This window comes from Antennarius striatus, chromosome 11 (assembly GCF_040054535.1).
Source record: "Antennarius striatus isolate MH-2024 chromosome 11, ASM4005453v1, whole genome shotgun sequence".
NCBI classification, from domain to species: domain Eukaryota; kingdom Metazoa; phylum Chordata; class Actinopteri; order Lophiiformes; family Antennariidae; genus Antennarius; species Antennarius striatus.
Window position 1 is genome coordinate 785,339 of NC_090786.1, and position 60,948 is coordinate 846,286.

Genomic DNA, 60,948 nt, shown 5'->3' on the forward strand with positions numbered 1-60,948 from the left:
TCATTTATGTCTATGTTGCAAATCGTCCCATATTTGTAAGGCTATGCTTGATAATTTGTGTGTGTGTGCGTGTGTGTGTGTGTGTGTGTGTGTAGCTAAACTGAAAGGTCCTGTACCTGAGGAGGATGAGGAGGAAACAAACCCTCAGGACAACTGATGCAGGAGGGAAACCCCAACGATTGACCGTTAACAAGCTGGACAGACCAGGAGGTCGATGTCCATCAGAGGAGCCCCCACCAGGAGGACAGCGGTGACCTCCGGGGAGTTTAATCCGAAGAGCCACATATTCCATCCACAGCCCTTTAACCTTATCTGACATCAAACTACCCTACAGCCTTAATTTAGATATCTGGGATTTTTAACAACCAATCACATCATCCAGTCAGGCAAATGAAAGAATCTAATGTTAAACTGTATAAAACGATCCTTCCCTCTCATGTAACACCTACCAGCGTCTATTGACGCCTACCACCAACACCACCAACACACACGGGTGAAAGCAAGAGAAATTTGTACTGATTGCGTTTGTAATCAGTAGCTAGAGTGTGCGTTCTTAATTTCCCTTCGGGGATCAAACCAGTATATAAAATAAAAAAAAACCAAAAAACAAAAACATGGCCGACTTTGGATGATCACACATTTAGCCAGACAAGTCTTTGTGCATTCCTGTATCTCCAAAGGGCTTGTCATGACAGAAGGTTTCAGCTGCAGCTCCAGCACTCAGGGTCAATAGTTCAAGTTTGGAGGCATCAAATCACAAATTGCCCTTAGTTTCTTCCACTCAGTAAGAGCACGGTTTAGTGTCATTGGATTGTTTTTGTGATCTACTTCATCTGGACGTCCTGGAATGACCCTCAGTCACTATTTTAACTTCCTTATTCAAACGGTGGGTAGGGGTAGAAAACGAGCAGCTGTATTTTGTTGTTCCATCATTTAAGAATCATGTTCATATTTTTCATGTTCCACCTGCAGGTTGTTCCATTTGACTGCCACCTGGTGGTCAATGACGTTCTTACATCTTTAATAAAAATGGACACTGTACCTTTTGTATGTGCACAGTGGAAAAAATGTATTACTCACACAAAGAAATAAAAAATGAGCTAGGATAATTTGTTTCTGCTGTAGATAATTTGGAGTTTGTGGTAGATTTTTTTCTTAACTGGTCACGTTTAGGGTTACGGTTAGGGTGTCAGATCACCTTTAAATTAATGCACATACTGTACTCTAGGAATTCAAGGTTTCTGTTCATTCTCCAAGACAAAATCAGCCTCCTGAAAAGAGAAAATATGTCTGCTGCAGTAACAGCGTTTAGTACTAAAAATGACTAAATTAGTATTCTTTAGTGTTTTTGAAGATCAAAGCTGCACTCTAACATTTAGGAAAGAGTATGTTGGAAAAGATGGCTGTCCTACAAGAAAGCAAACAAAGGCCAACTCATCATATTGTATCATGCATTTTTTATTTAAAAGAAATAGTTTTAAACCTGTTGTTCACACACATTGATCCACACAGTACAGAAACAAATCAGGGATTAAAAGTCTTTCCAAGCGCAAAAGATGGAGATCAAAGTTCCAGCTGTTTACTGGTCTGCCGGTCTGCAGACTTCTGACACCTCACTCTGACACTTGTTTCTGTTTATTTCCTCATTCTCATTCTCTTCCTCTATGGCGCCACCTACTGGTGACAGTGGTACTGGTGAGTGCTGGGCTTTCACTTTGAACACATCCCACTTCTCAGGTAGAACACCTTTGTTGAAGAGGACAGAAGCCAGGTAGGAGAACAACAAGATGGCAGCAATGGTGGACAGCATGGAGATGGTCTTGACTGGAGCGCACTGGACATAAACACCATCCTCCAGAGTGCATCCTGGGAAATGTAGGACTGGTTCTAATCCCAATGCTAGGTCTCCACCGAGCAGCCTTAATACCAGTCCCACCAGTAAGCCCATTATAGCTCCATAACCATTGGAGATGTTGACGAACAGGGAACAGAAGAGTTCAGGGAAGATTACAACATAGGCCACTTCAGTAGCGAGGAGCCAGAACAGTAGTACACTGTTGTTCAGACTGGTGACTGACGTACTAATCAGGCCCACTGCCACGACAGAAAGACGGATCACCCACTGGATCTCTCTGTCTGATGCCTGAAAGAGGCAAAGAGGTTGGAGACAAGGTAAAAATCAGGAGCCTGTCCAGTTTAGCCAGGTCTTTCTCCGTTGTGAAAGACTTTCTTTTACAAGAGTGAAATAGTGCTCTTCTTACCTGAGGCCTAAGGATGTTCTTGTAAATGTTGACAGTGAAGATGGAAGCTGTAGAAAGCAAAGAGGAGTCAGCTGATGACATCACAGCAGCAGCCACACATCCAGATCCAACAATGGAGATGAAGGTGGGGGTGAGGTGCTGCAGGACGATGGGGAGAACCATAGCAGCTTCTCCACGTTCATATGGAGATGGAGAACCATAGGTGGTCTGGTTCCAGTCTGAGGAAAGGATACAAAAGGAGTGACAACACTCAGAACTTACTCTTATGTATTAAAATAAACTGACTCTAGAAAGCTTTTCTGATAGGTTCACTTTAATCTTTTTTTTCTATGAAACCGATGTGCTGTTACCTTTATGTCGTTATTTCCTGCTCCATGAGATATACATTTGTGTTGTGATCTGACGCTATACAAATAAAACAAAATTGATAGTGGTAGCAGAAACTGTTCAGTTCAACTCCTGACAAATTTACTTAATTTTCAACATCAACTAGAATTCACTCTGCATCCTGAAAGTGTAATGTTCTCATTGGAAATTTAGGTTCCATGGGCTGTTGGTATGTTGGTGGAGATCAAAGATGATCTCCATTTGAACTGGTACAAAAACCCACTGGACTCATATGGACAGGGTGATAATAGGGAATTTCTGTTTTTCTACAGGGAACAAATGCATGGAATCATTTTTTGTTATCTTTTTGACTTCTAAAACATTATGCAAAATAAAGAAGTTAACTATATTAGGTCTGTTGTCTACGTGTCGTGGTGAAGAAGGAGCCGAGTTTAAATACAAGCTTCTTGATTTACCGGTCAATCTACATTCCTACTCTCAGCTGTGATCATGAGTGTTTGGTCATGACTGACAGAACAAATTATGGGTACAACCGCTGAAATGAGTTTTCTTTGTAGACTGGCTGGGCTCACCCTTAGAGAGAGGGTGAGGAGCTCAGTCACCAGGGAGGAGCTCGGAGTAGAGCCGCTGCTTCTTCATATCGAGTGGGGCCAGCTGAGGTGGCTCGGGCATCCGTTTTAGATGCTTTCCGTAGGAAGTGTTCCAGGGATGTCCCACCAGGAGGAGGCCTCAGGGAAGACCTAGGACATGCTGGAGAGACTATGTCTCTTGGCTGGCTTGGAAATGCCCAAGAATCCCCCTAAAAGAACTATTGGAGGTATCTGGGGAAAGGGAAGCTTGGTCATCGGTGCTGAGGCTGTTGCCTCTGTGACCCAGGTCCGGGTAAGCAGTTGAAGATGGATGGATATATCAGGCTAAACATAACTTCCAGATTCCTCGCTGTGGAACTGGAGCTCACATTAATGTAATCTATAGTGGTGATATATTATCAGTGTGTTTCTCAGATGTTTAAGTTGCTTCATTGATATAATGGTGCAGCATCTGCACAACAGTAGAAATATAGGGAATGTTTGATGATAGTTCTCGGGGGAATGTATGGTGTGAATAATAATGATCTTAGCACAGAACCCTGAGGAACTGTGATAAACCTGGATGATTTACATGTAGGATACTGTATTTGTCTTTTTCACCTCTAGTTCTGACACATCCTAATTACCTGTGGATGCAGCAGCTGCTCCAAGCAGTACCAGAGGTATCCCAAATAGAAGGATGGAAAAACCAGCAGCAATGGATGACATCTTGGCTGTTGCTGTAGAAGAAGCTGACAAAATCCTCTGGTGGAAGCACTGAAATGCCAGCAGCCCCAGTGCCTTAAAATAAAGTAGTATGTTAATTTAGCAAGGTGGTACCGGGTTCGAGTCCCGCTCTATGTGAAGTTCGCATGTTGTCCCCGTGTCTGCGTGAGTTCTTTTCGGGTTTGCATGCCCTCAGTCAGCTGGGGTAGGCTCCAGCTCCCCGTGACCCGCCACAGTGGATGAAGCGGATTGAAAATGAATGAATTTATAGACACTGTGTTACAATCCTTAGATTGTGGTGGAAAAAGGAAAAGAGACATGAAAATCTAATTTAGGAAACAGGGCCAATGGGTTCAGCCTAGGCTAAACCTAACCTAATGCTAAACCTAAAGTCTGTTAGTATTATCAGTATTTGAAACTGTATCCCTGGCCTAGTCTCTAAACTCAAAAGTGCCTCAGTTAATACAGAACAACTTACTATAACTTACTATATATTAACACATTCTGAGTTGCTTTTTCCTTACAAAGAAGAAGAACTCATCAATCATTATCCAAATGTTTTTCAGCTTCAGTTGTCCAATCCAGGGAGCATGGAGGGAATTGTTCATCAGCGTCTGACTGATGTCCAAGGTGGAAGGATTCATCAGAACAAAGGGAACACACACCCACTGCAGACACAAGTAAAGATGTAAATCATAAACAGAGAGTTAAAAACATTGTTTGGTTGATGCTTTGCTTAAATGATCAGCCTTTCTAGCAAACTAAAAGTACACCAAACTGACCAAGCCAATAAATATGAGGACCAGTTGTATAACATCTGTGTAGGCCACAGAGTAGAGACCTCCCATCAGGGTGTAGATAATGATGACAGCAGCAGAGATCCAGACACAAAGAGAGAACGGCAAATCCAAAACCACACTCATGGTTCCACCTGTTAAATACAATGAGTGAGATTTTATAACCAGCACTTGTATAGATATTATAAGTTCATATAGATTATTGTACCTAAACCAGTGAGTATTGATGGCACCAAGATCATGTCACAGAAAAGCGAAACCAGGCTCAGTCCAGCTGCTACAACTTTTCCGTACTTGATGTTGAAAGGGTCCAGCATCGTCACATAGTTTCTGTCTCTCATTGGTTTGGCAAAAAACAGGCCTCCTTATTCAAAAATCAGACAAATAGAAAAGATATTCAGAACAAATGTGTAATAACAGTGAGGAAATTCTAAAGTAAAAGACAGTGAAAGGGAGTTTTCCTGTGATTGTCATGTGCACCTGAATCTTTTATAGTACACCTCTGACAAACAGAATCCTACCAGCCTAGTCAGCCAGGGGATGGTGTTCCATCTTCAATGAGCCGAAACAACCAATGATCCAGAAAACATGATACATGACAGTATTTTAGTGTATTCTAGAGCTAAAATGTCAGTAGCAAGGTCAAACTGGTGGAACATAACATTATGTTAGTCTAATGGGGACTAATGAACACAAAGACATGGATTTCTGCCTGGAGGGATAACATTAAGGTTGAGACCTTAAAGAGCATGTTGATATCTTTTGACAATGTAATAGCATGTATAACTGTTCAAGTTTCTGTAACCAAAGGGTTAATTCTTGGGTAAACACTGTCTGCTGAAAGAGATGAATATGATTATATTATTATTTTATAATAGGTCAACTTCCTGTTCTGACTATCTATAATGTTAACAAACCTTGTGTTCCTAGGAGGAATGTAAACATGGTTATGCTCTCGGCTAAAAGGCTAATATCTGGAAGTGGATAAGGGTATGAACATCTTGTCAAAATTCAATGTATGAACTGGTTGAAAACATTTAACGTCTGAGTTTGTTGACAACATACAGTAATGAGAGATGTTTGTTCATTCTGGGGGATGGGAATTTCACAAACCTAACGTCTTCTACCCGTCAGCCCTTTGTTTTCTAATGTTGTTGTTGATGTTGTAAATGTGATGAAGGTGTGAAGTCTGTTATATTAACATGTCCGAAAAAACCCCCCTAAAAAACCCCCCATGCAACAGTGTTGTTTTGTTCTTGAGTTTTTCATTATTTCCAGGCTATATTTGGATTTTTCCGAGCTCCGACAAGCAGTTCAGATGTAACGTAAAGCTCTTACCTATAAGAAAAGACCAGGTGTTTCCAGTGAACATCAACACAACCCAGCTCAGTCCCAATGAGGGCGTGTACACCATCTCAACTGTGCCAACAATGATGACTCCACCGACCCAGGTCGCTAAAAGATGAATCACAATCAATCAAGTCATTCAACTTGACAATGTATTTTTAGCTGCCTGTAGTCAGGTGAATCAGAAGAATAAACAGCAGTGGAACAAGCACATAGTCTTGGGGAACCCGTCTTTGGCGTGGTGTTGGACATGTGTCTCATGTTTTGGAACAAAGTTCTGTTCTCTGTGGTCCAGTGAAGACTCAGAAACATCATCAGGCTCCCTTTCATTCATTTAAACACAGAATCCACACTATTTATGGATCGTTTTAAGCCAGTCACACTGAATTATTTGCTCAAGCTTTTAAACTTGAGCCACTGGTACTAAATTGAATTTAGTGGAGCGAACACTGCTCAACCATAGTTGAACAAAAACATATCACTTAAATAGATGAAGCCAAGGATGACGAGGATCGGCGTTCATGTCGGCAAACACATGACCAAAATGGATCCTCAGTGTTTTAAGGTCTATCCGTCCACTTAAAATGTAGTGTATATTTGTAGTAATCGTTCTAGTTAGAGCATCAACATTCATCATTTTAATCTCAGTCATTCAGAAGTTCTGCTGTGGTTGCTCTGAGGTAGCTGTGCTATGTTTTCCCCCTAACACTAGAGCTCAGAGGAAGTTATCTTCAAATATAATGTATATTCAGAGAAATGTCGATGTATTTTGAAATGTACTTTGTTGTCATGGGTTTTTGCAAGAGGTTCCCTCCTCACCTGTCATGGTGAAGACCCCCACCACCCAGTTGATGCTCCGGTTTCCCAGCAGGACCATCTCCATTCCAGGGGCTCCACTTCTCTTCTGTTTCCTTTTGGACTTGAAAGAAGCCCAGATTCCAGTCCCAAGAACCAGCAGGTAGAAAACCACCATCACTATCACTCCTGGGATGTTAACAGCCATGATGGACTGGTTGACTGTCGCTATGTCTTGATGTTGGAAAGACTGTCTGGCTCAAAAGAACGACGGTTGGAGAATATCACAGGATCAGCTTAAGAATAGGTAAGACATGAACTGACACGACCTGTTCATGATTCTGTAATGTATTAACGGCCATCCAATTTGAATTTCCCCAATCATTCCAGGCAAAAATTCCAGTAGTTTAACCCTTTCTGGCAAATTGTTTTACAGTATGAATTTGAATCTGTCTTGGTTTTTGTAAATGTGTGTGTGTGGGTGTGATGAAAACCAGCTGTTCCAGTTATCCAGTTATGCAACTCCTTTCCAAGATATTTATCTAGTTCCTAACACTGCTGCTTTGCTGTTTGGTGATTTTAGAGTTGTCTCTTTTGAGGAACGCCGGTCTACATTATCCAAGATCCAAGTCAAAGATGATATTCTCCCTGTGGATCTGACCCATCCTAAGGTGTCTGTATATCCTTGTGTGGCAAGGCGAGAAGTATGAAGCCGTTGCCGACAACGCCACCTGGGGGCTTTCACCCCAGGTTATGAACAAGATTTACTGATACACAAGCTTCAAATCGATCCAAGGCACACAGTTCGAGAACATTCCACAGGACAAGACAAATATAACCCACCAAACTGATCAATAATAACTCAACGGAAGAAATAACAAATGAATAAACTGAAGAGATGGGGAGAGTCTGCCCCTCCAATTAAAACCACCCTCCAGGGGTAGTGGCTCAGCGTCGATGAGAGGGTCGGGACGCCCTCTCTTGGCTCACGTTGAGGACTTGAGGACGCCGTATTATACGGCCTTGACCACCGATAATGGGGTCTGGCTTGATATGGGCCGAATCAGCGCCGGATTGTGGTGGTGGAGGCCTCCAGATGAGCCAAACCCCGGAGCACACACACAGATGCAGGAAGAAAAAGTACGACGAACAGAGAACGAGGAACCAAGAACCAAAACAGCAGTGAAGCTCTCAGCGGCAACGACGGCCGCACACTGCAAAATAAACAAATTAACCTAATTAAAATATGAATATAGGACATTACAAAATAACAAAAGTTACAGATAAACATCCTACCGGAGGGCAGGATTGAGGTGTCGCACGCGGCAGGAAGAGGAAGCCCGCAGCCCAGACCAGGAGAGGTGGTTCTGGGAGAGAACCATAACCCATAACGCAAACAGACCTTCAGCAGCTTGATATAAAAAGGCAGACAACTAAGAGTCTTACCCTCAGGAAGCCCACCGCACGCACACCGGCCCAAGGGAGACAGCCCAGGTCCCAGTAACACCACACTGCCGGACGGGGCAAAAACCGGAGTAAACACGGGGCCCATACATTGAGCAAATCGAGGAGAGAGAGCAGGCCTACCTTATGTAGTATTGAATTAGTGGTCGTTAAGACTATAAATACTAAATTCAATCTACCCACTAAAAACACAGGTCAGTGTCCAGAACAAACGGGACAAGAGGCTGGTAATTAAACAAGAATTTACAATTTATTAAAACAGGTTACTGGGTTAAAACCTTATTTAAAACAATTAAAAATCCGACACCTAAAATTACAGGGCAGGCCAATGAGACAAGCCTAGCGCCACACAGTATAAAAACACCTGACAGGTAAGCAGTGGTAGTTATGCACAAGTACCCAAAGGCTTCACCTTCTAGAGCCCAAAACACACACTAAAATACTGGGAGTCACTGCGGACACAGCACACACGTTATGATGCAAATATACAGGCAAGGCACTCCAAACAATAAAATATAGGATAAATAAAGCAATGACTCAAAACAATTAAAAGGAGGGTCACTAGAGGAATGGAGCCATGCGTCTCCCCCCGACCCTACCACTGTTAAATAATTGTACCTGTCGGTGTAGGTGACGCTCCTGCCCTTGTAATGTGTCAGTTAAAATAGAAATAAAATAATACAAAGGGAAATAAAACACAGGCCAGTAACTCTAAAAGACTAGGGAAAGAACAGTGACAGTCATCGCACTTGTGGACAATTCTATAAAATGAACAGGAAATTAAAATACATTAATTCATACATTTTCTAAAAACCATAAGCATTCATAAAACAGTCCAACAAATGAGCGTTACCTGGCTCATCCAGGGACTTAGTCACACTAAGGTGTGGCTCAGGTGTGTGTCTGCCACCGCGCAAACCAATACTAAAAAGAACAGCATTTATTAGAATAAAAACAGGTGGCTGGAAGCATGGTGAACAATCCTTAAAAACCCCAGTTCTCGGCTGTCCAATAATCAGTGCATTTATGTCAGATTGTGTTATGAGCGGTCATCATATTAAAAGCTAAGACTACTCTTTAAAACACTACAATCACACATATCGCTCAGCCATATTTGACGTGACTTCCTGCACCGCGGCCGCACTTACGCATGTGAGGTCTGATGCTGATAGAGAGAGAGAGCATTGCTACCAGCTGCTTGAACAGCTTCCGCCCTGGGTCTTAAAGGTATCCCTGTTACACTTATTTTGCAACTTAAACTGCTGACCGCAAGACGCTGCCACGCCCAGCTGTCGGCTGCGTAAATGAGGAAGAGGAAGCGGAAAAGGGACGGAGAAGGGTCCGACCAGGTCTACTTTATGGAACCACTCGCTAATTGTCTGCCACACTACCCCCTCACGGTGGGGAGTGTAGCACTATCCTGCCACACTTGTTTTGTGAAGAATTTTGCAGGTTCGCCGGAGGTAGGTACATAGAAAAACTCACAGAATAAATCAGACAGAAAACTGCTATGATGCTAAAATAAATGGTTTATTTCCCACAGAGCATAGAGCAAACGAACAACAAATAATGAGCAGCAAACAGTAGATAATATACAACTAAGGTGCTAGAATAAACTGGTAGCTACATCCTCCACAAAGAACCGCTGGAGTAAGCTCGTAGTTTCATTCCCCACAGAACATAGTAATGTACTTTGAGTCCCAGGACCCCCTATGATGCTAGAACAAATGTGTCGTTCATTCCCTCCACAGAGCAGAGGACAGTACCCACAAATTCTTTGGTTGAGCTAAAGCATTCCAGATGTGCTTCGTCTCTTACCTTGACACAATGGGCAGGAGAGCCTACAACCCAGGCAGAGTAGCATCAACCACGCTGGGCGTCCGCACGCGTCCGCACGCAACCCGCAGCTGACTCTAACCTGAGGCCAGAAACTCACCACCTTTATAGTTTGGACAAACGAGGTCTGCATGCGAGAAGGAGGGGCCAACCCCATCTCGCAGTCACCCCTGCTTTCGGTGGTACCACACTGTCGGACAAACAAGTTTATCAGATGGTGTGGGAAGGCCCTCGTTTCACCTGGGAATGCCTGATGGGAGGCCTTCACTTACCCCGAGGAAAACACTGTTATCAGGCGACTTTACCCATTGGAATGCACCAAGGACGACTTACATGGGCATAGTGTCTTGAGAACTGCTCTCTATCCCCTCTCCATCTCCCCTCCTCAAAGAGGGGTCACAAGGGGTGACCAGGCACCTACAGCGGTCCCCCTGTGATTTGCAGGGCTGCTGTGACCTCTCGATGTCCAGATCAGCTAAGATGAAACACAGTCCAGCAGGGTGCATGGAGAGGTTCTGAGGCCTGCTTTCAATAACAACATACTAAAGCCTAAAGCAATCACATTATGAAGCAATTATATTGTGAAGCAATTGTAAGCACAACAATTATCATGAATATTCAAACACGTGAACTAAATAGTAGAACAGGTGCATTAACATGTGACATAATATTCAAACATATAAAATTCCCATTACAATCCTTTGACTAATTTGTCATGTTCAAACTGACTAATTACAATGAGAAAATTGCATATTAAGAAAGTATATATTCAAAAAAGCGCTTAAAGTACATAATCCCAAAAATTAATTCAAGTTTCAGGAGTCTGCAGTACCATCTGTGACAGAAGTTATCCGGAACAGAAAGGCTTGAAAGTCCCATTTATTTATTTATTTTTATTCAGTTCATTTTTCTTCTTTCCAGACATGTTATTACAACATATTTCACTCTCATCAGTGTTGAAACATCATCAACAACATCCGAAAAGAAAAAAAAAGGGTTGACGGGTAGAAGCCATTGGCTTCTAACATCCCCGTCCTCTAAATCATCAACAAAACATGTCTCTCATTAGAATATGTAATCAACAAACTCAGACATTAAAAGTTTTCAACCAGTTCATACATTGATTTTTGACAGACCTTCATACCCTTATCCACTTCCAGACATTAGCCTTTTACCCTAGACCAGTGTTCTCCTCAAGAATATAATGATCATATTAACCTCTTTCAGCAGTGTTTATACAAGAATTAACCAGTTTATTACAGACACTTGAACAGTTTCACATGGTATTATATTGTCAAAAGACACCAACATGCTCTTTAAAGTCTCAAAGTTAATGTTATCCCATGTTATCACAAATACATGTTTGTTTTGTTCATTAGTCCATGTTTCTGACATCAATGGTGTAGATTTTTCGACTGTACTATGAAATACTTGACGTGTCCAAAATCGTAGAGCTCCCACTATTGAAGTGACTCTGTTGTACTGATCTTTGGTGTAGTAACAACTCTTGTCCATCTTTATTGATCGTATTTCACCAACTCCTCTGCACTCCTGATCACCATTGTTTTCATCTGGTCCGGAGAAAGCCCCTTTGTTCTGATGAAGATCCTGCAGTTGTTCATCCAGGTGTTGGTCCAGGTGTTGGTCCAGGTGTTGGTCCAGGTGTTGTCGATCAGTCCATTCTTCTTCAGTTGTCAAGCTTTTTTAGCGATATCAGCATTCTTTTTAGTGAGATTCTCATTAATGTAGACATTTTTTATTTCAGTTTGAAGCCTTGTTTCAGAAGAGCTATCTTGTGTTTACGATTGTTGAATTTTATCAGCACTGCAGGTGGTCTCCTCCCTCCAGATGGTGATGGGTAACACGTCTCCATCTGGTCTGATCTATAGTTATCTCCAGACCCCTCAGTTGAGAACTCACTTGTTGCTCCAGAGATTCTATGTCAGCGCTAGCCATAGCATTTCTGTAATTCCTCGGCTTGATTTTGATTCCAGTGATGATCACATCATTTATACGAATGCTTTGTTCCAAGTCATCCATTCTTTGTTGTCCCTGTTCCAAGACAACAAGTTTTCGGTCTTTTTCATCCATGTCTTTCTGCATTTTCTTCATTTTGTCCTTCATTTCTTCCAAGGCGTCTAGCACCAGTTTGAGCTTTTCTTCCAACTTTTTATCAAAGTCACTCACTAACTTATCAAAGTTGCTCTTTAACTCACTCTTTAACTCTTTCATAGAGACCATCTGGTCTTTAGTATCCTCCGATTTTCCTTTTGGTTTCGTCATTTTGCAGAGAGTCAGTGAGAGTCAGTCTGGGTATGAGTTAGAGAGATGGAGACAACAGGAGACAGAAGAAAGACGTCTGCTCCCGTTGAGAGCCGGAAGTGTATCCACAAGTGGTGGATTCTTCTTCCCTCTTTTTGGTTGCAATTTAAAAACCATATTGATTTTGGGTAACATCCATTATAGTTAATTTGAATGGTTCAGTCCACCGTGTTAAGATTCTGGTAAGAGACAGCTACAGGCTCTTGAAGAAAAGATCACAGATCTCCGTTTATAGGGTCCAGTCTTCCCTGTGGAGAAAGATCTCACCAAAGCTGCCCACGCAAAGCACTACTTAGCTGGTAGACAATTTGCCTACCTATAATTACCTATTTTGTACGGCATCTGCGCTACTTCCTTTCCGAACAGGCTCCTGCCAGCAGAGTTGGCGTGATTCTCATGGATCCTAGCTCGTTCCTGAGTAGGTGTATTTCGAGGTGGACAAAGAGTAACCTTCTAGAACTTATTGATGAATACACAGCGAATCCTAACTTCTTATGTCATGGATGTCTGGCTAGGTGAAATGAAGTCTTTTGATAAATTTTGTGACTTTTATTGAAGGTAAAGTTGATCAACACAGAGTCATAAATTATTCATTATCAAATATTCAATCATCACCTTAGTCTCATTAATAATTTCCTTCAATAAGTAATCTTTCAATTCTTGCTGTAACTGCTCAAGGGAAAGCTCTGATAGATATATATGGCAGGTCACCCTGGCTGAGTCCCTTTTCTCTCAAATAACTCTTGACATCCAGGAGGAAACACTGTTTGAACCAATCCAGAGTAAGTGCTTTTGTCATCCAAGCCTTTGCGTTGTGCATCCAGTAAACAGGCAACACATCCATATTTTTGTTTTTCATGGTTCTTGGTTTATAAGACCTATAAATAAATCCTGGTTTTATCATAAAACCTGCAGTGTTTCCACACATGAGAGTCAAACGATCTTTTTAGGCTTTAAATCCCGGGGCTTTGGCTTCTTCCTGCATGATAAAGGTGCGAGAGGGCATTGTTTTCCAAAATAAACCTGTCTCATCCATATTAAAAACTTGTTCAAGCTATATCCCCCTTCATCGATCTCTATAAATGTTTTGTTCACATATGCCTCTGCTCCAGCAGTATTCGCAGAGGTGGCCTCTCCATGCAGGAGAACATTTTCAAGTCCAAAGCGTTTCTGAAATTTCTGCAACCAGCCCTTGCTGGCATTAAATCAGCTTGTTACTGCATGATGAGCTCATCGATGGCCGGAAATCCTCCTCTTCTTTGCTGTCACATCATCGCTGTCAGCAAAGGTTTTCATAAAGTTTTTTAGCTTTTGTGTGGATCACGTTGGTGTACAGCTGAATGTTCTTTTCCCTGCAGTCGTTAATCCACAAAGATAACACAGACTCCATTCTTACAATGGTCTTGTTGCGGACAGTTAGAACCCTTTTTACATCCTTGTTAAAACTTACTGCTGCTGTCCCTATGTTATTTTCCTCCTTTATGGAACGAACAGAAGATTAATTCCGTAATAGCGTCCGACCGGCTTCTATCTTCCTCAGCATGTCCAGAAGTTTAACTTTTTCTGCGATATTTAGCATCTTTCTCTTCCTTTTGGGTGTGTCCTCAGGTGCTTTTGCCGGTGCACAACGGTTCTTCGCAGAACATTGTGGGTTTTGTCATGGAGTAAATTTGTAAACTTAAATTTAGCAAGCCGTACAGAGAGGAGGCGCGGAGATTGTTCACATTGGTCAGTGAACCTTAGCCAATCAGGATGCAGAACACAAAGCACTGTTAAAAGAAAAGCATAAAAAACTGCACCAAAAAAATCACTGAAACTACAAAACCGCAAGAGGTGAATCGCGTTATAGCGAGGGTTCACTGTACATAAAAGAAGAAACCGTTATAAATTATTAGATTATTAACAAATCATATGATTTTATTCATACTGACTCCAGCAATGTTTGTTTGATTGCACACTGATTCTATTAATTTTCTTTACCCAAAGATTTTTTTAATCCTTTCAACAGCAAAATTCTGAATAACGGTAGAAATTGAGATATTGAAGATAGACTTTTTGATAATTCTGTGTAATTCTCTTTCAATGATTTGAGACAAACACCTAGGAACATGAATGCACCATCATCACTTGTGACACCTCACTCTGACAGTTGTTTCTCTTTATTTCCTCATTCTCCTCCACCTCTATGGTGCCACCTACTGGTGTCAGTGGTACTGGTGAGTGCTGGGCTTTCACTTTGAACACATCCCACTTCTCAGGTAGAACACCTTTGTTGAAGAGGACAGAAGCCAGGTAGGAGAACAACAAGATGGCAACAATGGTGGACAGCATGGAGATGGTCTTAACTGGAGCATACTGGACATAAACACCATCCTCCAGAGTGCATCCTGGGAAATGTAGGACTGGTTCTAATCCTATTAATGGGTCTCCAATCAACAGCTTTAAAATGAGGGCCACCAGTACACCCATGATAGCCCCATAACCATTGGAGATGTTGAAGAAGACGGCACAAACAAGTTGAGGGAAAATTACAATATAACACATTTCATTAGTAACAAACCAAAACACTACAATTCCACTTTTCAACATGGTGAGCGACGTTCCGGCCACACCCATAACCACCACAGAAGTCCAGACCGTCCACTGACACTCTCGGTTCGAAGCCTGAAGGAGAAGATAAAGATCACCTAAACATAGAGTGAATTACTCTATTGACACCTCTCACTGCTTTATTCCTACTTTGTTTCTCTATCTGGCCACTTCCATTTGAATTTACACTCTTTTGCCTCATGTTTTGTGTCTTTCAACAACTTCAGTTTTCAAGGAGGTCAAGGAAAGAGGAACAACTGAATTTGTTTCAGGTTGGTTTCAATCATATTTAAACAAGTCCAGTTGATTTTTTTGGTCTTGTTGATTTATTGCTATCTGGTTGACTAAGAGCCTACAGAGAGAACCTACAGAGTCTCCAGTGAGGACAGTGATGCGATTTGGCTGCTGCTTCTTCGTTTGGGAAACAAAGGTATTATGCTTGCTATCTTGGACAAAGTTTGTGATCTTTTGAGTTGTGAGTAGCTGGTAGTCAATGCTACTTCCTACCAGGTGCTATTGGTTGCAACTTGATGTTCTCTGCCATGAGGACCAACTCTGGACAACAAGCTGCTTCCAACCCAAGAGCCCACAGCCTATCTGCTCCAACACCTGGACCCACTGAAGCTTAAATTGGAACTTCAACTTCAATTCTAGCTACATCTCCAACTCCATCAAATCATTCTAGTCGACTACTCGCCACTCACAGAGAAACACCGGTCATCAGGCGGACTGCAGTAACATTCCTTGAGCAGCAGCAGCAGTCCGCCTGTGAATGACGGAGACGTGGCTTCAGCTAAATGACTACTTCCCTGAATGAGGCCACTCCTGCAGGGTTCACTTTCATCTGTCCACCTCATGCTTCTGGGAGCAGGGGTGGTCTGGTGATGCTCTACAGAGAGAAGTGGAGGGTAGTGGCTGTGGAGACTCCTGACTCTCTTCCCACTATTGTCACCACCCTGAACCACCCACAAAACCCAAATAAGGATTTTATCACACCATTTCTGGGGGATTTCAACGTCCACATGGACAATTTTAGACCCTATAACCATTGATCATGACTGGACATCAAAAAAATATGCAAACATATGGTTTAAATATTTAATTTGAATTCTTGTATTTATTCCTCATTGGAATGAACACTCCCAGGACCTGTTGAATGGGAGACTACTGATGTTTTGAATTTAGAGAAATACTCTCCATTTTTGTAAATTGGTGGTGAGAGAAACACTTTTCAAATATCTGGCCATGTCTGTCTCACAGGGAGGCTTGAAGTCAGCTGTATTTACTTACCTGAGGTCTCAGGATGTTCTTGTAAATGTTATTGGTGAACACAGAAGATGCAGAAAGTAAAGCAGAGTCAGCTGATGACATCACAGCAGCAGCCACACATCCGATACCGATGATGGAGATGAAGGGTGGGGTGAGGTGCTGCAGGGCGATGGGTAGAGCTAAAGCAGCTTCTCCACGTTCATATGGAGATGGAGAACCATAGGTGGTCTGGTTCCAGTCTGAGGGATGGAGGGAAAAGCAGAGACAACACTTAATATATACACTGACTCTGCTGAAAAAAACTTCTCATAAACTGTAATTTTTTGTCTGTGAAACTGCTTTTGACATTATGTTATTAGTTCCTGCTTTGATGAGAAGACCTCTCTTCTTTCATGCAAGCAGGGCAGGTGGGTGGCTCAGGCTTGTCTACCAGGGATACGCTTGCATTTTCCAAGCATAGCATGATGTGGCATTGCAAGCCACCCATGACAGTATTTTCCTGGCTTGTTGGGCATATACTGTACTAACGGAAACAACAATGACCTTTGGGCAGAACGACATCTAAAAAAACAAATCAGCTCTAGAGCCTGTTCAAAATTGTAGCGTGCACTCGTGATGTCAGCACAGAAAGAATTCTGGGTACTGTCATCTGCAGCACCTTTATGGCCTCTGGGAATCTGGGAAACAGACACGTTTGGGTCAGATCAAAGGCAGTGCACTCTGCAAAAAGACTACCTTTCTGGTCTTGCTAACATCTGCTACTGATTGATCTGAGATAGAACTAAAACATTCTAATTGATCTGAGACAAACTGTGACTTCAATTCTTTTTGACTTTTTGACCCAGAGACAATCTTTGTTGAACAGGGTACACAGAAATATGAATCAAGGCAGCAAGGCACAATTTGAACCATCAAATGAAGGGCCCCACAATGAGCTGGCAGCTCATCTGGGGTGTACCCTGCGTCTAACCCATACCCAGCTAGGACAAGCTTCAGCTGACCCGTGACCCATTAGGTGGACAATTACCTGGAAATGGGAGGATTGCAATTATCTCACCAACACCCGTTTGTCAGTTTTGCGGGACAATGGACAAAGACAAGTGATGAATGAAGACAACGGATGGATCATCAAATAATGTTTTAGAAAGGTTTGGACCAGAAACAACATTATTACCTGTGGATGCAGCAGCTGCTCCAATGAGTACAGGAGGAATTGAACATAAGAGAATGAAGAAAGCTGCAGCAAAGCAGGAAATCTTTGCTGAAGCAGTAGAAGAAGCTGACAAGATCCTCTGGTGGAAGGACTGGAATGCCAAACCCCCCAGGCCCTGAAAGTAAGCAAGATAATTTGGTATTTTGCATCTACATCCATTTCAATGTTAAAAGTAGACAGTTTAATTCACTGACACTAAAATAGTTTCTGCAGGTACCAAACCACAGTTCAGTCTTCAATATCTGACTTGATCACTATTCTATAGATATCATAGAGGCAAGAGTGAATTCTCTTTGATAAAGGACAGGATGTAGTTTCCTTACAAAATATAAGAAGTCGTCAATCATGATCCAGGTATTTTTCAGCTCTGGTTGACCAATCCAGGGAGCGTTTAAGGTGTTGTTCATCAGAGTCTGACTGATGTCCAAGGTGTGAGGACTCGTCATGACAAAGGGAACACAGATGGACTGAGAGAGAAATGAAAATAATTCAGAATTTTATATCAATTATTACTAATATTAATTTTCTTTTCTACTTTTCCTTTAAGGTTTTCCCTTCAGGGGTCACCACAGTCAATCAGTGTCCTCCATCTAGCCCTGTCTTCTGCATCCTCTTCTCTTACACCAACTACCTTCATGTCCTCTTTCATTACATCCATAAACCTCCTCTTTGGTCTTCCTCTAGGCCTCCTGCCTGGCAGTTCAGAACTCAGCATCCTTCTACCAATATATTCACTATCTCTCCTCTGGACATTTCCAAACCATCTCAGTCTGGCCTCTCTGACTTTATCTCCAGAACCTCTAACATGTGCTGTCCCTCTGATGGACTGTTTACCCTGAGTGATTAAAATCCTCCACCTTCTTGATCTCTTCTCCCTGTAACCTCACTCTTCCACTTGGGTCCCTCTCATTCACACACATGTACTCTGTCACTCAAGTACTCTCTGGACAACCTGTCATAAGCTTTTTCCAATGCAGCTCCCTCTGGCCTTCTCTGTACTTCTCTATCAACATCCTCAAAGCAAATACTGCATCTGTAGTACTCTTTTTTGGCATTAAACCATACTGCTGCTCACAAATGTTCACTTCTGCCCTTAGTCTAGCTTCCACTACTCTCTCCCATAACTTCATTGTATGGCTCATCAGCTTTATTCCTGAACAACCCAGTCAGAAACTCTACTGCCACCTCTCCTAGACACTTCCATAACTCCACTCTTCCACTCTTCATCCTCTTCAATGCCCTCCTCACTTCATCCTGACTAATCTTTGCTACTTCCTGGTCCACAACAGTCACCTCTTCTAGTCTTTGTTCTCTCTCATTTTCCACATTCATCAACTCTTCAAAGTACTCTTTCCATCTCCCATCACACTACTGGCACCTGTCAATAGACTTCCATCTCTATCCTTAATCACCCTAACCTGCTGCACGTCCTTCCCATCTCTGTCTCTCTGTCTTGCCAACCGGTATAGATCAGTCTCTCCCTCCTTACTGTCCAACCTAGCATACAAGTCATCATAAGATTCTTGTTTGGCCTTTGCTACCTCTACCTTCACCTTACGCTGCATCTCCCTGTACTCCTGTCTACTCTCCCCAGTCCTCTCAGTGTCCCACTTCCTCTTAGCTAACCTCTTTCTCTGTATACACTCCTGTACCTCCTCATTCCACCACCAAGTCTCCTTATCTACTTTCCTTCCAGATGACACACCAAGTACTCTCCTACCTGTCTCCCTGATCACATTAGCTGTAGTTGTCCAGTCATCTGGAAGCACCTCCTGACCACCCAGAGCCTGTCTTAACTCCTTCCTAAAAGTCATGCAACACTCTTCCTTTTTCAGGTTCCACCATTTCGTCTTCTGCTCTGCCTTTGCCCTCTTCATCTTCCTCACCACCAGAGTCATCCTACACACCACCATCCTATGCTGTTTGGCTACACTCTCACCTACCACTACTTTACAGTCACTGATCTCCTTCAGGTTACACCGTCTACACAAGATGTAGTCTACCTGTGTGCTCCTACCTCCACTCTCATAGGTCACTCTATGTTCCTGGCTCTTCTGGAAGAAAGTATTCACTACAGCCATTTCCATCCTTTTTGGAAAGTCAACTATCATCTGTCCTTCTGTGTTCCTCTCCTGGATAACAAACCTGCCCATCACCTCCTCATCACCTCTGTTTCCTGCACCAACATGTCCATTGAAGTATGCTCCAATGACAACTCTCTCACTTCTAGGCATGCTCTGCATCACTTCATCAAAGTCCGACCAGAATTTCTTCTCCTCCTCCAGCTCACATCCTACCTGTGGAGCATACCCACTAACAACATTGAACATCACACCTTCTATTTCTAGCTTCAGACTCATCACTCTATCTGACACTCTTTTTACCTCCAGGACATTCCTAACAAACTGCTCATTCAAGATAACTTCTACTCCATTTCTCTTCCCATCTACACCATGATAGAACAACTTGAACCCTGCTCCTAAACTTCTAGCCTTGCTACCTTTCCACCTGGTCTCCTGGACACACAGTATGTCTACCTTCCTTCTCTGCATCATGTAAACCAATTCTCTTCCTCTACCTTATATCTGTCTGATAACTCACCAAGCCTCCTAAAATGAGGACCAGTTGTATAATATCTGTGTAGGCCACAGAGTAGAGACCTCCCATCAGGGTGTAGATAATGACAACAGCAGCAGAGATCCAGACACAAAGAGAGAACGGCAAATCCAGAACCACACTCATGGTTCCTCCTGACAAACATAACGACAGTCATGTTTTACCATGTTTTAGGACACAACCATTGACTATGTGAAAAAAGTTGTGAAATATAATCTGAAACATCTATAAATATACAAAGATTCAATATGCACACTTTACCTAAACCAGTGAGTGTTCCATTCACCCAGATGACATCAATAAAAACTGAAAGGAGACTCATTCCAGCTGTTATTACTTTTCCATACTTGATGTGAAAAGTGTCCAGCGTCGTCAGACAGTTTCCTTCTCTCAGTGGTTTGACAAACAGCAGACCTCCTTCATTGGAACACAACAAAATAATGAAGAGAAAAAAATCATAAACAGGGAGATTTTATTTAAGATGCAACACACAGCAGGTCAGAGAACAATTTGCTTGAAAGTACACATTCCAAAGACAAGAATATATTTAATAATGAAAAAAGGCTTCTATGTGTAATTGACATGTTATGTACTCCCTGCTATAACTATTCAATCACATTTTAACGATTTTCAAACTGATTTAAATTGTTTTAAATCTATAAATCATGTGCTGGCTACATGACAGGAATCTGACAGCTGTTGAAAGTCAGTTGTCTGGAGGTGAAACAGGAGGGTGTCAAGACTCTCTTTTGTTGCCCACACTACCCATGACCACCTCCCTCCCTCCTTCTGCCCCCAGTCTGACAACCTGGTCATTCCGTCAGGTAACCTGTGAGTCAGGTGAGGTAGGAGTCCACCCTCATTTCCTCAAGTTCAAGTTGTTGTCTTTAAGGAAGGGGTGGGGCTCCAGGAGCAGGGAAGAACCAGCTACTCTGCTTTGCTCAGAACTAAAATACTTCTTCACAGTTTGTTTTTTGTCTTGCATCAGCGTTCCAATTTATTTTAACGTCAATTATTACCCAAAGAAATTTGTTTTCATATACTCTGTCAATGTCAACCACATCTACTTGTTTCTGTGCTTGTGTGTTCTTATTACACTTTCTGCATAACGACTTTGGTTTTACTTAAATTTTAATGGTAATTTGTTTCCGTCAAACCACAATGTCATTTTGTACATTTCAGTCTTGATGTTCTGCAGCAGCTCAATTAGTGTTGCACACAATACTAATTTTAATATCTTAGAAACTTCCCCAATACAGTCCTTGAATGTGTTTCTAATAGATTCTGGTACTCTGTTTATACAGCTATTACAATTTTGCTTTTGACTACATGTATTTCAATTGTTAAATATTCTAACAAGTTATCAATCACAGTTGTCATTTTTTCTACTGCTTTATAGTTCAAATATTTATACACATACACGACCACTCCTCCTCCACCTTTACTCTGTTTACACAGTGAAATTTATATACTTTCAGTTTAAAATCCATTCTGCATTGATCCATGTTTCCGATATAGCAATTAATTTTAATGGTTTAATAGATTTCCTTCAATATTCCTTGATATGATTGAAATAACAGCAGGGAATGCTTAAGTTACACCTTCACACAAACACTATTCTACCAGGTGTAGTAACATTCTTACCAATTACAAACGTTAAGCTGTATGACAGGAACAGAACTATCACCCGGATCAGCCCCATGGATGGTGTACACATCATCTCAACACCCCCAACAATGGCACTTCCTCCGATCCACGTTGCTGCAGGACAGATGAACACATGACTATTCACATTGCGTGTCATCAGTATTGCCTGCTGATGACACGCAGGCAATACTGCCTAAAATAAAAATCAACAAATTCACATATCCACAAACCACATAATTTAATTGCCAAACTGTCTTTGGAGAACATATTTGTTGTCTGCTAGGATGACTGTGTCATGTCTGGTCTTCAAAACAGAAGTCTGAGGCATATGTTAATTACAGAACAAATATGCATTTATTTTCCTTTGTCTCTAAATTCATGATGGATATTAAGTCATAATGAAGTGTAGTGTGACATTTACCAATACTTCTGGACTAAGTACCACATACTTACTTCCAGAACCCTCAAACTGGTGTTTCAGATATTCCAGAGATTCTTCAAGTCCAAAACTATAACCAGTTGAAGTTTTCCTTTCCTGTGAAGGATCCAGATGCTCCCACCTAGCTTGTGAAGTGTCTGATACTGTGAAAAATAGAGTCTTTACAGAAAGACCATGTGATAGTCTGAGTAGGTTGGTACTTCCTATGAAGGCCGAAGCTACACCTGTGGGTGTAGTTGTTTTAATTTGGATCACCTGGTGCACCACCCTCAGGTTTCAGTGGTGTTCTGCTCTCTGCCAATGCCATCCTACCTGTCCAGTCAAATATTCATGTTGATGCTTAATGATTAGATAATCAAGGGGAAGGAACAGGCTTTGAATATTTTGACATGAAGATTTCAGAGAAAGATGATCATAAACAGTAACCAGCAGGAGGCTGCTGTTATTTAAAATATTATAAAAAATAAATTTGTACTGGTAGAGACTCCATGATTCGATAGAGTTTGCTTTCATATACTTTCGATTCTAGTTCTTATCAGCTGTTCTCTCCTCACCTGTCATGGTGAAGACCCCCACCACCACATTAATGCTCCGGTTTCCCAGCAGGACCATCTCCATTCCAGTGGCTCCACTTCTCTTCTGTTTCCTTTTGGACTTGAAAGAAGCCCAGATTCCGGTCCCAAGGACCAGCAGGTACAAAACCACCATCGCTATCACTCCTGGGACGTTAACAGCCATGATGTTCGTTTGGAATGTATTCCCCTTCAACTGAATCTGAGCAGCACTGCTGAAATGAATAATTATAGATTGAAGATAATTGTCAACTGGCTCAGCCAATAGTTAAAGAACTGGTTTTCAGTTTTACTTTGCAAACAAGCATAATTCTGTCATTGAGACCTGAGGATATTGAAAGATATTAACATGAAAGAAATAAAGGTAATGTCAGGATGTTCACCTTTGGCAAAAGTAAAATAAACTAAAATATATAAATAACGTAGCTTGATAAAAATCATTGACTGTCAATATAATAAAATGGTGAGTAAAAATAGCAAGTAAAAGAACAGTGAACAGAAAGGTTAAAACCAGATGTCATGTGTATGGACAGATGAGCAGAAGACTTACGAATGACATTTATAAGAAACATTTCAGACAGGAGCAGAATCACAAGGATTAACATTCACCTTAACTTAGTGAATGGGTTTTCAAAAATTGATTTCAATATTTCTGATGTTGCGTCTTTAATGTGTAGGAGTTTATTCCAGTAATAAGGGGCACGATAACACGAGTCAATGGTTGGCTGCAGTGGCGCAGTGGGTAGCCCTGTCGCCTCCCAGCAAGACAGTATGCTATCGAAAAAAAAGCTCGACAACTGAAGAAGAATGGGCTGATGGACAACACCTGGACCAACACCTGGACCAACAACTGCAGCATCTTAATCAAAACAAAGGGGCTTTCTCCGGAACAGATGAAAACAATGGTGACTAGGAATACGAAGGAGTTGGCCAAATACAAGTAATAAAGGTGGGCAAGAGTTTTTACTACACCAAAGATCTGTACATAAGAATTACTTCAATAGTGGGAGCTCTACACCAATTTTGGACACATCAAGGATTACACAGAACAGCTGAAAAACCGTTGAACATCATCGATGTCAGAAACATGGATGAATGAAAACAACAACATGGATTTCTGCTTGGAGGGATAATATTAAGTTTCAGACTTTAAAGTGCATGTTGTTATATGTTGACAATATAATTGAATGTGAAGCTGTTGAAGTGTCTAACAAAGTGGCTAATCCTTGAATAAACACTGTCTGCTGAGGGAGGTTAATATGGTCATTATATTCTTGTCGAGAACAAACCTTGACGTTAACAAACCTTGTTGTTCCTAGAACGAATGTAAACATGGTTATGCTCAAGGTTATATCTGGGACAAAGGCTAATATCTGGAATTGGATGTTAGCGTGTGAACATCTGTCAAAATTCATTGTATGAACTGGTTGAAAACATTTAATGTCTGAGTTTGTTGACATCATATTGTAATGAGAGAGATGTCTGTTGATTCTGGGGGACGGGGATTTCACAAGGCAAATGGCTTCTACCTGTCAGCCCTTCTTGTTTCCCAGATGATGTTGCAAATGTGATGAAGGTGTGAAGTCTATTATAATAACAAGTCTGAAAAAAACCAAAACAAAATAAATTTCTTGATTTACTGTGAAGTCTTCATAATTCCTGATTCATGAATTTTTCACGATTTCCACGCTTTTTTGTTAGTTCAGATGTAACTTAAAACTCTTATCTATGATAAAAGACGAGATGTTTCCAATGCACATCACCACAGCCCAGTTTAGTCCAAATGAGGCCGGGAACTGCCTTTCCACTCTTCATCCTCTTCAATGCCCTCCTCACTTCATCCTGACTAATCTTTGCTACATCCTGGTCCACAACAGTCACCTCTTCTAGTCTTTGTTCTCTCTCATTTTCCACGTTCATCAACTCTTCAAAGTACTCTTTCCATCTTCCCATCACACTACTGGCACCTGTCAATAGACTTCCATCCCTATCCTTAATCACCCTAACCTGCTGCACGTCCTTCCCATCTCTGTCTCTCTGTCTTGCCAACCGGTATAGATCAGTCTCTCCCTCCTTACTGTCCAACCTAGCATACAAGTCATCATAAGCTTCTTGTTTGGCCTTTGCTACCTCTACCTTCACCTTACGCTGCATCTCCCTGTACTCCTGTCTACTCTCCTCAGTCCTCTCAGTGTCCCACTTCCTCTTAGCTAACCTCTTTCTCTGTATACACTCCTGTACCTCCTCATTCCACCACCAAGTCTCCTTATCTACTTTCCTTCCAGATGACACACCAAGTACTCTCCTGCCTGTCTCCCTGATCACATTAGCTGTAGTTGTCCAACAGCTGTAGTCTAATAAAAAATCATCTGCAGTGGTATAATGTCAAATGTAAACATCAACAGACAGAAACAACCTTTCTTTCATAAAGCGGATGAAGCGGGTTTAGAAGATGAATGAATTTTGTTTTCATGAATTTATGGAGATCAGTCATAGAGTTGCCGTTACAGTTCTGTCAGCTGTTCTCTCACCTGTCATGGTGAAGACCCCCACCACCCAGTTGATGCTCCGGTTTCCCAGCAGGACCATCTCCATTCCAGTGGCTCCACTTTTCTTCTGTTTCTTCTTGGACTTGAAAGAAGCCCAGATTCCAGTCCCAAGGACCAGCAGGTAGAAAACCACCATCACTATCACTCCTGGGATGTTAACAGCCATGATGGACTGGTTGACTGTCGCTATGTACTGATGTCAGAAATATTGCCTGGCTCAGAAGAACAACGGTTGGAGAATATCACAGGATAATCTTAAGAATAGGTAAGACATGAAACAACATGACCTGTTCATGAATCTGTGCTTTATTAACGACAGTGTGAATTTCCCCAATCATTCCAGCCAGAAGATCCAGTGGCTTAACCCTTTCAGGCCAACTGTTTGCAACTGCCTCTTTTTAGGAGCTCTGGTCTTAATCTAAATTATCCAAGATCCAAGTCCAAATCAATCAGTCTAATTAATAATTTCCTTCAATAACTCATTTCTTTCAATTCTTAATGTAACTGCTGCCTTAACGGTAAAACTCTGATATTTTTCTTGGAGATCGATCAGGCGAGTCACTCGGCCAGGGTGACCTGCTCTTGGCTCTGGCTATTCAGGGCAAATACAAGTCCGATTTATTTAGCAGAGGCAAAGTCCAAAAAAGGAAAAATTAAAAGGGAGGAAGAGGGACTGTCCAGCTGCTGAGTCCCACGAGTTGATTGCAATAAGTTGTTTATTCATATGAGAAGAAACTAAAACAAAGTCCCTCTTTTATCCATCACCTGTGAGCAAGTTTTTCCTGCTGAATTGATCCATAATGGTTTTGGAAAAAATAATCAAAGTTGGGGTAAAGTTTCCACTCCGTCCATGTGGCGACGATGTCCGACATGGTAATTTCAAAGAACTGAAAGGCCCGTTTCGTAGCCTTCTTGTACTATTTTGTCTTTCGGTTGGTCTTGGTTGATCAAGCCACTAGTGAAATGTAGCCCTAAAAAAATCTTTGTCTAGGTAATTCATTTCCATTTCCGCGAATAACCCAACTCACATAATCTGACGACATTGACATTTATTTAGACTTTCGTCCAATCTTCCTGATTACAGCACTTTCAACATTCTCACTTCTGTTCTTGTTACACCGTACGAACATCTTGATTCAATGGGAAGATTTAATTATTCCCATGATTTGTGCTTCTCTATTTTTTAATGGTTATATATTTGTTCGTTAATTTTCTTTATTCACAAGATATAAACCGTTTTCCATGATTACACATTCAGATTCCCAATAGTTCAGGCCTCATACTGTAACTGGTTGTTTCCAGGAGAGGGATTCAGCGCACTTGACAACCCTGCCCAACTCCATGACCAACTGTTAGTCATGTACAAATTAAGATCGATCTGATAAATATGATATATGCCATCGTACTGTGACTCCTTTATGTTCAAATCTCTGTAATTGGACATTGTGTAAATGCTTGTTACTATCAAAGAAGACATGCACAGAAATTTCTTTTTTCTGATGTAATTAGGTCATGCTTGACCTTTACAGTCTAATAATCCTCAACTAGTGTTGTTATGGGGGAGGTCACACAACTGATTGGCAACTGCTCATGAAGAGAAGAATGCATGGGGTTCTATAGGTGGCAAAGTTCTCTAGATCAAGAGTGGCTTTTTTACGATGAGCTTTGATTACAGCTAATGTAAGTGACTGAGGTTGGAGCCTAATCATAAAAACAGATGAATCATATTCAGTAAAGAAGGGCCACTAAGGTTAAAAACTCATGAAGCAACCTAGTATCTGCCAAGACGTGTTGATGGCTTCGATGATGAAATAGTTGAAGTTTGTTAAAGGTCATTGGGAGAGAGTCAATCTAGGTGAGAAATCAGGTTTAACAGCTGTTTGTAAGGGGCCTGCAGTTGAAGATAAATCGGAACCATATGACATCAGAATTTTTCATTCTGACTCCAGTGTATAGTGAGGGTTGTTTAATTGATTCTAGAGTATTAGACCAATGAAAAATACTTGTCTGAATTTTATTTACCCAAGTATTTTTTAAAATCCTTTCAACAGCAAAAATGTGAATAAAGGTAGAAATTGAGATATTGAAGATAGATGTTTTGATAATTCTGTGTAATTCTCTTTCAATGATTTGAGACAAACACCTAGGAACATGAATGCACCATCATCACTTGTGACACCTCACTCTGACAGTTGTTTCTCTTTATTTCCTCATTCTCCTCCACCTCTATGGTGCCACCTACTGGTGTCAGTGGTACTGGTGAGTGCTGGGCTTTCACTTTGAACACATCCCACTTCTCAGGTAGAACACCTTTGTTGAAGAGGACAGAAGCCAGGTAGGAGAACAACAAGATGGCAGCAATGGTGGACAGCATGGAGATGGTCTTAACTGGAGCGTACTGGATATAAATACCGTTCTCCAGAGTGCATCCTGGGAAATGTAGGACTGGTTCTAATCCTATTAATGGGTCTCCAATCAACAGCTTTAAAATGAGGGCCACCAGTACACCCATGATAGCCCCATAACCATTGGAGATGTTGAAGAAGACGGCACAAACAAGTTGAGGGAAAATTACAATATAACACATTTCATTAGTAACAAACCAAAACACTACAATTCCACTTTTCAACATGGTGAGCGACGTTCCGGCCACACCCATAACCACCACAGAAGTCCAGACCGTCCACTGACACTCTCGGTTCGAAGCCTGAAGGAGAAGATAAAGATCACCTAAACATAGAGTGAATTACTCTATTGACACCTCTCACTGCTTTATTCCTACTTTGTTTCTCTATCTGGCCACTTCCATTTGAATTTACACTCTTTTGCCTCATGTTTTGTGTCTTTCAACAACTTCAGTTTTCAAGGAGGTCAAGGAAAGAGGAACAACTGAATTTGTTTCAGGTTGGTTTCAATCATATTTAAACAAGTCCAGTTGATTTTTTTGGTCTTGTTGATTTATTGCTATCTGGTTGACTAAGAACCTACAGAGAGAACCTACAGAGTCTCCAGTGAGGACAGTGATGCGATTTGGCTGCTGCTTCTTCGTTTGGGAAACAAAGGTATTATGCTTGCTATCTTGGACAAAGTTTGTGATCTTTTGAGTTGTGAGTAGCTGGTAGTCAATGCTACTTCCTACCAGGTGCTATTGGTTGCAACTTGATGTTCTCTGCCATGAGGACCAACTCTGGACAACAAGCTGCTTCCAACCCAAGAGCCCACAGCTGATCTGCTCCAACACCTGGACCCACTGGGGCTTAAATTGGAACTTCAACTTCAATTCTAGCTACATCTCCAACTCCATCAAATCATTCTAGCCGACTACTCGTCACTCACAGAGAAACACCGGTCATCAGGCGGACTGCAATAACTGCTGTCCCAAAAAATACCCCCCCAAATAACCCCCCCCCCCAAATAAAACTTGGTCTGTCTCATTTACTCATACAGGACCATGGTGCAGTCTCAGACAGTTAAAAGCAAATCCAGGCAGTTATCCATCATCCAGACCTGACTGGTAATCGAGACCATTGATCATAACTGGACATCAAATAGAATATATAGCTTGCAAAATATGGCTAAAATATTTAGTTTGGAGAGTAGCTGTTTAAGTATTTATTCCTCATTTGAATGAACATTCCCAGAACCTGTTGGATGGGAGACCACTGATTTTTTGGATTCAAAGCAGGAGCTGTCTGAAAAGTTACGACAAGGATAACGAGCTTGTGATGACCAAACATTCATAGTGACATCACATTTTGATCCTTCAATGTCGGTTCTTCCTATCCTCCAGTGTTGAATTTTCCACACATTAATAGTGAACATGAGCTGGGGTGAGGCTGGCATGAGGCAGGTTTACCTTACTAATGATATGTTGGTGCACTAGTAATGAGAGACTGCAGGAACCAGATTCAAACAGGGAGCTTTACTTACCTGAGGTCTCAGGATGTTCTTGTAAATGTTATTGGTGAAGACAGAAGATGCAGAAAGTAAAGCAGAGTCAGCTGATGACATCACAGCAGCAGCCACACACCCAATACCAATGATGGAGATGAAGGGTGGGGTGAGGTGCTGCAGGGCGATGGGGAGAGATTGTGAAGCTTCTCCACGTTCATATGGAGATGGAGAACCATAGGTGGTCTGGTTCCAGTCTGAGGGATGAAGGGAAAAGCAGAGACAACACTTAATATATACACTGACTCTGCTGAAAAAAACTTCTCATAAACTGTAATTTTTTGTCTGTGAAACTGCTTTTGACATTATGTTATTAGTTCCTGCTTTGATGAGAAGACCTCTCTTCTTTCATGCAAGCAGAGCAGGTGGGTGGCTCAGGCATGTTCTTTCAAAATGTGCCAACCATGGTGATCTTTCTCTTCAGGAGCTGTTGTCCGAGTTCATAAGAGGTGAAGAAACTGTCACGTCACAGAGTGACCCCTGAGTCCGTTTGTCATATCAAGCACAAGTTGCACCCCCTGGTTTTTCCCTGGGTCTCCACTGGTAGGTTTCCCGAGTTAGACTTGCATTTTATAAGCACAGCCCGATGTGGCATTACAAGCCACCTATGACTTGATCCTGTATTTTGCTGGCTTGCTGGGTATACACTGATGGAAATGACAACGACCTTTGGGCAGGACGACATCTAAAAAAAAAGAAAATCAGCTCTATAGCCTGTTCGACGTTCTAACATGCACTCATGGCGTAAGCGCAGAGAATTCTGGGTACTGTCATCTGCAGCACCTTTATGGCCTCTGGAAATCCCCAGACATAGAGGGAATATTGTTACGTTTGGGTCAGATCAAAGGCAGTGCACTCCACGAAAAGACCATCGGTCTGGTCTTGCTAAATCTGCTACTAATTGATTTGAGACAGAACTGAAATATTGTCATTGATCTGAGGGAATACAAACATTCTGATTGATGTGAGACAGAACAAAAACATTCTGAATGATTGGAGACAGAACTAAAACTCTCATAGTGACTCTTTCTTCTTCTTCTTCTTCCCCTTTCGGCTTCTCCCTTCAGGGGTCTCCACAGCCAATCAGTGTCCTCCATCTAACCCTGTCTTCTGCATCCTCTTCTCTCACACCAACTACCTTCATGTCCTCTTTCACTACATCCATAAACCTCCTCTTTGGGTCTTCCTCTAGGCATCCTGCCTGGCAGTTCAAAACTCATAGTGACTCTCACTGACTGCAAAATGACGAGAGGAAAAGTAAAATTGGAGGAGGATGGGAACAAAACTATCAAGGATACTCTGGACCAGTTTGTCTCCTCTATGAAAGAGTTAAAGAGTGAGTTAAAGAGCGACTTTGATAAGTTAAGGAGTGTCTTTGATAAAAAGTTGGAAGAAAAGCTAAAACTGATGCTAGACGCCATGGAAGAAATGAAGGACGAAATGAAGAAAATATGAAAAGACAGATGAAAAATACCCAGGAATTGTCTTAGAACAGGGACAACAAAGAATGGATGATTTGGAACAAAGTATTCATATAAATGATGTGATCATCACTGGAATCAAAGCCAAGCCAAGGAATTACACACGTGCTGTGTCCAGAGGAGAGGGAACTGATCACAGCGCTGACATCGAGACTATTGATCAACAAATAATTTCTCAACTGAGGGACCTGGAGATAACTATAGATCTGGACCAGATTGAGACGTGTTACCCATCACCACCTGGAGGTAGGAGACCACCTGCAGTGCTGATAAAATTCAACTATCGTAAACACAAATTGTTCTTCTGAAACAAGGCTTCAAACTGAAAGGAAAAAATGTCTACATGAATGAGAATCTCACTAAAAAGAATGCTGATATCGCTAAAGAAGCTCGACAACTAAAGAAGAATGGGCTGATGGACAACACCTGGACCAACACCTGGACCAACACCTGGACCAACACCTGGACCAACACCTGGACCAACACCTGGACCAACACCTGGACCAACAACTGCAGGATCTTCATCAGAACAAAGGGGCTTTCTCCAGACCAGATGAAAACAATGGTGATCAGGAGTGCAGAGGAGTTGGTGAAATACGATCAATAAAGACGGACAAGAGTTTATTACACTAAAGATCAGTACAACAGAGTCACTTCAATAGTGGAGCTCTACACTATTGAAGTGACAACGGATGGATCATGAAATGATGTTTTGAAAGGTTTGGACCAGAAACAACATTATTACCTGTGGACGCAGCAGCTGCTCCAATGAGTATAGGAGGTATTGAAAACATGAGCATGAGGAAAGCTGCAGCAAAGCAGGAGATCTTTGCTGAAGCAGTAGAAGAAGCTGACAAGGTCCTCTGGTGGAAGGCCTGGTATCCCAAACCCCCCAGGGCCTGGAAGTAAGCAAGATAATTTGGTGTTTTGCATCTGCATCCTTTTCAAATTTTACAGACGTTTTATTTCACTGTGACACCAAAATTGATTCTTCAGGTACCAAACTACAGTTCAGTCTTCAAATATACCTGACATTGACCATTTTCTACAGACATCAATAGAGACAAGAGTGAATTCTATTTAATAAAGGACAGGATATAGTTTTCTTACAAAATATAGTAAGTCATCAATCATGATCCAGATCTTCTTCATCTCTGGTTGTCCAATCCAGGGAGCGTTTAAGGTGTTGTTCACCAGAGTCTGACTGATGTCCAAGGTGTGAGGACTCGTCATGACAAAGGGAACACAGATGGACTGAGAGAGAAATGAAAATAATTTATAATTTTATAGCAATTATTTCTAATATGTATGCTTGGTAAACTGATAACTCACCAAACCTCCTAAAATGAGGACCAGTTGTATAACATCTGTGTAGGCCACAGAGTAGAGACCTCCCATCAGGGTGTAGATAATGACAACAGCAGCAGAGATCCAGACACAAAGAGAGAACGGCAAATCCAGAACCACACTCATGGTTCCTCCTGTTTAGAAGTAAAGACAGTCAAGTTTTAGTATGTTTTAGGACACAAGCATTGACTATGTGCAAAATGTTGCTGTATATAATCTTAAACATCTGTAAATATATAATACTTTACCTAAACTAGTGAGTGTTCCATTCACCCAGATGGCATCAATAAAAACTGAAAGGAGACTCATTCCAGCTGTTATTACTTTTCCATACTTGATGTGGAAAGAGTCCAGCATCGTCAGACAGTTTCCTTCTCTCAGTGGTTTGACAAACAGCAGACCTCCTTCATTGGAACACAACAAAATAATGAAGAGAAAAAAATCATAAACAGGGAGATTTTATTTAAGATGCAACACACAGCAGGTCAGAGAACAATTTTCCTGATAATAATTTGTTATGCTCTTCCTGCTATAACTATTCAATCACATTTGAACTATTGTGAAACTGACTTGAAATTATTACATCTATAAATCATGTGCTGGCTAGACGACAGGAATCTGACAGGTGTTTAAAGTCAGTTGTCTGGAGGTGAAACAGGAGGGTGTCAAGACTCTCTTTTGTTGCCCATACTACCCATGACCACCTCCCTCCTCCTTGACTACATGTATTTCAATTGTTAAATATTCTAACAAGTTATCAATCACAGTTGTCATATTTTCTACTGCTTTATAGTTCAAATATTTATACACATACACAACCACTCCTCCTCCACCTTTGCTCTGTTTACACAGTGAAATTTATATACTTTCAGTTTAAAATCCATTCTGCATTGATCCATGTTTCCGATATAGCAATTAATTTTAATGGTTTAATAGATTGCCTTCAATATTCCTTGATATGATTGAAATAACAGCAGGGAATGCTTAAGTTACACCTTCACACAAACACTATTCTACCAGGTGTAGTAACATTCTTACCAATTACAAACGTTGAGCTGTATGACAGGAACAGAACTATCACCCGGATCAGCCCCATGGATGGTGTACACATCATCTCAACACTCCCAACAATGATACTTCCTCCGATCCACGTTGCTACAGGACAGATGAACACATGACTATTCACACTGCATGGCATCAATATTGCATGTCTAAAATACAGGTACTCTATAACAAGGAAAAATCACATAATTGCCAGACAATCTGCCTTTGGAGAACATAATGTTTGTTGACTGTTGGGATGACTGTCATGTCTGGTGTTCAAAACAGGAAGTCAGAGGAAGGTGTTAATTGCAGAACAAACATGAGATTTATGTTTCTCTAAATTCAAGTTGAATATAATGACATAATAAACTGTAGTGTGAGATTGAAGGATACTCCTGACTCCTGATGTTGTATATACCTTGTCATTTCCCAGAGGCACACTTTGAAAACTTTCTTTCACAAGAGCTACCCTATCAATAAATTATAAGTAATGATATTTAAAAAGACTGGACAAAGTGGTGCCATTTGCTCTTCATCTGGAGGAACAAAACTGAAAATGCTAATGAAAGTTAGTCTGTGCACTTTAAAAAATAAATTTGTATTTTTTATGAGTCGATGGAGTTTATAAGCATATACTTTAGATACTAATTCTTGTCAGCTGTTTTCTCCTCACCTGTCATGGTGAAGACCCCCACCACCTGGTTAATGCTCCGGTTTCCCAGCAGGACCATCTCCATTCCAGTGGCTCCACTTCTCTTCTGTTTCCTTTTGGACTTGAAAGAAGCCCAGATTCCAGTCCCAAGAACCAGCAGGTAGAAAACCACCATCGCTATCACTCCTGGGACGTTAACAGCCATGATGTCTGATTTGATGTCTTCCCAACTCTCTGAAGTCTGACCATATAATTATAAAGGACAGCCGTACAGAGAACAATGTTCATGAATTGAAGATAATTACCAACCATCTCAACCAATTAAAGCTGACTGCTTTGAATAAAAACTGGTTTTGAGTTTACTTTGCCAACAAACACAGAAGTGCACATTATTCAAAGGAAGAGATAATTATAATGTCACCATGTTCACTTTGGACTACATGAAACAAATATAAAGATGTATTTCCAGCTTCACAGAAGTCATATTGACTGTCAAATACAATAATAGTAGAAAATACAGTAGAACCTCAGATCATACAGTAGAACCTCAGATAATAGTGCAGTAGTACCATAAGCAACACATTTTTCCTACCTAGTGACTGAGCTCATAAGTCAAAAAATATTTCTCCACGAGAAACAACGAAAACCATTTTAATCTACTCCAGCCTTGTGAAAAGGCCCCCAACATTTTTTATCAACCAATAGACATGTAGATTTTACCTGTGTATAATGATATCTTCTTCTTCTCCTTTGGGCTTTTCCCTTCAGGGTCTCCACATCCAATCAGTGTCCTCCATCTAACCCTGTCTTCTGCATCCTCTTCTCTCACACCAACTACCTTCATGTCCTCTTTCACTACATCCATAAACCTCCTCTTTGGTCTTCCTCTAGGCCTCCTAACCCTAACCTCCTAAAATGAGGGCCAGCTGTATAACATCTGTGTAGGCCACAGAGTAGAGACCTCCCATCAGGGTGTGGATAATGACAACAGCAGCAGAGATCCAGACACAAAGAGAGAACGGCAAATCCAGAACCACACTCATGGTTTCATTACGTTTTAATAAACACGTTGATAATGTGACAGATGGCTGTGAAAAAATGGTGTCACGGGGACTTCCGGTTACCGATGATGGTGATGGCAGCATAGGTAGACAGGCTCCCGACAGTAATAATTAAAGTAGCCCGTACAAACTCGATTTTGAGAGGAAAACGAAGCAAGGCAAGTGATAAGAACACGGGCTGGTAAATATGCCTAAAAAAGGGAAGAGAAATCGTGGGAAAAGTCAGGAAACTGACGAAGAAGAAGAAGGCGAATTTACTCAAGCTAGTAGCATCAGCAACACAGAGGAAGCTACTTTGCCGGAGGCTGAAAGAAGACCGAACCATGACACTAGGATGGCCCTAATTTTGAAGGAATTATGGGACTTCAGGAAAGTTACCTGTCAAGAACTTAAGGGCATACGAGAGGAAATAAATAAAATAAATGAAAGAATTAAAGAAACAGAAAACCGAATGAACATGGCTGAAGCTCGCATCCAAACGACGGAGGAAGTGGTGACCGAACTCGTGAAACTAAAGGTACAAATGGATGCTAAAATGACCGACTTAGAGGGGCAATCACGACGAATAATGTAAGAATATATGGGATACGAGAAGGAAAAAAAGAAAACATGACCTCATTGATTATTTTTGTTGAAGACATGTTGATGAAAGGGCTGGAGTTACCTCCGTCTACTCTGTTAAACATTGAGAGAGCATATCGAGCGCTACCGTCAAAACCTCCGGTTGATGCTCCCCCGAGATCAGTCGTCGTCAAGTTTTCAAGTTACAGAATGAAGGAGGATGTGATTAAACGGGCCTGGCAGAAGAAGGGGTTCGATTTCCAAGGCAATAAGATATACCTGGACAACGACTACTCGCCGGAGGTGAGGAGGAAGCGGAGGGAATACGGAGAAGTGAAAGCCATGTTGAAGGAGAGAAACATAAGATTTCAAACTCCGTTTCCAGCCAGAATGAGAGTGTTCTATAAGGAAGGAACTGTGATGTACAACTCGGCGGAAGAGGGGACGGCGGACATGGTAGAGAGAGGGATACCGGTGACGGTCCTGAAGAAACAAAGTTCACTTCTGGATCAAATCACTCGACTCACTTGGCAGACCACAGGAAAACGAAGAGATCGGACTGATCCAGGCTCCGGTCAGGGATTCAGGGAGAGGCTCCAGGCTTACCGACGGCAGGATATTTGATAAGTATTGAACTTTTGCTGCGAAAGATTTACAAACAGTTAAATTATTTCTTCTACGTCCCCAGAGCTGGGCCATTAACTGAGTATAATAGACATTAAAGGCAACAATAGATCAAATTAGTGGTCAGGACGCCCCATGCTGGACACCATGGACCTAGATATTAGCTGTAGGGCTAAAGAGGGCCCTCTCCCTCAACAAGGAGGCAGAGACTTTCCCTCAACACTCTTATTCCATCTGAGTTATAAGGCCGTAAAAGAGGCCTTTCTTTTGGAAGTCAATATGGACATGAAGTTTAATTTTTTAGCTTTTGAGTTGATGGTTTATGTCTATGCTTGTATTATTGTTTATAGTAGCTCAAGGGGTGAAATATTATTCTTATATACAGAAATGAAGCAGAATAAAGTATATTTAAAGACACAAAATGTCAGTTAAGATAATTACTTATAATGTAAGCGGACTGGGAAACCAGATTAAAAGATCCAAAATAATGTCAAAATTGAAAAAGGAGGACATAGAAGTAGCCTTCCTTCAGGAAACCCATCTCACAGAACCAGAACATGAAAAATGAATTTAACCAGTGTTCATCTTCATATAAAAAGGGTTCCAAAATAGGAGTAGCTATATTAATTTCCGCTAAATTAAATTTTGAATGCATATGTGAAAAAAAAGATTTAGATGGGAGATTTGTACTGGTCAGAGGGGTTCTACAAGGTATTTTGGTTACTCTTTTAAATGTTTATGCGCCCCCAGGTTCTGATTGGAAATTTTACAAATACATCTTTGATTTGATGAGCTCTGAAGTTCAAGGTATCCTCATCTGTGGAGGGGACTTTAATGTCAGACTTTACATGAAATTTGACACCTCAAAACCCTATCAATCTGAGGGCCCAAAAACTACTAAAAATATAAGAATAATGATGAGAGAGCTTGGACTCTCAGATATATGGAGAGATTTGAATCCAACTAAGAAAGATTATACTTTTTTTTCCTCACCCTCACTCTGTTTATTCTAGAATTGATTATTTAATTACATTTCAAAGAGAATTGTTTAGGGTGAACGATTGTAATATCGGAACCATGGACCTGTCAGATCACGCCCCAGTCTATATGGAGCTGATGTTGGGACCTGACAAGAAGAACACTATCTGGAGGTTAAATACGGACATTTTAAATGAAATGAAAAGCAAATAAGAAGGGACATTACAGACTACTTCACCAATAATGACAATGGGCAAGTCTCACCACTTATACTCTGGGATGCTTGTAAGGTGGTTCTTAGGGGGAAGATCATAGGTTACTCATCAAAATTGAAGAAACAGAGAAAAGAAAAATATGACCAACTTCAAAAGACTTGCAGGAATTACAAACTCAACATAAGAGAACAATGGACAGGAATACCAAAAGGGAAATTGATAAAATAAAGAATGAAATACTATTGAATGATATTAAGAAAAGGATGATTTTTTTAAAACAAAGATATTATGAAGCAGGAGGAAAATCGACAAAACTACTCGCATACAGATTAAAAAAGCAACAAGCAGAAAACACAATTTACAAAATAAAAGACCCCGCAACAGATTCTATATGTTGTAAACTAGAGGATATCCAACAGTTATTTGAATCTCATTATAAGGAGTTATACAGGCAACCCAGGCTATATGAGACAAAGACTGACAACTTTTTTGATCGGATAAGATTACCTACAGTTTCAGTTGAACAAAATAAATGCCTAATTAATGAAATTAAGGAGGATGAAATTCAAAAGGCAATCTCAACGATAAAACCAAATAAGTCACCTGGACCAGATGGATTCCCTTCAGAGTGGTACATTGAAATGAGAGATTTATTGATACCTAGCATGAAGGAAACATTTCACTATGTGCTTAAGACTGGCTTAATTCCCCCTTCTTGGAGTGAAGCGGCCATTTCCTTGATACCTAAAGAGGGTAAAGATAAACTAGAATGTGGAAGATATAGGCCGATAAGTGTTCTAAACCAAGATTACAAGATTTTCACCCACATTATGGCCAAAAGATTAGAAAGTATTCTGACGCAGATAATTAGTTTGGATCAGACGGGATTCATTAAGCAAAGACAGACTCAAGACAGCATCTGCCGAACACTACATTTAATTGAATACATTAATGAATATAACATAAAGGCGGTTCTATTGAGTCTTGATGCGGAAAAGGCATTCGATCGGGTCAACTGGAAATTTCTATATAGAATTCTGGAGCATTTTGGACTTCACCAGACTTTTATAAATATCATAAAGGCTCTGTATAAAAGTCCAACAGCTAGGATAAAAGTAAATGGATCAATATCAAACTCATTTAATCTGGAGAGGGGCACCAGACAGGGCTGCCCATGAGCCCACTTCTGTTTGCCCTATTTATCGAAGGACTAAGCCAAGGTATTAATCAAGATAAAAATATTATAGGTATACAAATGTCAGCTCAACAACATAAAATTTCTTTATTTGCAGATGACGTCCTAATTACTTTATCAAACCCAGAAAGTTCCATTTCTAAACTTATGTCATTCCTTGATGCTTTTGGCTCTGTCTCAGGATATAAATTAAATATTTCAAAGACTCAAATTTTAAGTTTCAACTATAAACCTAGCCAAATTTTAAAAACTGGCTTTGACTTCAATTGGAATTTGAATTATATAAAATATCTAGGGGTCAATATTCCAAAAGATCTAACAAAACTATATGCACTAAATTTTAAAGTGTTAATTCAGAAAAGAAAAGAAGATACCAAAAGATGGAACTTGTTACCCATACTAAGCTTTGAGTCAAGGATTGAGACAGTGTCAATGAACATTCTGCCCAGAATGTTATATCTGTTTCAAACTCTTCCAATTGAAATTACAGATAAACACTTCAAGGAATGGGATAAACTGATTTCACGTTTCATTTGGCAAGGGAAGAAACCTAGGATAAGATTTCAACTCTCCAATTGGCCAAAAACAAAGGAGGGTTTGCACTCCCATGCCTAAAGAATTATTACATCTCATCCCAGCTGAGGATTTCAGTTTGCTGGTGTAATTCTCAGTATCAAGCAAGGTGGAAAGACATGGAAAAGAACGTATCTGGGCTGATTCCGATTGAGGCCAGGTTAAGGGATAAAAGACTCATTAAAAACATAATGGAAAAGAGCAATAGGTGGATCAATTTATCAATGAAAACTTGGATGATGACCATCACTAAGTATAACTTGATAGATGAAATAAAAATTTTGCGTTGGTGCCCCTATGATATAGATTTTACTCCCAACAAATTGGATGCAGTTTATAAGGCTTGGGCTGAGCAGGGTCTTTCGTCATATTGCACTTTCTTTAAACAAGGGACAATAAATGATTTCCAGACATTGAAAGGAATATATGGGCTAAATAATCATGACTTCTACAGATATCTTCAGTTGTGTCATTTAATAGACAATGTTATTAAAAAAGGCCATAAAACATTTGAAAATAATTTACTGAAAGTTTTTATTAGCGTCTATGGGGCAGACTCTGGACATAAAATATTATCAAGAATATACAAAGGTCTTGAAGAGTTGGAAGAAACAAACACCAACTATATAAAGCAAAAATGGGAACAGGAGGCAAATACCAGTATTGCACAGGAAGATTGGGTTAGACAATGTGAATTTCAATGGTCAATTACAAGCTCACCCCAGTGGAAGGCATTTGGTTGGAAGACGATCGGTAGATATTTTATTACACCTGTCCAGAATCGCCACCACTCAGGCTCCGCTAGCTGTTGGAGGAATTGTGGTTCTCTGGAAGCCAACCACTATCATATATTTTGGGCTTCCCCAAAAATAAATTCCTTCTGGCAACAGATACATATAGAATTGGTGAATATATTTGGTCCTGCCATAGCATTCAAGTGGGACGAGCTATTATTTGGTTTTTTGCCATCTACATCTATGAATAAAGAAGCCAGGTATCTGTTTGGTATATTGAGTATTGCAGCACGGAAGTCAATTACTAGAAACTGGCTTAAGCCTAATGCACCCTGTATCGAGAATTGGTTTGATATAATACATGAAATTTATGTAATGGAAAGGATTACTTATACATTTAAGCTGCAAAAAACTAAGTTTGTAGAACTATGGAAAAGATCTATCTCCCAGAAATGTTCCTCCTTTGAATGATGTATATTAAAATGGGTATGTGTATGTAGGTGTATGTGTGTATATGTGTATGTATATTTGTAAGTATGTATTTGCAAGTACGTATATATGGATATGTGCATGTGTATATGTATGTAACCGTGTATGGGGTATGTATGTATGTGCATGTATATGTGCCTGTATATGTGTATATGTATATAGACATATATATATTTTTTCTTCCTATTACTATTCGGTTCTATATAACACCCCTTGCCCTGATTTTTTTTGTTTGTTTTTTTTGTCTTGTCCTGTTATGTTAATGTTTACTTTTCTCTTTTTGCTTGATGTTTGTTTGATCTGAAAAAAATAAAATATTTAAAAAAAGAAAAAAAAAAAAAAGATAATGTGACAGATGGTGCTACATATAATCTTATACATATAAAAATATCTTCTTCTTTTCCTTTCGGCTTTTCCCTTCAGGGGTCGCCACAGCGAATCAATTTCCTCCATCTAGCCCTGTCCTTTGAATCCTCTTCTCTCACACCAACTACCTTCATGTCCTCTTTCACTACATCCATAAACCTCCTCTTTGGTCTTCCTCTAGGCCTCCTGCCTGGCAGTTCAAAACTCAGCATCCTTCTACCAATATATTCACTATCTCTCCTCTGGACATGTCCAAACCATCTCAGTCTGGCCTCTCTGACTTTATCTCCAGAACCTCTAACATGTGCTGTCCCTCTGATGGACTCATTCCTGATCCTATCCATCCTGGTCACTCCCAGAGAGAATCTCAGCATCTTCATCTCTGCTACCTCCAGCTCTGTCTCCTGTCTTTTCCTCAGGGACACTGTCTCTAGACCAAACAACATCGCTGGTCTCACCACAGTTTTGTACACCTTTCCTTTCCTTTTAGCTGAAACTCTTCTATCACACATCACACCTGACACTTTCCTCCACCCGTTCCATCCTGCCTGGACACGCTTCTTCACCTCTTTTCCACACTCTCCATTGCTCTGGACTGTTGAGCCTAAGTACTTCAAATCCTCCCCCTTCTTGATCTCTTCTCCCTGTAACCTCCCTCTTCCACTTGGGTCCCTCTCATTCACACACATGTACTCTGTCTTACTGCGGCTAACCTTCATTCCTCTCCTTTCCAGGACAAACCTCCACCTCTCTAGCTTCTCCTCCACCTGTTCCCTGCTCTCACTACAGATCACAATGTCATCTGCAAACATCATAGTCCATGGAGATTCCTGTCTAATCTCGTCTGTCAGCCTGTCCATCACCATAGCAACAAGAAGGGGCTCAGAGCTGATCCCTGATGCAGTCCCACCTCCACCTTGAACTCCTCTGTCACACCTACACACACCTCACCACTGTCTTACAGTCCTCATACATGTCCTGCACCGCTCTAACATACTTCTCTGCCACTCCAGACTTCCTCATACAATACCTCAGTTCCTCTCTGGACACCCTGTCATCAGCTTTCTCCAGATCTACAAAAACACAATGCAGCTCCCTCTGGCCTTCTCTGTACTTCTCTATCAACATCCTCAGAGCAAATACTGCATCTGTAGTACTCTGTTTTGGCATGAAACCATACTGCTGCTCACAAATGTTCACTTCTGCCCTTAGTCTATCTTCCACTACTCTCTCCCATAACTTCATTGTATGGCTCATCAGCTTTATTCCTCTGTAGTTGCCACAACTCTGCACATCTCCTTTGTTCTTAAAAATGGGCACCAGCACACTTCTCCTCCATTCCTCAGGCATCTTCTCACTATCTAAGATCCTGTTGAACAACCCAGTCAGAAACTCTACTGCCACCTCTCCTAGACACTTCCAAACCTCTACAGGTATATCATCAGGACCGACTGCCTTTCCACTCTTCATCCTCTTCAATGCCCTCCTCACTTCATCCTGACTGATCTTTGCTACATCCTGGTCCACAACAGTCACCTCTTCTATACATATAAAAATATATAAACATAAAATATAGACACTGTACCTAAACTGGTGAGTGTTGCAGGCAGCCAGGTGACATCAATAAAAACTGAAAGGACACTCATTCCAGCCATTATTTCTTTTCCGTACTTGACGTAGAAAGAGTCCATCATCGTCACACAGTTTCTTTCTCTCAGTGGTTTGACAAACAGCAGACCTCCTTCATTGGAACACAGATAACAAAAAAAAAATGAAGCGAAAACATGTCCAAGAAAATTTCATTATAAGATGCAGCATACAGCAGCTCGATGATCATTTTTCTTGAATGTACACATTTCAAAGACAAGTAGAGACCCATATGAAAAATTAGAATATCATGGAAAACGTTTTTTTTTTCAATAATTACATTCAAAAAATTAAGCTTTCCTTGATTATAGATTCAGGCTCCACAATTTAAATGACTTCAAGTTTTTATTCTTGAATGAAAGGCACACTTTACCTTCATCTGTGCTCAGTGGGCAGCAGCACCTGAACTTAAAGCGCCTGGAGAATTGTTGCCACCAATACAGTTTTAATGACCTCCATGCTGTTTGTCTATGTAAACACACATCACACACATTACGTCACAGAAGTTGTCTTCGCAGGCAAGATGTGTCAAGACTGAAAGCTGCGGTTACAGCCGTCCACATGCAAACACTTATCTTTCCTTTTCAAAAACCTTTATTTTTGTCATGGATTTACATGTTGTCATGTGGAAAATGTGCCTAACTGTAGGGAAAAATATGTGTTTTTAAAACTACCTTGGCTACGTGTGGACATGCCAAAATGAGACGACTTACCTCTGATTGTCTATATTTGTTATTTTACACAGATACACTATTCTATCAGATTTAAATAAAACTCTCACCAATAATGAAAGTTGAGCTGTATGACAGGAACACAACAATTACCCGGATCAGCCCCATGGATGGTGTGTTCATCATCGCAACACTGCCAACACTAGCGTTTCCTCCAATCCACGTCGCTACAGGAAATCACAGAGGATGTCAGTTGACTTCACAGTCATCGACTTTAGAAACTAATTCTGCTGGCTGTTCATCCTCACCTGTCATGGTGAAGACCCCCACCACCCAGTTGATGCTCCGGTTTCCCAGCAGGACCATCTCCATTCCAGTGGCTCGACTTTCCGTCTATTTCCTTCTGGACTTGAAAGAAGCCCAGATTCCAGTCCCAAGAACCAGCAGGTAGAAAACCACCATCACTATCACTCCTGGGATGTTAACAGCCATGATGTCCGTTTTAATGTCTTCCCAACTCGCTAAAGTCTGACCATATAATTATATAAGACAACCTTGCAGAGTAGAATATTCATATATTGAAGATAATTACCAATGATCTCAACCAATAAGAGCTGAGTTCTTTGAATATAAACTGGTTTTGAGTTTAGTTTGCGAACAAATTAAATTCTACTAAATTCTAAAATATTCAAAGATATACGCATGGAAGAAATAATGGTAATGACAGCATGTTCACTTTTAACTACATGAAACAAATATAAAGATTTCTTTTTTCTGAAGTATTAAGATGCACCATGATTCAGTAAAGTAGTACCTCAGACAATAATTCAATAGAACCTCAGTACAACCTCTGATTTTACGGGGTTAAGGTTCTATCCCACACCAACACGTGGGAAAGAACTAAATCCGGTCTCAGCTGATGTTGTATCCATCCACAAACATGTGTAGTGAGAGTGCTATACTCCAGAAAAACTGAAATAAAAAGTCAGGAGCAGCAGAAGAATGGTTGACAGCCAAAATGGTTGATTCTCAATACATCATAACACCAGATCAGTCAAGAAAACAGCCACGGAACTCATCTCTCATGACCCTTTTATACCTCACAGGTCTACATTCGTGGAAAACAGGAAGCATTGGATTCCAGGTAAACACCCAAACTTTCGTCACCAACCTAAAGTCACCGTGTCCCCCTTCCTGTTTTTCTTATTATGTATGGTTATAAAATAGTTATAGAAATCAGGAGGAAACAGTGGGTCAGTTTTTGGAAGTGAAGAACCTGACTGTGCAAAACCGACTGATCTGGTGTTATAATGTATTGAAATCAAAGTAAAGAGTTCCCATTTTGAATGTCAACCATTCTTCTGCTGCTCCTGCATCTTTATTTGAGGTTTTCTGGAGTACAGCACTCTCACTACATAATTGGGGTTGTGGGCAGGATTATTGTTGGATCATGATAGGATCTCTGAAGGGAAGGCGGCGATAGGTGCTGGCTCCGAGGGGCGTCCTCTCTGCGTGGGGTGACAGGCCAACTAAAGGTAGGGTCATTTAGAATTTAGAAATCTAAGGCCCTTACTAATTCTGGTGATGAAGTAGGTGTAACCGTCTGTTTATGTGTAACTGTAGCTGAGCTCTAGCTGTATGTGATAGTGGCACAATTTGAATCCAGTAATGCATTACTGTGAAGATAATGCATTTTCTGGAAACTACAAATGAGGCCAGGGAAAACTGAAAACGTTGAATGTGGTTGATTCACGTGATTCACCGTGACACAACAATCTTCTTCACACCTATCAGTCCATATTGAATTTAAGTCATTCAAGAAAAATTTGAGTTGTGGACACACGTGAATTTTATTCATTTAACTAATTCATTTTTTACTCCTATCAACAGAAACAGAAACATCAGAATATAATTGTCAGAAGAGATAATTATTTTCACAATACAGATTGTTTTTGGTCATTGATATCTGTGTGAGTCGTGTTCAGTGATTTAGTAAAATCTATGACTACTACATAAGATAAACACATTACTGAAAACACAGGAACACTTTGAGTTCATCATTGCCGATATCATCTCACTCTGGGCATTGTTTGTATTCATTTCCTCATTCTCTTCCTCCTCTATGGCGCCACCTACTGGTGTCAGTGGTACTGGTGAGTGCTGGGCTTTCACTTTGAACACATCCCACTTCTCAGGTAGAACACCTTTGTTGAAGAGGACAGAAGCCAGGTAGGAGAACAACAAGATGGCAGCAGTGGTGGACAGCATGGAGATGGTCTTAACTGGAGAATACTGGACATAAACACCATCCTCCAGAGTGCATCCTGGGAAATGTAGGACTGGTTCTAATCCTAGTAAGGGATCTCCACTCAGCAGTTTCTCACCGTTGCATATTGTGTAAACAATCTGGTACTAGTTTGTGAAACGGTCCTGGGTTTACAGATGAGTAATGAATTTACTCCAGTGGTTACAATAGACAATCTAAATAATATCCCCTTCACCCACATGACTGGTGATATTCAAATCGGATGTTGTGTGTGATGTTTCATCATGTGATTGAAGAGTCTGTCTTAGCTCAGTCTGGTTGGGTCGCGTCAGTTTGTGGAGCACACCTGTAAAAAGTCTTCAGTTGGATTGTCCAGGTTAGTACATACTTGTTAGTCAACACTGATCACTTTGGTAAAACTTCAACTCCGACTCTGATGATTTGGTCTCTCATTTCAAATGAACAAAGATGAGGAAAAGATCAAATCAGGACAAATTGAAATAGAATTGAAATAGAACTGGACAATGTTTGTTCATTTGCTATTATTTGCTAGCATGTATCATAGGGCTGTCAGATACTTTAAAAACTATGGAGATCTTACCCAATAATGAAATAGTCTGACCTATGAACAATCATGAAATATCTAGACATGTCTGCCTGAAACCAAGTATATTTACTTACCTGATACAAGATAATACAAGATTTTTATGGAAGTAGTTTAATATTTTATGCATTTCAAACTGTCTGATAACTCACCAAGCCTCCTCAAATGAGGACCAGCTGTATGATATCTGTGTAGGCCACAGAGTAGAGACCTCCCATCAGGGTGTAGATAATGACAACAGCAGCAGAGATCCAGACACAAAGAGAGAACGGCAAATCCAGAACCACACTCATGGTTCCTCCTGTAGGATATAATGACAGTCAGGTTTTACTATGTTTTAGTGTACACATCGACTATGTGATAGATGGTGCTACATATAATCTTATGCATATACAGTATAAATAAAGATACAATACACACACTACCTAGCCCAGTGAGTATTCCATTCAGCCAGATGACATCAATAAAAAGTGAAGAGACTCATTCCAGCTGTTATTACTTTTCCATACTTGATGTGGAAAGAGTCCAGCATCGTCACACAGTTTCTTTCTCTCAGTGGTTTAACAAACAGGAGACCTCCTTCATTGGAACACATAATAAAAAAAAAAAGAAGAGAAAGTGAAAACATGTCCCCAGGGATATACTGTGGGAGGTAATGCAGGAGTATTGGGTGAGGGGGCCTCTCCTCAGGGCCATCCAATCCCTGTACGCCCAAAGTGAGAGCTGCATCGAGTTCTCTGCAGTAAGTCGGACTTGTTCCAAGTAGCTGTTGGCTTTCGCCAGGGCTGCGCTGTATCACCAATTCTGTTTGTGATTTTCATGGACAGGATATCAAGGCGTAGTCGTGGTGAGGAGGGGTTACAGTTTGGTGGCCTGAGGATTGCAGCGCTGCTTTTTGCAGATGATGTGGTCCTGTTTGCGTCATCAGCCTGTGACCTGCAGCGCTCACTGGTCCGGTTTGCAGCCGAGTGTGAAGCGGCGGGGATGAGGATCAGCACCTCCAAATCTGAGGCCATGGTCCTCAGCAGGAAACCGGTGGACTGCGTTCTCCAAGTGGGGAATGAGGTCCTTCCACAAGTGAAGGAGTTTAAGTATCTTGGGGTCCTGTTCACGAGTGAGGGAACAATGGAGCGTGAGATTGGACGGAGAATGGGGGCAGCAGGAGCGGTATTGCAGTCGCTTTACAGCACTGTTGTCACAAAGAGGGAGCTAAGCCGAGAGGCAAAGCTCTCCATCTACCGTTCAATCTTCGTTCCTACCCTCACCTATGGTCATGAGCGATGGGTCATGACCCAAAGAATGAGATCGCGGATACAAGCGGCTGAAATGGGCTTTCTCAGGTGGATAGCTGGTGTCTCCCTTAGAGATAAGGTGAGAAACACTGCTGTTCACGAGGGGCTCAGAGTAGAGCCGCTGCTCCTTCACGTGGAAAGGAGTCAGTTGAGGTGGTTTGGGCATCTGGTGCGGATGCCTCTGGGACGCCTCCCTAGGGAGGTGTTTCTGGCACGTCCAGCTGAGAGGAGACCTCGGGCCAGACCCAGGACCAGGTGGAGGGATTATCTCTCAACACTGGCGGGGCGATTAAGAAATATATACAATGGTTCAATGCTCATCCCTTTTTCGTGTGTTGGTCCAGTTAGTGACTGACCAGGATCAAAACAGTCAGAAGAAGGAAAACCACATGTCTGGATTAACAGCAGCAGCATATTTTGATAGATATGCAGATGACGCACCACTATAACAGTAGAAGTCCAGGGAGCATTCCCTGATAAAGTCACTTGCTGGAGGTATATATGGTGTAAATAATGTTGATGATAGCACAGATCCATGAGGAAATGTGATAAACCTAGCTGACTGACATAGAGGATTCATTATTAACATGTTCAAACAATAATAGATTTAAAATGCATTACTCAAATCAGTTGAAGTCAGTGCTATGACTCCAAGGCCTGACAGGTAATCCCATCTAAAATATGTGAAAATAATCACACAACTGACTAGCAACAGCTTTCGCAAGAATTTATTTACAGAAAGAATATTAGATATTCTGTATTTTCAAATGAAGAAGCAAACAAGTTTTCTTTACACTTGTCTTACAATGGTGGATAATCCATTCAAAATATTACAATTTTTGATCCAGATCATGATCGAAACATTTGTCAGAATTCAGGAAAACCCCATCAATTTGGACAAAAAATACCAGCAACAATATTTCCTTTTTGGTGAAGGTAATACATTTCTGGAAATTTCAAATTTCGTCAAAATTCAGTCAAATTCGTGAACTCCCAGAACTCCAAGAATACAGTGCTCTATCTTTTCTTTTTCGCCCTCTATACCCCAGAATTCATACAGAACACATGAAACTGCACGTCCAAGAAGTTCTCTGATTATGGTGTTGACATAGAGTTGGTGGAGGGTTATAAATATCTTGGTGTTCAAATCAACAAAAAGATGGATGGGCCTGACAAAACAAACCCTCTGTACAATCGTCACAAAGGGAATTTCCCCTTCAGGGAGGAATAAAGTGATTTTGTATTCTACTCTTTCAGCTCACAATGAATGTAAGTCATTCAAGAGCATTTTGAGTTGTGGACAATTCATTTTTACTGCTTTCAAGAGAAACAGCAAACAGAATGTAAATGGAAGAAGAGAATTATGACAGGCAGAGTGACTCTTCAGAATATGGTTTGTGATTTAAATCTGTGACTTCCTTTGAGTAAGTAGTATTTTAGAATGTTACAGAGGATGAGTACACTACTGAACAGACAGAAACACACGGTGTCCCTGTGTGTTCAGTGTGATCATTGGGTATAACATCTCACTTAGAGTAGTTCATGTTTCCTCATTTTCTTCCTCCACTATGTCGCCACCTACTGGTGAGAGTGGTACTGGTGAGTGCTGGGCTTTCACTTTGAACACATCCCACTTCTCAGGTAGAACACCTTTGTTGAAGAGGACAGAAGCCAGGTAGGAGAACAACAAGATGGCAGCAATGGTGGACAGCATGGAGATGGTCTTAACTGGAGCGTACTGGACATAAACACCATCCTCCAGAGTGCATCCTGGGAAATGTAGGACTGGTTCTATTCCAAGTAATGTGTCTCCACTCAGTAGCTTTAACATCAATGCCACCAGTACACCCATGATAGCCCCATAACCATTGGAGATGTTGAAGAAGAGGACACAGAGGAGTTCAGGGAAAATGATGATATAACACACCTCAAAACCCAGAAACCAGAACACAATGATTCTGTTATTCACTATGGTGAGTGATGTTCCAACCAGACCCACCACCATCACGGAAACCCGGACCGCCCACTGACTCTCTCGGTCCGATGCCTGAAGAAGAAAATAAAGATCTACACAGTTTTGCATCATAACAGCTCCTAATAAACTAATTAACTCTGGGTGGGACCATGTGAAAAACTGACAGAGGAATGAAGTTACGTAAGTGGTTGCCGATATACAGTGCTGTGAAAAAGTAGTTCTCCCCTTCCAGTTTTATCATGTTTGTTACTTAAATATTTCAGATCATTGCACAAAAAACTTCAATCAAGGATGACCTGAGTAAATACAAGATGGAGCGTTTACCTGATGATTAGGTTAATTGTTAAATGAAGCCTTTATTTGATGACATATTATACATTAACATGACATTGAATGAATGTGAAAAGTACGGCTAGAGGAATAAACTGTAAATATCTTGCCATGTCTGTGTCGGACAGGAAGCATGAAGTCAGGTGTGTTTCCTTACCTGAGGTCTCAGGATGTTCTTGTAAATGTTAGCAGTGAACACAGAAGATGCAGCAAGTAAAGCAGAGTCAGCTGATGACATCACAGCAGCAGCCACACATCCAATACAGATAATGGAGATGAAGGGTGGGGTGAGGTGCTGCAGGGTGATGGGGAGAGTGAGAAAAGCTTCTCCACGTTCATATGGAGATGGAGAACCATAGGTGGTCTGGTTCCAGTCTGAGGTTCAGACAAAAGACAAGGAAAGAGTGAAAAATGGTCACATGAATCATTTATTGGATGTCACAACCACAATTTTGATTTTAATCCCACTGAAGGATTTAAATGTGAAGACAAGGATTTTGAATTGTATTCTGGATTTCATAGGAATGTAGCCGCAACAGGGCACAAGCCAATGTCTTATTGTGCCAGTTCTAAACCAGGATAAATACAGAGGGATGTGTCAGGAAGGGCATCCGATGTAAAACTTTTGCCAAATCAAACATGCAAATCAAATCTATGACTTCCATACTGGATCGGCTGAGGCCCGGGTTAACAATGACCGCCACGGGTGCTGTTCACCTACAGGGCTCCGGTGGAAATTGGACTACTGTTCCGTCGAAGAAGGAAAGGAGGAAAGTGTGTTCTCACAAAGAGAGAGAAGAGGAACACCAAGAGTATAGGACTGAGAGTAGGGACGCTGAATGTTGGAACTATGACAGGAAAAGGTAGAGATTTGGTTGACATGATGCAGAGAAGGAAGGTAGACATACAAAGAGCAATGGAGAGTGTGGAAAAGAGGTGAAGAAGCGTGTCCAGGCAGGATGAAACGGGTGGAGGAAAGTGTCAGGTGTGATGTGTGATAGAAGAGTTTCAGCTAAAATGAAAGGAAAGGTGTACAAAACTGTGGTGAGACCAGCGATGTTGTTTGGTCTAGAGACAGTGTCACTGAGGAAAAGACAGGAGACAGAGCTGGAGGTAGCAGAGAGGAAGATGCTGAGGTTCTCTCTGGGAGTGATCAGGATGGATAGGATCAGGAATGAGTACATCAGAGGGACAGCACATGTTAGAGGTTCTGGAGATAAAGTCAGAGAGGCCAGAATGAGATGGTTTGGACATGTCCAGAGGAGAGATAGTGAATATATTGGTAGAAGGATGCTAAGTTCTGAACTGCCAGGCAGGAGGCCTAGAGGAAGACCAAAGAGGAGGTTTATGGATGTAGTGAAAGAGGACATGAAGGTAGTTGGTGTGAGAGAAGAGGATGAGAAGACAGGGTTAGATGGAGGACACTGATTCACTGTGGTGACCCCTGAAGGGAAAAGCCGAAAAGGAAAAGAAGATTCATACAAACATACATACGGATGGATGGACAGACGCACTATGCTCACTCAACTCACACGTGCAGTTAGTCATTACCAGTCGTTAGCGGTAGTCATTAGTGGTACCGTGCACGTTAACAAGGACGCGGTTCTGTGCGTGCTAACGACTACCGCTATCGATTGCGGTACTGTGCGCAGATAAGCCTCTGAAAACAGTGAGTGTGATTGATGTGTTGTTAGATCTACCGAGGTTTGGACAAAAAATATGAGGTTTATCATTATTACCTGTGGATGCAGCAGCTGCTCCAATGAGTATGAGAGGTATTGAAAATACGAATATGACAAAAGCTGCAGCAAAACAGGAGATCTTTGCAGAAACAGTAGAAGAAGCTGACAAGATCCTTTGATGGAAGGCTTGTTGTCCCAAACCACCCAGTGCCTGATGGGTAAACCAGATGATTGGTTAATTTGCATTTACATCCATTTTAATATTAGACGTAGTCAGTTAATAGTTAAATTTCACAATGACACAAAAACTAATTCCTCAGTTGCCAACCAAGAGTTTAGTCTTCAAATACATCGGACATTGATCACTATTCTAGAGATATCATAGAGACAGGAGTGGATTCTATTTGATAAAGGACATACTGTAGTTTCCTCACAAAATATAAGAAGTCATCAATCATGATCCAGATCTTCTTCAGCTCTGGTTGACCAATCCAGGGAGCGTTTAAGGTGTTGTTCATCAGAGTCTGACTGATGTCCAAGGTGTGAGGACTCGTCATGACAAAGGGAACACAGATGGACTGAGAGAAAAGAAGAAAATACACAAATTTTACAAAAATCATAATTATTAAAATTATGACTAAATATGTATACTTGTTAAACTGATAACTCACCAATCCTCCTAAAATGAGGACCAGTTGTATAATATCTGTGTAGGCCACAGAGTAGAGACCTCCCAGTAGGGTGTAGATAATGACAACAGCAGCAGAGATCCAGATACAAAGAGAGAACGGCAAATCCAGAACCACACTCATGGTTCCTCCTGTTAAAATAAAAAAATAAAAACAAATATCTGGAGGACTGTCCGACACCTCAGGAGGGGGAAACGGGGGACCGTCCAAGCTGTATACAGCAAAGATGGGGCACTGTTGACTTCGACTGAGGAGGTTGTCGGTCGGTGGAAGGAACACTTTGAGGAACTCCTGAATCCAACTACCCCAACTGACCCGTCCTCTGTTGCAGAGGCAGAGCTGGAGGATGATGGGGGATCAGAGTCAATCTCTCGGGGCGAAGTCACCGAGGTAGTTAAACAACTTCACGGTGGCAAAGCCCCGGGTGTTGATGAGATTCGCCCGGAAATGCTGAAGGCTCTGGGTGTTGAGGGGCTGTCGTGGATGACACGCCTCTTTAACATTGTGTGGAAGTCTGGGACAGTGGTGAAAGAGTGGCAGACTGGGGTGGTGGTTCCTCTTTTTAAAAAGGGGGACCAGAGGGTGTGTGCCAATTACAGGGGCATCACACTCCTCAACCTCCCTGGGAAAGTTTACTCCAAGGTGCTGGAAAGGAGGGTCCGGCCGATTGTCGAGCCTCAGATTGAGGAGGAACAATGTGGGTTCCGTCCTGGTCGTGGAACAACGGACCAGCTTTTTACTCTCACAGGGATCCTAGAGGGGGCTTGGGAGTATGCCCATCCAGTCTACATGTGTTTTGTAGACTTGGAGAAGGCATATGATCGTGTCCCCAGGGATATACTGTGGGAAGTACTGCGGGAGTATGGGGTGAGGGGGCCTCTCCTCAGGGCCATCCAATCCCTGTACGCCCAAAGTGAGAGCTGCGTTCGGGTTCTCTGCAGTAAGTCGGACTTGTTCCAAGTAGCTGTTGGCCTTCGCCAGGGCTGCGCTTTATCACCAATTCTGTTTGTGATTTTCATGGACAGGATATCGAGGCGTAGTCGTGGTGAGGAGGCTTTACAGTTTGGTGGCCTGAGGATTGCATCACTGCTTTTTGCAGATGATGTGGTCCTGTTTGCGTCATCAGCCTGTGACCTGCAGCGCTCACTGGTCCGGTTTGTAGCCGAGTGTGAAGCGGTGGGGATGAGGATTAGCACCTCCAAATCTGAGGCCATGGTCCTCAGCAGGAAACTGGTGGACTGCCTTCTCCAAGTGGGGAATGAGGTCCTTCCACAAGTTTTTTTTTAATTTTATTTTTTTAATTTTATTTTATATACTGGTTTGATCCCCGAAGGGAAATTAAGAAAGCACACTCTAGCTACTGATTACAAACGCATGCATACATATTAGTGAGTACAGGCCCCTGTATCACACACACACACAAAGGGGCCTGTAGGCATGCAGGGGAGGTAGAGTGGCAGGCAGCTCCTTCTTGGTGCGCCTCAAATGAGCAATTTGTAAAGGGGACGGCACCTTGCTCAAGGGTGCCTCGGCAGTGCTCCGGAGATGAGCTGACACCTCCCACTGTTAGCTCACCTCCGGGTATTTTTGGGGGGGCGGGAGCGGGAATCGAACCGCCGATCTTAAATCATAGGACGACCCGCTCTACCGCCCGCTTTACCACTGAGCCACTGCCGCCCCAAAAATGAAGTGAAGGAGTTTAAGTATCTTGGGGTCCTGTTCACGAGTGAGGGAACAATGGAGCGTGAGATTGGATGGAGAATTGGGGCAGCAGGAGCGGTATTGCAGTCACTTTACCGCACTGTTGTCACATACAGGGAGCTAAGCCAAGAGGGAAGGCTCTCCATCTACTGTTCAATCTTCGTTCCTACCCTCACCTATGGTCATGAGCGATGGGTCATGACTGAAAGAACGAGATCGCGGATACAAGCGGCTGAAATGGTCTTTCTCAGACGGATAGCTGGTGTCTCCCTTAGAGATAGGGTGAGAAACACTGCTGTTCACGAGGGGCTCAGAGTAGAGCTGCTGCTCCTTCGTGTGGAAAGGAGTCAGTTGAGGTGGTTTGGGCATCTGGTGGTGATGCCTCCGGGACGCCTCCCTAGGGAGGTGTTTCTGGCACGTCCAGCTAGGAGGAGACCTCAGGACAGAGCCAGGACCAGGTGGAGGGATTATATCTCAACACTGGCCTGGGAACGCCTTGGGATCCCCCAGTCAGAGCTGGTGGATGTGGCTGGGGAAAGGGAAGTTTGGGGCTCCCTGTTGAAGCCGCTGCCCCCGCGACCCGACTATGGATAAGCAGTGGAAGATGGATGGATGAGGAAAAGAAATACTGACACTGGCTGTATATAACCATACAGTTTTTGCTCACATACCTAATCCAGTCAGTGTTGGAGGCAGCCAGGTGACCTCGAGAAAAACTTCGAAGAAACTCATTCCAGCCGTTATTATTTTTCCATATTTGATGTGAAAAGGGTCCAACATTGTCACAAAGTTTTTTTCTCTCAGTGGTTTGACAAACAGCAGACCTCCTACAATGAAACACATGATAATTTTTCTTCCGGGGGAAGAAAAAACCTGAGTAGTTAAATTTTTTTAAATGTCAGAAATGGTTAAATGTCAAGGTTGTCAAAATGTCAAATTCAGCAATCAGACCTTTAAACTTTAACATCAATCGAAGCTTACTAATGTATTATAAGAGCCACCAGAACTATTTTCTTTACTGCTCTTACGCTAGCAACACAAATGTAGTTAATATCAGTCTGCACGGGAAAAAAGTAATCAATCAGGTAGAGTGGCTGCACCTCTTTACTGTTTCACTGCCTGGGTCAGAACATATTAAAAAATATCCCTCTCACAACTGAAGAAGTCTCTTGGATGAGAGACGAAATGTCTTCAAGAACTTTCTTAACGTCCAGCGGATCGACTCAACAGCTTTTGGATAACCATGACCTGGATGACTAAGAACCTACACAGACGTCCCTCTCACCCTTGTAGGGTGGAATCTGTGTGTCATCCTCAAGCTCGGGTCCTCTACCAGACCCCTGGGAGTCTGAGGGTTCTACGCAGTATCTTAGCTGTTCCTATGACTGCGCTCTTCTGGACTGAGGCTTCAGATGTTGTTCCAGGAATCTGCAACATCCTCCTGATGTTGGCGTCAGCTGGAATCTCCACATCTATCACCACTGCTCTCTTCTGCTCTTTGTCCATCACCACTACGTCCGGTTTGTTAACCAGCAGCTTTTTGTCGGTCTGGAAGCTGAAGTCCCACAGGATCTTAGCCTTGTCGTTCTCAACCACCTTCGGTGGTATGTCCCATTGGGATTTGGGTACTTCTATTCCAGACTGGGTACAGATGTTCCTGTACACTATCACAGCCACTTGGTTGAGCCTTTCCATGTATGCTGACCCGGCTAGCATCTTACACCCTGCTACCATGTGCTGAACTGACTCTGGGGCTTCTTTACATAGCCTGCACCTTGGGTCAGATCTACTGTGGTAGATATTGGCCTCTATTGCTCTTGTACTTAGGGCCTGTTCTTGTGCTCTCATGATCAGTGCCTCTGTGCTGTCTGTCAGTCCAGCTTTATTCAGCCATTGGTAGGTCTTCTTGATATCAGCCACTTCCTCTATCTGATGGTGGTACATGCCGTGTAGGGGCTTGTCCCTCCTCCTCCTCTTCCTCTTCAGGTTTCTGCTGTCTAAGACATTCACTGAGCAGTTCATCTGTTGGGGCCATCTTCCTGATGTACTCTTGGATTTTTGATGTCTCATCCTGGACAGTGGCCCTGATGCTCACTAGTCCTCGGCCTCCCTTTTTCCACTTAGTGTACAGCCTCAGGATGCTGGACTTGGGGTGAAACCCTCCATGCATGGTGAGGAGCTTTCTTGTCTTGATGTCTGTGGCTTCTATCTCCTCCTTTGGCCAGCTTATGATCCCTGCGGGGTATCTGATGACCGGCAGTGCATACATGTTGATGGCTCGGACCTTGTTCTTGCCATTCAGCTGACTTCTCAGGACTTGCCTTACTCTCTGGAGGTATTTGGCTGTGGATGACTTCCTTGCGGCCTCCTCATGGTAGCCATTAGCCTGTGGGATTCCAAGGTATTCATAGCTGCCCTGGATATCTCCTACCCTATGACATCCACTGACTCACTGATGTGGATCAGTGAGTTAATTTCTCGCTCATTCCTGGCATACAGCTTGATGTCATCCATGTAGAGGAGATGGCTGATTGTTGTCCTGCTTTGGAATCGGTATCCGTAGCCACTCTTTGTGATGATGTGACTGAGGGGGTTCAGGCCTATGCAGAACAGCAGTGGTGATAGCGCATCCCCTTGGTATATGCCACACTTGATGTTAACTTGGGCAATTAACCACACAAAGGCAGTTTATAAATACAACTGACTGATGGTCAGGTGAGCTTTTCCTGACTATGTCATTTTACACTTTGACACAAACACTATTCTATCAGATGTAAACAAAATTCTTACCAACAATGAAGGTTGAGCTGTATGACAGGAAGAGAACAATCACCCGGATCAGCCCCATGGATGGTGTACACATCATCTCAACACTACCAACAACAGTGTTTGCTCCAATCCACGTTGCTACAACAAAACATAGAGGAGGTCGTTTGAGGTCATCCACCTTAGATAATGGTTCTATTAGCTGTTCCTTCCTCACCTGCCATGGTGAAGATCCCAACCACCCAGTTGATGCTCCGGTTTCCAAGCAGAACCATCTCCATTCCAGTGGCTCCACTAGTCCTCTGTTTCCTTTTGGACTTGAAAGAAGCCCAGATTCCGGTCCCGAGGACCAGCAGGTAGAAAACCACCATCACTATCACTCCTGGGACGTTAGCAGCCATGATGGACTGGTTGCCTGTCTGCACTGATTATTGATGTCTCAGTGGCTGGTTGAGTCAAAAGAGAACCATAAGCCTGAATCATAAACACAAACGCCCTCTCAAGAAAGAACTAGTTTAATCCAGTTAATTATTTTACGAGGAAATAGGTTTTCATGTACCTGAACATTTGGTACATTTGTTACACTGAGTTGCTTCTCTACAACAGTAATGAGTTACACTTTAATTATTCCATTTATATTTCCTGACCTGCCAAAATCTCCACAAGCCCAAGTCCCTGCAAGACATTCATTCTCCATCCTGACTAGACTGAACATAATAAAAGGTTCATTTTTACATTTCTTTGTCTGAACTAGATACTGACTCTTTTCAGACCAGGCCAAAGCCATTAACCATTGATTTAAACCCCCCCCCAAAAAAAACAGAATGAGAATGAAAGCACTTGAAGGTCAGTGGTTTACAACTCAAGCAAAACGCTGCCAGACGATTCAAACCCAGTAATGTCAACAGGGTTTTGACTTTGGATAATAACATTATGTAAACACATATTGTCTTTTCTATAGTGACAAATTTGTATTACTGATTATAAATGATAACTCCTTCAATACTTTTCCTTGTAATGATTGAAGCATTGAAAGAATTCAAAAATGTTTATGGGAAGGATTTTTCTACAGGAAATCTCTTCAATGTAGTTTGATCAACATTATATGAGAAAATTATATTCTAAGAACAGCATTAGATAGACCTGGTGCTCTGTATATACAGGTATTACATTTTGGCTGTTGACAAAATGTATTTCAATTGTTAAACATTACAAAAAGTTATTAATCACAGTTTTTATATTCAGTATTTTGTCAGGATAACAATAACCTGGGAGTAGTTTGTGAGGCTGTCCTTTATTTACTGAGTCATGAATTACCCCATTGGTTGTGATCAAAACCCCAGAGCATGCTCAGAAGACGCAAGTAATATCATTTTCACCCACATTATATTACAAACATATTTATTGTCACTAACTTCAAAGGGGATGTTGTTCACACATTAATGATGTATTAGTGTGTGATGTTTCATCATGTGATTGAAGACTGTCTTAGCTCAGTTGTGTTGGATTTGCATCAGTTTTTGTAACAGAACTGTAACAAGTCTTCATTTGGATTGTCCAGGTTAGCACTCTGTACAACACTGTCTGCTTTGGAAAATCTTTAACTCTGACACTGATGCCTTGGTCCCTCATTTCAAATGAATAAAGATGAGGAAGAGATCAAATCAGGACAAATTCAATTGGAATTGCCCAATGTTTAAACGACTGGACAATGTTTGTTCATTGGCTTTATTTCCTAGCAAATATTGTAGGGCTGTAAGATTTCTTTAAAAACTGGGGAGGTCTTATTCACTTAAAAAAAAATACTCTGACCTATGAACAAACTCGAAATATCTAGCCATGTCTCTCTGAAATCAGGTGCATTTTCTTACTTGAGGTCTCAGGATGCTTCTGTAAATGTTGGTGAAGATGAAGATGCAGAAAGTAAAGCAGAGTCAGCTGATGACATCACAGCGGCGGCCACACATCCGATACTGATGATGGAGATGAAGGTGGGGGTGAGGTGCTGCAGGGCGATGGGGAGAGCTAAAGCAGCTTCACCATGGTCATATGGAGAAGGAGAACCATAGGTGGTCTGGTTCCAGTCTGAGGTGTGGATGAAAGACAAGGAAAGACCAAAAGAATCTGTAATCTACATTCAAATGATTGTTTCTAGATAACAGAAAAAAAGATTTCAAAACCCTAAGCAGTAATGTCATAATTAGATAATAAAATTACACAATAATCCTTATGTTCAAAGAGTTTAATTATTCCCTGTACTACTTAGGTCACTGTGTATGTGCAGAAACAGTGCTAAGCCAGTAACAACAGGAAATACCAACAATTTTTAACCCTGCCTTGTGGTCTGGTTTGTGATCTGGTTTGTGGTCTGGTTTGCGGTGTTAAACGTCTTAAACTAAATGAGTGGAGGAGCTGGATCTAGAAAGAAAAACAAAATGTTGTTTTCCTCATCTGCCAGTCTATTCCCAACTTGATTGGTTTGACTTAAACTAATCCAGAATGCTGGTGCCCATGTTCTGACCAGGACCAGTGCCAGAGACCAGGTTCTGACCAGGACCAGTACCAGAGACCATATTATTCCTGTATTGGCTTCTCTGCACTGGCTTCCTGTGAAAGCTAGAATAGATTTTAAAATACTCCTCCTCACTTCCAAAGCCCTTCATGGCCAGCCACCGACCTATCTGAAGGAACTTTAGTTCCATATAATCCATCTAGAGCATTACGCTCTCAACATACTGGCCTACTGGTGGTTCCTAGAATTTACAAAAGTAGGACTGGGGCTAGAGCCTTTTGCTATCAAGCCCCTCTGCTGTGGAACCACCTCCCTACCTCAGTTCGGGGGGCAGACACCCTTTCACTATTTAAGACTAGACTTAAAATGTGTGTTTTTCAGAAAATTTACATTTAAGCTGGCTTAAGCTGCTGAGTTATTTTCTATAGACCTACACTGCTGGAGACTCAACATCACGACACACTGAGCTCCTCTCTCCTCCCCCTCCTCTCTGATCTGTCTCTCCAAGTCTCTATACACACCTTACTTCTTCCCTGGAGGCTGTGCTTCATGCCCTCACAGGTTTTCTCAGGTTCACCCCTCATCTGTCCATCCACTGTGGACCTGTTCCTGTAGAATTACCAGAATTATGGTGCAAAGGCTTAGAAAAGACCTGTTTTAAAATTAATTACAATTTGCATCAAACATATCCAGAGCGTTTCCCACCCTCATGCCCATAGGTCTACTCGATAGACTTATGGGCATATGGACTTATGGACTCCAGGGGATGAAGTAGTACAGCAAATTAATCAATGAATGAATATGTATCATAAAACAGGTGGCCCCGCGATTGGCTGGCATGTCATCTGGGGTGTACCCTTCCTGTCACCCATACGTAGCTGGGATAAGCTCCAGCAGACCCCTGACCAACAAACTGGACAAGTTGCTTTCGACGATATGATAGAAATTGTCTCGTCTACAGCGCTTGTCAGCCTTGCGGGACAATGATGCGTGATGAAAGAAGACAAATATGTATGTCAAATGTAACGACAGTCTAGTCTTACCGTGTTTTAGAACGCACACACCTTGACTATGTGATAGATGGTGTTAAATACATTATACATAAATCTATAAAGATATAATGCACAAACTACCTAAACAGAGTGTTCCATTCAGCCAGAGGACATCAAGAAAAAGACAAAGGAGACTCATTCCAGCCATTATTACTTTCCCATACTTGATGTGGAAAGAGTCCAGGAACGTCACCCAGTTTCTTAGTGGTTTCACAAACAGCAGACCTCCTTCATTGAAACACATAAAAGAATTGAAAGAGAAACCATAGACAAATAAATGTATTTTAAGCATATACCAGCTCGAGGAACAATTTTCTTAAATGTATATTTAACAGATGTGATTGAGCAGGTAAGAAGGCGATAAGTATCTGCTGTCCTGTAGGAGACAATATTATTTTAGTCTCCTCAGTTCCTCCTTCTGCACCTCTGCACCTTAACAGGCAAAATAATACAAGTTAACATTTTGGTGACACTATTACTAACATGACCTGCAGCTACCCACTATGTCTCACTATGTTGTTGCCAACTGAGACATATTGTAACTGCACTACAATAAATCTCATAAGCAATGCCAGAAACAAAATAAACCTGCTGGTAACATTAAAGTCTTCTATATTTGCTTTTATGTACTGGAGGTTACAACTTAAACTGATTTAACAGTTTTTTCAACCAGCTCAGCTCCCCCTCTAACCTGTCATCATCATCCCAGAACGCCTCCAGCCCTAAGGATTGTCTTGTGAACATCACTTCCTCTCCCTCTACCTCATCTCACACTTTGTATTTTTGAACGTCTTGTACATGTTGAACTTTTCCACCAAATACAACTACTGGACCCCACTGTCCAATGTGATTATCACTGACCATGTAAGGTGGCTGGCAGGTGGTGGATCAGACCAGGTCTCACTGAGACTCCTTTGAACCTGTGCTAAGAGACCCTCTTCAACAGGGGTTCAACCTCAGTCTGTGGCTGGGGATGGTCCAGTCATTGTGGAAAACCTGCATAGTCCCTGTGCCCAAGAGGAGATTCCCCACAGAGCTCAACAATTATCGACCAGTCACTCTTACCCTGCATGTGATGAAGACGCTAGAGCCACTGGTCCTGGAGCTCATGCGTCCCAAGGTGCAGGGCAC

At 41.7% G+C, this 60,948-nt stretch overlaps 4 protein-coding genes across 5 annotated transcripts in view; 1 reads left to right on the plus strand and 3 right to left on the minus strand.

The window, feature by feature from the left end:
- Nucleotides 1-89, plus strand: part of LOC137603461 (protein phosphatase 1 regulatory subunit 1A-like) — a 28,125-nt gene extending 28,036 nt beyond the window's left edge. Inside the window, exon 6 of the mRNA XM_068326953.1 lies at nucleotides 1-89. This exon is cut by the window's left edge and continues 950 nt beyond it. The gene's annotated coding sequence lies outside the window, so the exon portion shown is untranslated.
- Nucleotides 90-155: 66 nt separating this feature from the next.
- LOC137603460 (high-affinity choline transporter 1-like) lies at nucleotides 156-7,963 on the minus strand. The gene is made up of 8 exons (XM_068326952.1): nucleotides 6,868-7,963; nucleotides 6,040-6,156; nucleotides 4,910-5,065; nucleotides 4,687-4,835; nucleotides 4,429-4,572; nucleotides 3,826-3,979; nucleotides 2,262-2,479; nucleotides 156-2,143 (listed from the first exon to the last, which is right to left on the minus strand). The coding sequence occupies exons 1-8, from the start codon at nucleotides 7,049-7,051 to the stop codon at nucleotides 1,580-1,582; spliced, it is 1,686 nt and encodes a 561-aa protein (XP_068183053.1). The 5' UTR covers nucleotides 7,052-7,963; the 3' UTR covers nucleotides 156-1,579.
- Nucleotides 7,964-31,939: 23,976 nt separating this feature from the next.
- Nucleotides 31,940-43,314, minus strand: LOC137604033 (high-affinity choline transporter 1-like). Its single transcript, XM_068327961.1, has 7 exons — nucleotides 43,257-43,314; nucleotides 43,102-43,175; nucleotides 33,856-34,075; nucleotides 33,177-33,293; nucleotides 32,387-32,542; nucleotides 32,124-32,272; nucleotides 31,940-31,945 (listed from the first exon to the last, which is right to left on the minus strand). Exons 1-7 carry the CDS (start codon nucleotides 43,312-43,314, stop codon nucleotides 31,940-31,942), a joined length of 780 nt encoding a protein of 259 aa, XP_068184062.1.
- Nucleotides 43,315-47,873: 4,559 nt separating this feature from the next.
- On the minus strand, nucleotides 47,874-59,956 carry LOC137604074 (high-affinity choline transporter 1-like). Of its 2 annotated transcripts, XM_068328008.1 has the most exons (11): nucleotides 59,899-59,955; nucleotides 59,287-59,374; nucleotides 58,125-58,338; nucleotides 56,471-56,699; nucleotides 56,278-56,394; nucleotides 54,159-54,314; nucleotides 51,769-51,917; nucleotides 51,532-51,675; nucleotides 51,155-51,308; nucleotides 49,573-49,790; nucleotides 47,874-49,157 (listed from the first exon to the last, which is right to left on the minus strand). In XM_068328008.1, the coding sequence occupies exons 4-11, from the start codon at nucleotides 56,652-56,654 to the stop codon at nucleotides 48,651-48,653; spliced, it is 1,629 nt and encodes a 542-aa protein (XP_068184109.1). In that variant the 5' UTR covers nucleotides 56,655-56,699; nucleotides 58,125-58,338; nucleotides 59,287-59,374; nucleotides 59,899-59,955; the 3' UTR covers nucleotides 47,874-48,650. The 2 variants fall into 2 exon arrangements, with proteins under 2 accessions (XP_068184109.1, XP_068184110.1); XM_068328009.1 differs by lacking the exon at nucleotides 54,159-54,314 and having other exon boundaries at nucleotides 59,899-59,956.
- Between the last annotated feature and the right edge of the window lie 992 nt (nucleotides 59,957-60,948).

Excerpts from the sequence above, each read along its gene's own strand:
- LOC137603460 (XM_068326952.1), bottom strand. The coding sequence starts at position 7,051 with ATGGCTGTTAACATCCCAGGAGTGATAGTGATGGTGGTTTTCTACCTG. Across the intron at positions 4,573-4,686 it reads TCCTCATATTTATTGGCTTG|TGGGTGTGTGTTCCCTTTGT; the intron begins GTCAGTTTGGTG and ends TTGTGTCTGCAG. Across the intron at positions 2,144-2,261 it reads AGAACATCCTTAGGCCTCAG|GCATCAGACAGAGAGATCCA; the intron begins GTAAGAAGAGCA and ends TGCCTCTTTCAG.
- LOC137604033 (XM_068327961.1), bottom strand. The coding sequence starts at position 43,314 with ATGGTCCTGCTGGGAAACCGGAGCATCAACTGGGTGGTGGGGGTCTTC. Across the intron at positions 34,076-43,101 it reads CATCCATGGGGCTGATCCGG|ACTTCAGAGAGTTGGGAAGA; the intron begins GTAATTGTTGTG and ends TTATATGGTCAG. Across the intron at positions 33,294-33,855 it reads GGGGGTCTTCACCATGACAG|CAACGTGGATCGGAGGAAGT; the intron begins GTGAGGAGAAAA and ends TCTGTCCTGTAG.
- LOC137604074 (XM_068328008.1), bottom strand. The coding sequence starts at position 56,654 with ATGGCTGCTAACGTCCCAGGAGTGATAGTGATGGTGGTTTTCTACCTG. Across the intron at positions 56,395-56,470 it reads TGGGATCTTCACCATGGCAG|CAACGTGGATTGGAGCAAAC; the intron begins GTGAGGAAGGAA and ends GTTTTGTTGTAG. Across the intron at positions 54,315-56,277 it reads CAGCTCAACCTTCATTGTTG|GAGGTCTGCTGTTTGTCAAA; the intron begins GTAAGAATTTTG and ends GTTTCATTGTAG.